This window comes from Pseudonaja textilis, chromosome 9, assembly GCF_049901715.1.
Source record: "Pseudonaja textilis isolate UNSWEBS1 chromosome 9, rPseTex1.2, whole genome shotgun sequence".
Lineage (NCBI taxonomy): Eukaryota > Metazoa > Chordata > Lepidosauria > Squamata > Elapidae > Pseudonaja > Pseudonaja textilis.
This window is the reverse complement of record NC_141998.1, coordinates 6,811,309-6,883,397: the sequence shown is the minus strand read 5'-3', so window position 1 is coordinate 6,883,397 and position 72,089 is coordinate 6,811,309. Positions and strand designations below refer to the sequence as shown.

Sequence of the window (72,089 nt, the reverse complement as noted above, 5' to 3'; positions counted from 1 at the left end):
GCTGGCAAAAGGCGACAGTAGATTTCCACATTCTTGTCTTCACTCTTAGATCAGCATATTGGCTGCCAAAGTATAGAGGTGAAGGTGCATCTTCCAATGTGTCGCCTAAGGTGATCTGATAGCTGAAAATTTTGAAATGGTTTATTCTTCTTGAAGGAGGCAAAGGATCTATAGATCATTTCCAGATACTGCAGACTAAAGATTGAACCCATATACACCTGCAACACAACATTTGTGTTGGGGTTTCTAGCCAACAGCCCAGAATAATTCTTAACTAGGTTGTGAAACGGAGATGTGGGAGTGAAAGTTTTTCAAATTAGTCTTTGATTCCAGGAAGAAGTGATGACTAATGGTTAGGGGAGAAGAGAAACATCAGGACTTGAAGAGATGTGAATTGGGGGGACCTTAAGAAATTAAGGATCTCCTAGTATTAATGGCAATTTTCATTTTTCCTAACAAAGTTTTGACCACCATCAATCAAAAAAGATATGGTCTATGGCTGTAAAAACTCCAAAGAGATAGATAGAGAGACAGAGAGAGACAGAGAGACAGAGAGAGACAGAGAGAGACAGAGAGAGACAGAGAGACAGAGAGAGACAGAGATATATAAATATATATGCTCTTTAGGATTATCTGGCTCTGCATTTACTTTTAAGAGTGAGCAGAGAAGACAAAACCAAAGGATTTATGCTCTTAGAGATAGTTATGAACAGGCTGGGAGCAGGCAACTATGTAGCCTCCAGATGTTTAATTATATAACTTATCTCAGTCAACCCAAGCTTGTCCTCTTCACTGTTCAGCTGTCCTGGCTCAGACACAAGACATTTTCACCTCTTCTGCACACCATCCTTTTCAGACTGGAAATAGCAAAAATTCACAGCCTCCATTCTTTCCCCCTCAAGTGCCTAAGTAGATTCACAAGGATACAAAAACTCCTTCAATACATTAAGCTTTAAGATGGCTCACTTACTTGGTCTTATGGTGTCAGCCTTTCTGATGAATTGATTCTGCCCCCCCACCCCAAAAAATGTTTATTCAACAATTGTTTATTCTTGATTAACCAAGCCATAGCATAGAACAAGGTGTGTTCCTGGTCAGAGTAGAGGCCTGTGGACAGCTTCTCTCTCTGTATGCAAACACTGTCCACATACAAGCAATGTTAACAGCATAATTGTTTCATATAATGCAGAAGAGCTTCATTCTACCCTGATATAATCGTGTGAATTAAACAGGGCAGCAGAGACAATGGATCTATTACAGGCAGGAAAGCAATAATATCTCGTGCTGGTGATCACTATCCATCAGCAATGAAGTTATGGGAAAATATATGCATTTTTGGTAAGTAGGCCAACCAAATCATGGCTACAAATAAAATAGGCAACCATTAGAGGCCAGTAAGGAAGTCTTGCTGGCATCTAACGGTCATCTCAAGTCTGGGAGTTTTACTCCCGCTTTTAGTAGTTTGTTTCAGCTCAGGGCAAATGGAGTGGAGTGGAGTGGATGTTCATGGAGATTCTCAGTCTTCCAGGTCATGGTTGTCCCAAAGGTGCTTTTTTCAGGAGCCAACTGGACTTTCTGTTTTTTCTTTGAAGACATTTCTCTTCTCATCCAAGAAGCTTCTTCAGCTCTAAAAAAAGCTTCTTAGATGAGAAGTGAAACATCTTCAAAGAAAAACCAGAAAGTCCAGTTGCCTCTTGAAAAAGCACCTTTGGGTATTCCAGACAAATGCCTATTCTTTTTTTTTTTAAAAAAAAACCTCCAGCAATGGAGCCCCTACAACCCCAGGATCCAAAGTGTTCCTTTGACTAATTGTTCTCACTGTCATGCAGAACTAAAAGTTGGATAAGGCAGAAACCCTGAGAGATGCCCAAGAAAGCCTGCACATCTATGACACTGCACTGCCTAGGTTAACCCAACAAATGCCTTCAATCTTTATTGGTATTACCAGTTCTCAAGATGGGACTTGCATCAGATCATCCAAGGCAGGAACAAATATTACCACCACCATCCTACCATTCATGAAGAGGCATCCATTCTTGGTTTCTCTTCTGATGGCCTCTCTCCCTCTCTCTCCCTCTCTCTCTCTCTCTCATATTTGCCTCTTTAGAAATGCACTGTGCCTGAAAAGATTTGTCTAAACAAAAACAGCAAAGCATTTTGAAGCTCGGCTGCTCGTGATATTTAATACTTTGATTGGACAAAGCCGTAGGAAGCACACAGCCTTGGCCTGTGGAAGGAAGGATTATATGACCGCCCACCCCAAAGTTTTTTCCATGACTTTCTAGCCAGGGAGCCAGAGAAAAAAGTTTCCCTTGCTTGCAACAACTGGTTTCAGGTTGATGACAATACATAAGGAAGCTCCAATTTCCTTTCCTTCAATGGGCCAAATTCTCAGGAAGGCTATCAGACAAGAAAGAGGCTGTTTGCCAGAGGCTGGAAAAGAGAAGACAAGTTCTCTGCCTGGGTTGTGATAAAGCCTAATGAATATCTAATCTGGAATATATTAGCAAAGTTGATTACTGATGTAATCAGTTGATTATGTCATAGCAGAAAAGCACTTTGTTGGTAGCCCCCTGCTATTCTTACTTACTTTATTGAAATGGTTTTTTTTTAAATTGCATTCTCATCATTCAGAAATGCCTATATCAACCTGACTATATCAACATTCTCAAGCCAGGAGAAAAAAAGAGTGAATGTATTCATTTTACCTAAAGGGTTGAGCCCATTTTCCAATTATCGGTCTCCTGTTGAGGCTATAGCTCATTTTTTACACCTCAACGTTTGCCTGAAATTTTATTTTTCCCCAAGCAATATTGCATCCATACCCATAAACTTTATACATGCCAATTACTTTTTTATTTATACAGAGAAAATACACTGCATCAAGAGAGGCATAGTATCAAAATCATGTGAAGTGTTAGTAGTGCTTTATACTACTTTAGTAAGACCACATTTGGAATACTGTACCCAGTTTTGGTCACCTTGATACAAAAATGTTGAGACCCTAGAAAAAAGACAAAGAAAAGCAACAAAGATGATTAGGGGACAACAAAGATGAATGGGTGGAGGAACTGGGTATTTCAACTCTAATGAAGAGAAGGACTAGGGATGACTTGATAGCAGTACTTGAGGGTCTGTCATAGAGAAGAAGTGGGCTAACCCATTCTCCAAAACACCTGAGGGCAGGACAAGAAGTAATGGATGAAAACTTATCAAAGAGACACTTAACCTAGATTTAAGGAGAAATTTCCTGACAGTGAGAACAATTAATTAATGGAATGGCTTGTCTCCAGAAGTTGTGGATGCTCCATTGTGAGGTTTTAAAGAAGAGATTGGACAGCCATTTCTCCAGAATGGTAAAGGGGTATGGACTAGAAAACTTCCAAGTCTGGGTTTTGTTTTTGTTTTTTGTATTCTAGTCAGTACACTTATTTATTTTTTATTTATTTTTATTTATTTATTTTATTTGTCAATCGTTTACAAGATAATAGGTATAAATATAAACATGAGTAAGAATACAGGAAATAGGTACGAATAAATGGGGACAATAGGACAGGGATGGGAGGAGGGACGGTCACGGTAGGCAGGATGGTGCACTTATGCACGCCCCTTACAGACCTCTTAGGAATGGGGTGAGGTCAATAGTGGATAGTTTGAGGTTAAAGTAGTGGGGGTTAGAGGATGTAACAACAGAGTCAGGTAGTGCATTCCAGCCATTGACCACTCTGTTGCTGAAGTCATACTTCCTGCAATTGAGCTTGAAGCTTTAGTTGGGACACATATAGCATTTCCTACAAGACACTACTCACCAATTTCACACACTTTGGCCAGTATCCTACAAGCACAACCAAAACTCGTTTTCATAAGCATCTACCTAGTATTGGTCATATTGACACAAAAAGCACCATGATGCAAATAGTGAGAATTATATTATTTGCATCTGTTGCCTCTGCTTGTTATGAGAACACCATCAATTATATAATGATGTGGAAGACATCACTTGCCCCTTGCCCCCTTTGTAGATACCCTTGTCCAGTTACCCCAAGCATGGTTATGGTGTTATGCAATGAAGTCAACACAATGTTGCATGCATCAGACTAAGTAGAAGGTACAAGCAATGTATTGACATATCCTGAGAAGTATTAGGAAGATAAGAAGAGTAAATTGAGAGAACAATAGGGCATAACAAATGAAATGAAATGTAAGTATGCTGCAAGTTTATGAAACTCAAAATAAGAAAAGATGTGACCGTTCTGAATGAAGGTGCCCTGATCTTCTGGAGTGTGATTAACAAAGGCATGCGTGGTAGTGAAAGTGTATATAAGTAAATTATATTATTATATAATATATATGAACCATGGTGGTGCAGTGGCTAGAATGTAATACTGCAGGCTACTTCTGCTGACTGCCAGCTGCAGTTCAGCAGTTCAATTCTTGCCAGGCTCAACTCTTCCATCCTTCCAAGATGGGTAAAATGAGGGCCCAGATTGTTGGGGGCAAGTGGCTGACTCTGGAAACTGCTTAGAAAGGACTGTAAAAGCACTGTGAAGCAGTATATAAGTCTAAGAGCTATTGCTTTTGCTCTCTATTTCTCCCCTGCCTGCCTGCCTGCCTGCCTGCCTGCCTGCCTGCCTATCTGTCTGTCTGTCTGTCTATCTATCTATCTATCTATCTATCTATCTATCTATCTATCTATCTATCTATCTATCTATCTATCTATCTATCTATCTCGGGTAGACTCAGCCTTCCATCCTTCTGAGGTGGGTAAAATGAGGACCCAGATTGTTGAGGGCAATAGGTTGACTCTGTAAACCACTTAGAGAAGGCTGTAAAGAACTGTGAAGCAATATATAAGTCTAAGTGCTATTGCTATATATAAATTAAATTATAAATAAATCAGCTAGAACTTCTGTAAGCCACCCGGAATCACTGTGAGTGAACTGGGTGACCATACAAATTTACTAAATAAATAAAATGTATATCAGAAATTGGTCTCATCTAAGGGGGCTGAACTAGAAGACCTCTTAGATCCCAGCTCATTCTATTCTATTTTATTCGATTCGATTCGATTCTACTCTACTCTATTCTAAAGATGCTATGGTTTGGTGTATTTGAGATAGCTGGTATAGTCAGGGAAGCAACCAGAACAAGCAGTTCTTAAGCACAAAGTCCACTGGGTTGATCTTGGGTCAGTCCCTCTCTCTCAATAGAGTCAGGCCATGGCTATCAAACATCAAACACATCTGCCAGGCTATCCCACCTCTTTTACATGGATGATCAGAAGCTGTATGGAAAAACATCATCTGAAACAAAGTCACGGTTCAACATTGTCCAGCCCAGATATTGCAATAGAGTTTGGACAAATGCATCACATATGTGAAACTTCATTATAACTCTTTGTTGAGGCTGAAGGGTCCAAATGTACCCCTATCATTTCTCCTCGGTGTTATTATGAAGAGCATGTTTCATTTCAATGGTGACAACAACTGGAAAGGCAGCCAAACGATGGGATTTTATAACAGGCCCCAATTTCTCCTTGTAACTCAAGCACTGGCATATGCCTTTCCCCTCTTACGTTCAGACTGAAAGCCATTTTTTCACTTTGAATTCCAAATCCTTAATATTAGCAAGGATTCTGTTGCCTTCCGTGGATTTTCAGTCAGGAAAACTTCGGCCCATTTTCAAGGCATAACCATCCAGGTTTTGTTTTTTTCCCTTTCTTCCCTTTTGAACTTTCTGATGACGTTCCTCTGATGAGGCTCCAAGTGACTTTTGAAGGCTCAAAAGGAATCAACTTTTTTTTTTATTTTGGGATGCAGAATCACTCCTGTGGCTATGATGTAGCTGAGAGCTATTTAGGGACGTGGATGAACACAAACTCTTCATGAGCCACTGGCTGTATGACTAGAGAGAAGTGAATCAGCAGCTTAGTAGCCTGAAGGCTAGTTCTTAATTGAAAATGAAGAGAGAAAATAGATGCAACCTCAGATCCAAAAGTTAAATAACCTGGAAAAGATTTTACACAATTGGAATGCTTGAAGAACTAGCTAAGAACCTGGACAGTACACAACTGCGATATAATAACAACTCTATAACCAACCATCATCATCATAATTTTTATCTGCAATCCACTTTATAAGAAGGCTTTTATAGAAATAGATAACACAGGTCACTGCCTGAAAGAAGCTTTGGAATATAAGAAACAAACCACCTACAAATTGGTTTTCAGAGATTATATTATTATTTTTTACTTAAAATATTGGTCTTTTTTTGGATTCCAGATGTGATCAGAGAAATATCTGAGAGCATCTCTTATCCTTGACATGTCTTCTCCTTTGCTCACTAGATATTTCTGATACTTTTAAGCAAAAATGAAAGATGAGTTTATTGTAAATGTAAAATAAAAAACTGTCAGTGCTCCATTCAAAATCCAAGAAAGAAATACTTAGACTCTTTTAATTAGAGAAAAGGTATCTTTTACTGGAAATGAAGTGGTAGCAACCATAGAATTCTGAATCTGAGGAATTAGGCGCATAAATCACATATACAAAGTGATGGAATTGTTCCCACCCCCAAGAGTTCAAATGATTCTTCCAATTAAAAGTTGTGAATATCATCATCTGGACATCTTCAGGTGGTGATGAAGTTTCGGTCCGTTGACCTTGGCCTACTTTGATAAAGGTTTGCAGCTGCGCAGAGAAAAGAAAGCTAAGCAAGAAATAGAAACCTAAGCAAGAATGCAGTCTCCCGCCCTCAATTTATACAATACTAAGTTTTATCACCTCCATCTCGCTTCCCATACTTGTCCCCCCTCCTCCCCCCATTACTTATGGCAGCCGAAAGATGCAAAGCAGAAGTAGAAGATCTTGAAGGCTGACAAAAACTTTAAAAAAACAAAAACAAAGAGGAATAGGATTAATAGAAGCAAAGATAAGCTGGATCTCAGTTAAAATGCAACAAATCCATCTCTTTGTCCTGCTAAACCCACATCATTCTCATGTACTCTGAGGAGAATGATCTGAAATTAATCAAGGAAAGAATCAATCTAGAACAGGGGTATCAAACTCACATCATCACACCGGCATCATGTGACCTATCGGGACGTTTTCCCCCTTCGCTCAACCAGGCCGGGGCATGGCCAGCATGTGACACATCTAGTCCATGGGCCAGGAGTTTAACATCCCTGATCTAGAACTAAGGAGAAAGTTCCTGACAGAACATCAGTGGAACAATTTACCTCCAGAAGCTGTGAGTGCTTCAAACACTGGAGGTTTTTAAGAAGAAATTGGACAACCGTTTGTCTGACATGGTATAGGAGTGCCTGCTTGAGCAGGGGCTGGACTAGAACAGCGGTCACCAACTGGTGGGCTGCGAGAATATTTTGGTGGGCCACAGAGAAATCTCACCCCCAGATCACGCCCCCAAAGCAGTTAATCCAGGCTACACAGAAACACAAGGCTGCACCATCCACCTGGCCCGCGGGAACCGTTTCCACCCACTCACTCCTTACCTGGCAAACTTGCCTGCTAAATTGCTATTTTTCCTTTTTCCGACCATCAGCTGTTCTGCTGTGCTGGGAGATTTAACAGATAACAGATAATCAGAGTTGGAAAGGACCTTGTAGGTCATCTAGTCCAAACCCCCTGCCCAAGCAGGAGACCCTACACCATTTCTGACAAATGGCAGTCCAATGTCTTCTTGAAAGTCTCAAGTAATGAAGCTCCCACAACATCCGAAGGCAAGCTGTTCCATTGGTTAATTGGTTAATGGAAAATGTTCTCGCTGTCAAAAAGTTTCTCCTTATTTCCAGGTTAAATCTCTCCTTGTTCAGTTTCCATCCGTTATTCCTTGTCTGGCCTACAGGCAGTTTAGAAAATACCTCAACCTCCCTCCTTTCTGTGGCAGCCCCTCAAGTATTGGAAGACCGCTATCATGTCTCCCCTGGTCCTTCTCTTTACTAGACTAGCCAAGCCCAGTTCCTGCAACCGTTCATTGTATGTTTTAGCCTCCAGTCCCCTAATCATCCTGGTTGCTCTTCTCTGTACTATTTCTAGAGTCTATACATCTTTTTTATAATGTTGCGAACAAAACTGAATGTAGTAGTCTAGGTGTGGTCTTACTAAAGCTTTATAGAGTGGTATTAGTTCTTCCCTTGATCTTGATTGTATCCCTCTGTTAATATAATTTAGGATTGCATTAGCTTTTTTTGGCTGTTGCTGCAGACTGCTGGCTCATATTTAGCTGGTTGTCCACTAAGACTCCAAGATCCCACTCACAGTTACTGCTATTGAACCTGGTTTCACCTAGTCTATATGTGTACCTCTGGTTTAAGAGGTCAGGCTGGTTGGATTTTTTGCTTTCTAGCTAGTCTCTAGATCTTTGGCTCTGCTTTTAAGCACAGCCGAACCTCCCTTAGGACTGAAGGTTCTATTATTCAGTGCAGACTCACGGCAAGCAAATTTTATGTGACAGACTCAGGTAGCCGATGGCAGATAGATGGATCACTGAATGATTCTGTGAGCAACTCAATCTTCCTGCTTTGCCTGATTTTGGGTAAAAGTTGCTCTTTTTTATAAAAGATTCAATATTTATATAAATATTTATAATATTTACATACAAGCCAAACCAGCCAGTCACATGACCACCAAGCCACACCCACAAATTAGGCCATGCCCACAGAACTGGTTAATGGTCCCTGGGATTTAAAATTATGAGTTTGGCGGTCCCTGAGGTCCAAAAGGTTGGCAACCCCTGGACTAGATGACCTCCAAGGTCCTTTCTAACTCTGTTTTGATACTGAACTGCCCAGTTCTTAGGACTTGGGTGATACACAATTTTAATTATTATTTTCTTCTGAATATTCTCCCATACTGCAGAATCCATGTTTTAAATCAGGGGTCCCCAAACTTGGCAACTTTAAGACTTGTGGACTTCAACTCCCAGAATTCTCCAGCCAGCATGAAGTCCAGAAGTCTTAAAGTTGCCAAGTTTGGGGACCCCTGATTTAAATCAATGAAGTGTTCATCAATTGATTGTGACATGAGTTAACTGATGAGTTGTGCTCTAACAGAAGGTGACTAGCCCAAAGCCACCCAGCTAGCTTTCATGCCATCAGACTTTGAATTCTAGACCTAGGAAACCTTGAATTACGCTGCCTTCGGTCCAATCGAAGTATAGTATATAAAATCAAACATTGCAATGTCCTACCTGTCAATGAATACTTCAGCTTCAACCATAACAATACAAGAGCACACAATAGATACAAACTCAAGGTTAACCACACCAAACTTGATTGTAGGAAATACGACTTCAGCAATAGAGTGGTCAATGTCTGGAATACTCCGCCTGACTCTGTGGTTTCTTCCCCAAACCCCCAAAACTTTAACCTTAGACTGTCTACTATTGACCTCACCCCTTTCCTAAGAGGTCTGTAGGGGACGTGCATAAGCGCACCAACGTGCCTACCGTCCCTGTCCTATTGTTTCTTTTTTTTTTTCTTATATGTACCCATTTCATGTATTCATAACTATGCATATACTTATACCTATTATCTTGTAAGCGATTGACAAATCAAAATAAATAAATAAATAAATAAATAAAAGTGGAACTGGAACACACAGTCTCCTGGTGCCTTAATTACTAATCCAAACTGGATCTCCTGGTGTACAAATTTTAATAATAAATTATAATAATGATACTATTTTTAACTGTTACCCAAACAAGGGACAATCAGAAGTGAGACTTGCTGCACAGATGAAGAAAGCAAGATGTCCATCACATCAAGCTGGCATGAGAAAGAGGAGCAAAAGAATTTAGATGTTGGTCTGGCCAAGCTTTGTTTTGAAACACTGCACTGAAAAGTTTAATCTGCTTTCTTTGAGTGGTTGAATCACAGTAGTTGAGTTGAGTCAGAAAAATAGATGTTTGTGGACAAAAATAGAAAAGGAGGGAAGAAAATATAAGGAGATGGCCTTTGATATTCTTCACAGCAACTCCAAATATGGTCAAAAGGTTTGGAATTTCCCATTTCATTCAATGCCATGACCTGAAAGACTTGAAATTCTCCTTAATCCTTATGGTTATGATTCCATCAAAACACCTGATCGAATCTTGACCTGGTCTCTCCTAATGGAATCCGAAACCCCTGTATGTGTGTGGGGGCTTCTTGGTGCATAAATCAAAAAGAATTTACTGCACTAAAGTAACTTTCCATTTTTCTGTGGTTTTTTATTTTCTGCTAAAAAAAAGTGATTGCAAAGGTTTAGAACAGGGCTCCCCAAACTTGGCAACTTTAAGAACTTGTGGACTTCAACTCTCAGAATTGCTCAGCCAGCTGGCTGGGAATTCTGGGAGTTGAAATCCACAAGTCTTAAAGTTGCCAAGTTTGGAGACCCTTTGGCCTTTTCCCTTTTCTCTCGTTGAATTCGAACAACACTTTTTTAAAAATGCAGCTCCATTCGGACATTTTATGGTTCCAGGTCCAGCTGACTTGCCATTTTGCACTAAACCAGGGATGGAGAACCTTTTTGTTATGGTGTGCCAAAAGCACCCACAATGCAATGGGCCCCACCCCTACCCCCTTACCTGCACTGCACGTGTGTGCCTCCCAGCTGATTTTCAGCCCGTTTGAGGCCTTTTTCGCCTTCCCAGAGGCTCGAGGGAAGCCTCTGCAGCCTCAGGAGGCTGAAAAATGGGCCTTCCTGAAAGTGCCCATTTTCAGCCTCCGGAGGGCCTCTGGAGCCTAGGGGAGACTGTTTTCGCCCTTCTTGGGGCTCAAGGGAAACCTCCGAAGCCTTTGGAGGTCAAAAAATGGGCCCGTTTTTCAGCCTCCCAAGGCTGCAGAGGCTTCCCACAAGCCTCTCTGGGCCGAAAATGGGCCGAAAATCAGCCAGCAGGCGCGTCCATGCACAGTGCAGGTAAGTTTGGCTAGGGCTCGCGTACCCACACAAATGGCTGTGCGTGCCATAGGTTCACCATCACGGCACTAGACAATAGAGGCAGTCCTCGACTTACAACAGTTCACTGAGTTGACCACTCAAAGTTACAACAGTACAAGTGACGTTGCCATTTTTCACACTTATGACCTTTGCACACACACCCATGGTCATGTGATCAAAGTTCAGATGCTTGGCAACTGACTCATATTTATGATGATGTGCAGTGCCCTGGGTCATGTGATCACCTTCTGTGATCTTCAGGCTCGGGGAGAGCAAAAAACGGGCCTCCCAGAAGTTCGGGAAGGCTGGAAACAGGCCCGTTTCTGGCTTCCAGAGAGCCTCCAGAGTCCAGGAAGTCATTTTCGCCCTCCTGGCGGCTTGAGAAAAGCCTCCAGAGCCTGGAGAGGGGGAAAATTGCCTCCCTATGCTGTGGTGCAGGATGCCGACTGGGCCAGACCCACCCACAATGGCCACGGCCTCCCAGCAACCTGGCAGAGAACCCTTTGCTACAATTTTTGAAGCCCCCACCTGTGCAAGACCTAACTCAAGATTTAAATCATAACATTTCTTCAAGCCTGTGCAGACTCCCTGTGGTGTTATCAGGTGCCCTAGAGGTCCACAGACCACAGGTTGAGAACCACTGTCTATAAGGCAATGACAAGTCAAGAAAATTCTCTGCATATGTCTTTCAAGCAATCAGGAGCCCATTTTTTTTAAAAAAAATAATAATAAATACATGTGTGAATAGCTCCAATGCCAGTAATAATCTAACTAAAAACATGATAGCAGTGTTTTACTATTTGAGGGTCTGCCACAGAGAGGAGGGGATCAATCTATTTTCTAAAGCGCCTGTAGGCCAGACAAGGAATAATGGATGGAAACTGATCAAGGAGAGCTTCAACCTGGAAATAAGGAGGGATTTTCTGACAGTGAGAACAATCAACCAAGGGGACAGATGTTGCCTTCAGAAGTTGTGGGAGCTTCATCACTGGGATCTGTCAAGAAGAAACTGGACTGCCATCTGTCAGAAATGATGTAGGTGCTTGGGTGGGGAGTTGAATTAGACAATCTGAAAGGTCTATTCCAACTCTGTTAATCTGTTAAAATATGTTGAAGTTATCTCTGAGAGGTCTTTGGTGCTTGCGGACATTTCATTACCCAAACTAGGTACCATCATCAGTGCTCTGATGATAATGAACCACCAACATCAGCACAGATGATGTTACCTAGTTTGGGTGATGAAATGTCTGCAAGAAAACAACCAAGCTCAGAGAGATCCAAGACCTTACAGTTCAACTCTGAGCTGCCAATATTATTCTCTTCTATCAGGATTGTGGTCTTTTAACTTTTTGGTTTTCTCTTTTGAATGGTATGTATATATTGTTTATCTCTATATGCCTGTTGATGGCTAATTTGTCTGAATGCCTAGCTTCTAGGAATTCGCTAGTGGTTTTGAACTTAGTTTGATTGAGGATGCTCATTATGTCCCATTTGAAAATATGGTGAACTCTGTGTAGATGTTGCTCAATTAAGAAGTTTTACTTATATCTTCTGATTGCTCGTCAGAAATCTATCTATCTGCTCCTTTCTAGTAATAATGATGTTACCTAGTTGGGTAATGAAACATCTGGGAGAAAACCACCAAGCTCAGAGAGCATCAAGGATCTCTCATTTCAACCCTGAGCTACAAATACACCTTAACTGGTAAAGTTATCTCTGTCTAGGTCACATAAATATCAATAAAATGATCTTGTATTTGATTAATCCTCCCATTGAGAACACTGAAATTCAGTTTCGTGCTTTGCCTGAATCACATCAGCTGAGTTCCCAGCCTTCCTATATAACATAGAAAAAAGTCATTTATTCAAGACTTGTTCAAAATGTCCCAAAGCCAGTTTTAGCTAGACTGTTTGTAAGAAATATTCTACATAATTCCATGCCCTCCAATAAATCTTCTTATCATTTTTCCCTATTTTACCTCTTCTGTCATTATCTCTTCCACTTAACTTTCTCAAAAGTGCTTCCTTCTTCATATTGAATAGAAAGAGAAGGATTCAGTTTTCTCTTTAGGGGAAAAATCTATTTGTTATTTCCCTTTCTACTTTTAAATATTGACTGGGAAAACTTTGAATTGATTGGCTGGACAAATTGCTAATTTAGTTAAAAGAATTAAGGAATGATGTCCTAGTGTATTTGAGAAGCTAGTATTTGGATAATTTTAAAAACCATTCTTATATTGCAACAACATATTTCTGTCTAAGGGTTAAAAATAAAATAACTTTTAACATAGCACAGTATTTAAGCAAAATGGTTTAGTTGAAATCAGCATATGTGGGACTGACTGGGGTAGTTTGTAAGGGTGACACCAAAATATAATTCCATCATATTTTATTTATCTATATATTGAAGTATTGTATTTTATTCCAATTTTATTTTAAACTGTATTTTATTCCAATTTCATTTTAAATTGTTTTTATCATATTTTAGTAATGATTTGTGTTTGGAACTCTGCACTTTGATATGGCCCAAGGGCTAATCAGTAAAGTATACTGTTACTGTCTAAGGTAGTTTATTTCTGCAAGAACTGGAATTTTCCCAAGACTCTTATGGGAGAAAGACGCTGTTCCAGTAACAATCTGGCTTTGAAAAGGCAGGAAAGCAATAAAAAAAATAATCGAGATTGAATCAGTCATCACACACGTCTATGGAGATTCTTAGTCACTCAGGTCATGCTTGACCCAAAGGTGCTTTTTTCAAAAGGCTTTCTTTGTTTTTCTTTAAAGTCAGAACTGAAGTAGCTTCTCGGAGGAGAAGCAAAACATCTTCAAGGAAAAAAACCAGGAAAGTCCAGTCGTCTTTGGATAAAGCAGTTATCTCACATTTGTGATGGTGCTTTGGAGCTGGCGAGCAAAAAGAAACACGCTTCAGGAAAGCCTGCACTTCTGGAAGTATAAACCTTGCTGCTTCTAAGAATAATATAGTGACATAGCAAAGGGAAGACCAACTGCAGGCATTTATTGGAGAAGCAGCTGCTACCGATAAACTATTTCCTATACTTCTTCCTTGCAAAATAAAACTCCTTAAAATAGACTTGGCCTATCTATCTATCAGCCAAAAAAGAAATTACTGTCTCAATGCTTGCTTTTCTCTTTCTCTTTTCCTTGTTTATTAAATCCATCCGATTGTCTGCTTGGGATAGAAACTAACATTTCAGGATTCCTTTTGAACTAAGGGTTTGCAGGTTACAGGAGAACCCTGTACCCAGGGGTGGGATTCTACTGGTTTGGCTTGGTTCGAGTGAACCGGTAGCTCCGAGAATCAGCTGTGAGTGAACCAGTTCGCTCCAATAATCAGCTGTTGGGCCCACGAACCCACCCCGACTCTAGTCTGTGCTTTATATCCTGGTTTTCAAGCTCAGCTGATTCACACAGCACAGCAGATTCTTGCGTGTCAACTGTTTAAAACACAGAGATTTCTGGAGAAGATCAGTAGCAGACGCTCTATGCGCATGCAAAGCGCGCGCTCACTGAAACTGGTTGTTGCACCAGTTGAATCGCACCCCTGCCTCAGAGGTGGTATTCAACTGATTTGCATCGGCTCGGGCGAACCGGTAGTGGTGATTTGGTGTGGGTCGCCGAACTGGTGGTGATCCCTGGCTGGCCATGCCCTCAACCTGGTTGCCCTGTTGCTCACTTGCCCCAGTCGCTCTCCTAGGTTTCCCTACCACATGGTGGCTGGGCGCAGCTCAGGCGGATGTCCCGCAGCTGATGCACATGTGCACTGTGAGTGCAGCCACTACATATGCAGTGCACATATGCAGTGGCCCTAGGACATCCACCCAGCTGCCTATCCACCCAGAGCACGCTTCTCCCAGTGGACGTGCCTCCTCCAGCTTGGCCTGGCCCGGCACAGCTAGCCAGTAGGTGACCACGTGTCCAGCCATCCCTTTTGCAGCGCCAGAAGCCTCTCCCAACCGGCCGACTACTCTCTTCCTCCTCAGCCATACAGAACAAGTGGGCAGAGAAGGAAGGGAGCAGCTGTCTGAAAAAGGGGTGGCTGGGAGCGGAAAAAAAGTCGTTTCCAACCACCTCTTTTGGAGTGCTGCATCAGCAGGCTCAATGGGGTAGACCTGCATGGCTAGGATGCAGTGGCAGCGGTGGCAGGTTGGAGAAGCGCAGCAAAGCCTCTTGCAGAAGCCTTATAGCCACTGCAGATTTTTTTCAGTGTGGAAGGAAGGTAAGGTTAGGTTTCAGGCAGTCGAGAAAGCTGCCTAGCCCAGAGCTGCTGCTGGGGGGGGGGGAGGCTGCAGCACACGCCTCGCTTGAATTTCCCAGCCCCAAAAGCGGGAAGGAAGGAAGGCTTTTTCAGGCAATGCAGGACAGGAGACTGGCTGGGATGAACCCTTGTAATGAGAGATTCTGCCGGGCACTTGGAAGCCTGTGTGTGTTTCAGATGGGTCTCCTTTCCTAGAGGGAAAGGAGAGAGGAAGAGAGGAAGAGAGAGGGAAAAAGAGAGAAAGAGAGAGGGAGGGAGAGAGGGAAAGAAAGAAAGAGGGAGAGAGAAAGAGAGAAGAGAGAGAAGGGAGAAGAAAGAAAAGAAAGAGAAAAGGGAAAGAAAGAAAGAAAAAGAGAAAGGAAGAAAAGAGATAGACAAAGAAAAATGGGATGGAAGGAAGGGAGAGAAAGAAAGAAAGAAAGAAAGAAAGAAAGAAAGAAAGAAAGAAAGAAAGAAAGAAAGAAAGAAAGAAAGAAAGAAAGAAAGAGGAGGGAGGGAGGGAGGAGAAAATGAAAGCTATATGGATGAGTGGATGGATAGAGGGAGGGAGGGAGGGAGGGAGGAAAAAAAGGAGAGGAAGGAAGGACACAAACCCTGGCTTCAGAAAACTCTTTGAAACAGCACAGGAATCTAGGACTGGAAGGGATCTCGGAGGTAATCTTCTAGTCAAACTTGGCAAGTTTAAGACTTGTGGACTTCAACTCCCAGAATTCCTGATCTAACATGACTGGAGGAGGAATTCTGGGAGTTGAAGTCCACAAGTCTTAAAGCTGTCAAGTTTGAAGACCCCTGATCTACAGTATCTATCTTCTCTCTCTCTCTCTAATCCAAGGGTCTTCAAACTTGGCAACTTTTAAGACTTGTGGACTTCAACTCCCAGAATTCCTGAGCTAACATGACCCTAAGCCACGCCCACCAAATAAGTCACGCCCACAGAACCGGTAGTAAAAAAATTTGAATCCTACCACTGCCCTGCCTGTACCTGTTTTGCAGCCTTCAGAGTAGTCTAATGTGGGCAAGCCAACTCTTTTCACCATTTTTTTTTTAAATATGATGGCAGGTGGGCCCAAGAGTCTTGCAGAGACCACAGGAACTAACTCCATCTTTTATGTCTCTCAAGTATCCTCCAAAGGAGCTCAAATTTCCATGGCACCTAGCATTAGTGGCTACAACCATTTGTAGCTTGGTGAAAAGAAGACCTAGGGGAGACATGATAGCAGTGTTCCAATATCTCAGGGGCTGCTTCATTAACAAATGCCTTAACCAAATGTTTATAATTTTCCATGTTTGTATTTTCCATGGTTTGTCTTTTTCCATGTTTTGGCAATGTTGCATTTTTGGTGGTCAACGACTATTGCGTTGTAATGATGGGGTAGGGAGGTGCGTAACAACAAAGGCAGAGTAAAGAAAAGCCATCTACCTGTGTATAAAAAAGAGTATTTGGAAGTCTATTCCTTTGTTACTAATATTGCTAAACAGGTAGTGCTCGACTTACTTAATAAGAAGAAGGACCAAGGGTGACATTATAACAGTCTTCTAATATCTCAGGGGCTGCCAAAAAGAAGAGGGAGTCAAGCTATTCTCCAAAGCCCCTGAGGGCAGGACAAGAAGCAATAAGGATGGAAACTAATCAAGGAGAGAAGCAACTTAGAACTAAGGAGGAATTTACTGACAGTGAGTACAATTAATCAGTGGAACAATTTGCCTCCAGAAGTCGTGAATGCTCCAAAACTGGAAGTTTTAAAAAAGATGTTGGATAACTATTTGTCTGGTGTAGGTTTTCCTGCCTAAGCAGGGTGTTGGACTAAAAGACCTCCAAGGTCCTTCCATCTCTCTTATTCTAGCTTAGCATATTTTACAAAACTTTTATGATGATGATTAGCATCCAGGTTAGCTTTAATTTCTATATGTTATCTCAGCTAACAGAGAGAAAGAAAACCTGGAATGTCATGCAATTCTTTGACACCCTTGTCCCCAGAGATTAACCTAATCTTCACCATCTTCTTTCTGATCTCCAACACTTCTCAGTCCAGCTTAGGTTCTTAGCTCCTCCTTGGTGCAAAATTTAGAAAAAGAAGTGCATTAGAATTCACCCATAGGAAGGAATTATCATGTCAAAAAACCATCACCAACGCTGACAGGGAAAGCCACTAGTATATAAAATGACAGCAAACCTTACTAACTTAATCCACTGATGATGCTACCTAGTTTGGTAATAAAACTTCTGCAAGAAAGCAACCAAGCTCAGAGAGTATCAAGGATCCCACAGTTCAACCCTGAGTGACAAATTCTCTTCTATCAGTTCACCCATAGCTATATATGTTATTACATAACTTATTCACCTCGAAAAAGGTTGTTTCAGCTCTACATGCCTTACCCTCTCCTTCTGAGTATAATGGTATGTGAGAATGACCTTGGGGGAAAGATGTAAAACCTGAAGACTGGAAAACAAGCATATGAAGGATATCTTAAGATATAAGAGCCTGTGTGGCACAGTGGGTAGAGTGCAGTATTGCAAGCTATTCCTGCTGCCAGCTGCCTACAATTTGGCAGTTCAAATCCCACCAGGCTCCAGGTTGACTCAGCCTTCTATCCTTCCGAGGTGGGTAAAATGAGGACCCAAATTGTTGGGGGCAAGAGGCTGACTCTGTAAACTGTTTAGAGAGGGCTGTAAAGCACTATAAAGCGGTATATAAGTCTCAGGGCTATTGCTATCTTATCCCACAGAAGGATGGGGAGCATTTCAAAGAGGACTCTCACTAATTTTCCATTGAATAAAAGGAAAAGAGGAGAGGAATATTTTCAGTCTCACAAGATTCTGTTAACTTACCCTGACAATAAAGTTAGTACTTGTGCTTCTTGTCTGGACTATCTCAAAGAGCTAACATTCTGGTACTATGGATTGGCACAAGAAAAACAGTCTGGAGGATAACAGAAACAGGGGTAGATCCATGGGAACTCAAGATTAGCCCTCCCCATTCAGAAAAATTCTAAAATCAATAGTGAATAAAATGAATGCAATGCAGAAAAATGCTTATTTAAAAAAAAAATAATTATCATTTAGTTGAAAGAAAAAGTGTTTTGCTTTCTGAGTTTCTTTCTAAGCAGTAGTTCAGTAAAATTCTCATGGACAGAATGTGGTGTTTCTGAAATCTGGTCCAGGATTGAATTTGGAAATTTTGCCTTTCACCATGTACCTCTTTTTCTAGCCTAAGAGGAGACAGTTCTAGTCCAACCTATTCAGGCAGGAAACCCTACAACACATCAGACAAATGGTTATCCAATTTCTTCTTTAAAGCTTCCAGTGTTGGAGCATTCACAGCTTCTAGAGGCAAGTTGTTCCACTGATTAATGGTTCTCGCTGTCAGGAAATTCCTCCTTAGTTCTAGGTTGCTTCTCTCCTTGATTCGTTTCCACCCATTGCTTCTTGTCCTGCCCTCAGGGGCTTTGGAGAATGGCTTGACTCCCTCTTCTTTGTGGCAGCCCCTGAGATATTGGAACCCTGCTATCAGGTCTCCCCTAGTCCTTCTTTTCATCAGACTAGACATACAAAGCCCCCCCTCAAAAAAAAGACCCTTATATCGAAAGTGTGATGGTATGGGGGGAATGTCCTTGGGGGAATAGGAGAAAGAGGAACATTGGAAGACCAACATGGAAAGAATATTTCATTCTACAGAATGAGGGGACCTCTGGGAAATGTTTCAGAAGAGATCCTGCCTAATTTTCTATAGAGGAAAAGAAAAGAAAGGGAGAAATTACAACATCCATTAGTGTTCCCCCTCCCCCCAAAATTGAGAAAAATAATTTTGGAAAAATTATGCAGAAGGCAGTATCTGTGCTACCATCATCTTAAAACCATATACTTACATAAAAGGAGGACAGAATATTACTGATTCAGGACTTGGGGACATGACCAAGAAATATTTAGCAGCTCAGCTGAGAAGTTGGTTTTTTATTTTAACCTTTAAGAATGACACCAATTTCACAGCTGTTAATGGCATGTGGAAATTATCCATCAAGAACTCCAGGGCTCTGATAAATAGGTTGAGGGAGAAATCTCCACATTAATTTGCTGGTTTCTTTGTTCTGGAGTATCTAATTTTATGCTTTAATCTGTTCATCTCATTTCTTTTTATTTATTAAATGGCCCATAAGAAAATATGGCTTGACTACAGATCAGAGATGGAATTAGAAAAGCAGAAGACTCAATTTTTGCAATTTTACAAGAAGTCTCTTAATTAATGTCACATCATAAACATCTGCAGGAGAGGGACAAAGAGAAGATAAACAATAAAAAATGTCTTATGACTCCAGAAAGAAACTCTAAAGGTAAAGGCTCCCCTTGCACATATGTGCTGGTCATTTCTGGCTCTAGAAGACGGTGCTCATCTCCGTTACAAAACTATAACAGTGGTGTCCAAATATGTTTCCATGATCCTGTGGCCAGCATGACTAAACGCCGAAGGCGCACGGAACACTGTGACCTTCCCACCAAAGTGGTCCCTATTTTTCTACTTGCACTTTTTTACATGCTTTCAAACTGCTAGGTTGGGAGAAGCTGGGACAAGTAACGGGAGCTCACTCTGTTAAGCAGTGCTAGAGATTCAAACTGCTGAACTGCCAACCTTTCTAATCGACAAGCTCAGCGTCTTAGCCCCTGAGCCACCACGTCCCTTAAAGAAACTCTACCTCTTGGGAACAACATGATGCCACCAAAAAGGACTAGATATTAGATGACTCTGCAAATATCCTTTCGTCATCCCTGAACTTATTTAGGGATGAGATGGCCAGTCTGGGGATGAGAATGCCCTTTCTTCATCATTTCTCCAGCAGGATTCCTATTACATTATGCTGAGTGTTGACTATGGTAGTTTTATCTCTATGCAGTTATAGGATAATCGGATGTAAAAACAGAATACGGTTTTGGTCACAAAATGGAAATGTTACTGTTCAATTTTGGAAGATATTATCCAACACTGTCACCTGCTGCAGTGTGAGGAGATGTTCCTCATTGGGTTACCCTTTTCCTTTCCTAAATTAAACCATATAATTTATGAAATTGTCGTTGCAAGGACAACTACATAAGAAGCAACACTTAACATTTCTCCCCACCCTGAAATTTCTATAAGATGCCATACCTACCTCTTAATTGAGGTCTATTGTCTATTTATTTATAATTTACCAGCTATTAATCTGTCAGATGACTTGTACGGACTTCTTCATGCCCAACACAGTAATTTATCCCTGTCTATCTTAGAGTCTCCTGAGATCATCCTTTCCAACACCAAGAAAAGAAGACTTCAGCAACTGGCTTTGCATTGTCCCTCCAGTTGGTCCATTGCTCCTAAATGCTATTTGCAATCCAAGCAACAAAGAGGGATCATTGCTTTATGTAATTGTCTTTTAGAGGAACTGTAGAGCATATTATATATGTATAGTCAAATCATTTATGACTCTCTTTTCCACTCTTGGGTTGGTACAATCACATGAATATTGCAATTGTAAAGTACGCACATCATATATTGGACATCGCACATCCATATTTTTGATTTAAGAAACCCTGCTGTTACAAATAAAATTTGCTACAGATCTTTAGAGCTAATCAGTGAAAGAGGGACAAGGACAGTAATAGACATTGTTTCTTTCCACCTGAATATAATCTTTGTTTTATGTAGCATCCCCAACCTGCCTATACCTCCTTAGTCACCCCCACCTTACCAAACATCTTCAGGCAATGGCTAGAGATGATGAGCCCTGTGTCCAAAATATATGGAAGATAATAGGCAGGGGAAGGTTATCAACAATAAGGGGAATGTGAGAACTTACTTATATCAAGAAAGACAATCTTGTTTATCTTGCTGACATTTGTGGGCTTCCTGAATGTCCAACGATTGTCTACTATGTCTAGTTTGGACTAACTGTCTATTACTAAATTTCCTACCATGGACTAAATGAGTTCTTAGCTTGACCTAGCAAGATTTAGTATTTTTTTAGTATTTATTTGATTTGTCAGTCTAGTTTAGCACTGCCTGGGGCAGCTTTTTAAGGATTACAAGTGATCCTTTCCAATTGCCCTAGTAAAAGAGTGAGTCTAGAACCTTTTGTAACCATTACATGTGTTGCTCTCCTGAACAAAATTCCTTTCCTTGATTTTCTGCTTTAGCTCCCAGCAGTTCTTTATTGTGGGTGGGAGGTTTCTCCTTGGAATTGAGCTGCTTCTGCACACAACTATTTAGGGCAGTCTAAACTAGAGGAGCTGCAATATATAAATCAGCTTTTTGTAGGAAGAAATGCAAGACTGACTCGGAATAGAGCCGGGAGGTCTTCTTCCACTGGAGGTCTGCAAAATCAAGGCCACCAGAGATGTGTGATCAGAAAAAGAATGATCGTAGTGTTTCTTCTAGGAAATATACATCTTAATGGATTCTGTTCTCGCATTCCATTGCTGAGTTCCAAGTGCTGTAGACTCACATAACATAGGCTGATTGAGAGATCTCTACAATATGAGGAAATAATTTAAGGAAAATGAGTGGCCATTGTGGGTTGAGTATCAATAGGGAATTGTCCATAAAAAAAGAAAATCAACACAATGCCTTCTTGGCGGTTTGGACCTCAAGTCCCATCAACCTCAGCCAGCATGTCCACCAAATGAAACACTCTGGAGTTCTCCGGAATGCTGCAAGCCAACATTTTCACTAGGAAATGTCTCTCCGTAAAGGAAAGCATTTGTAGCTCAGGGTTGAAACATGGGTTCTTCAATGCTCTTTGAGCTTGGTTGTTTTCCTTGCCTAAATTAGTTTAACATTACCAGGGCTAGTAAGGAATGGGGTTTTCTCTAGCACTGATGTCGTCACCTCATTTGGGTAATGAAACTTCTTAAAGAAAATAACCAAGCTCAGGGAGCACCAAGGACCCCCCAAACTATTTACATTTCCCCCATCTCAGAGGCAACTATCGATAGTAAGAATCCTGTCACTCAACTCCAATATCTGTAAAATCCTTCGGTCTTAGAAACAAGGTGGGAGTGATATTTAATACACATAATTTTACATACGTATACACAAATATATGTGTGTATGTGTGTGTGTATGTATGTTTTCTTAAGTTTTCGCGGGTACTTACATGTATGGTATTCAGCTTTGTTCGGGTATTTTCCCACGTCATTATAGTTGTGCTTTAAAAGTTGTAGCAACGAAGAAAAAAACATTCTGGCACAGCAGTAGGCTAGCCCCAAATTTAAAACATAGACGGCTGTGAAAGTCTGACTCACAGACGAACACTATACAGAAGCCTGATGATGGCAGATGAGATTCTGCTGAAACGTTGCTACAACTTTAAAAGCACAACTATAATGACATGGGAAAATACCCGAACAAAGCTGAATACCATACATGTATGTATATATGTATATGTATATACACATACACATACACACACACATACACTGTGTATATATATATGTGTATATGTGTGTATATGTATACATGTATATATACACACAATGTATACACAAAACCTCAGAAAACATACACATATATATATATACATACATACATACACACACACACACACACACACACACACATATATATATATATGTTTTCTGAGGTTTTGTGTATACATTGTGTGTGTATATATATATGTGTGTGTATGTATGATATGCATATATATACATACATACACACACACACATACACTGTATATGTGTGTGTATATGTGTGTGTATGTATGTGTGTGTGTGTATGTATATATATATATATATAGCTTTGTGTATATTATATATATATATATATATATATACACATATACATACACACACACACAATGTACACATACACACACACGTATGTGTATATGTGTATGTATGTATCACACACACATATAAATTATAGACATATAGACATAACTTATGGGGAATGTAAGGAACTGCACAGTAGCACTGATCCTAAAGATTTATAATGTGCTGCCTTCATCTGCGCCTGTTAATGCGGCTGCTTTGATTGTCCAATTTCATTCACGTGGAGGGAGTGCCGATGAAACCTCTAGCATTTTCACGTCTTCGGAACACCAAATGCTCTTTGCAAAAGATTTCACCTTTCCTTGCTTAAGTTTTCTGAAGCAAATCCACATCGATTCAGAAACTCGGGCACGAAGCCTCCCTAGGCACAGATGCTCGCTTGGACCCAATTCCAGCCTAAGCGCTCAGCCTCTCTTTTAACATTTAAGGGAGATGAACACGCGTGTGGGCCTCCGTGTCCGTGTGGTTTTTAGATTCCGTCCGGAGGTCCTTTTAATAGGTTGGAAAATATTCTTCCTATGAACTTTCCAGGCGTCCTGTGCTTGAATGAGCATCGCTTCTCATTGGCCGCCCACCGCGTCCCCCGATTGGTTCCTGGTCGGGGAAGGACTTTTAGGGGTGGGGGGAGATAAGAGAAGCTATAAAAACTCCAGGTTGGTCACCTGCAGCGAGTAGGAGCCAGAACCGAAGAAGAAAAGAGGGGCTCTCTTGGTTGAGCTGATTCGGCGAGTCTTTCTCTCCTCCTTCTCTCCTTCCTCTCTTTTTCTCCAACAGCCAGATCCGTGTCTTTGCTCAAGCCAAAGAAGTGGGCAGAGAGAGAGAGAGAAAGAAGCAGAGAAAGAGAGAGAGAGAGTCGAGCGAGCACGCCGCGCGAACTTGGCGGAAACTTAAGAGAATGCGCCAAAAGCCCACGCTTCTGCTGCTGCTGCTGGCGGTTGCTGCTGCTTCTGCTTCTGCATCCTATGAAGTCGAGCAGAATGACTCCTCCGTCAGCCCCAGGAAGGTCAGGCTCGCAGCCCAAAACTCAGGTAACTTCTCCAGATCCTTTCCCTTGTGGGGGGTGGGGGAAGTTCTCCTGCGCAAGTGCTCCCCCTTCTGTGAAATCCAAGAAGCCAGGTGCTAAGAGGGAAGCTTGCGCAGGAAAACTTTCCAGGGGGTGAAATGGGTTTCTCTGCTCGCTTGGCTTGGCTGCTTTAGGGTACGAGAGGGAAAAGCAGGCAAGCGATCCCTTGTGGTCTGGGGGGGAGGGCCGGGGGGGCTCTTCAGAGGGGCCCAAACCCGTGCCTTGTCGTGCCATCTAACGGAGAATGCCATCCTTAGCGAATGACAAGCCCGACTCGAAATCCTGGATGGATCTAGAGTTGGATTCGCTGCACCTAATCCTCTGGGCATTCCCTCTTAAGCCCTGCCCTTTGCAGAAGTTCACCGAAGCAGATTTCCACCACCCCCTATTTGCAAATTAATTGAAAATCCCCCACCCCAGTATTCTATGAGTTGCCTTCTCCAAAGACAGAAAATGCCAGGAGTGGAAAACGTGCCCTTAAAAAGAGAGGGAGAGAGAGAGTGAGGAAAGGAAGAAAGGAACTGGCCATGCATGCTTCAAGTAGGAGTATAGATGCCGGTTCCTGGAGACTGTTAACTTTTCACTTTTCTTTTTAGAGTCCTTTCAGCAATTTTTTTTTTTGCCTTGTATACCTCACATGCAGAGCTTGGGGTTTTCCATAGGTGCATATCCTCTTCTAATGAGCTTTCTTTAAAATGAAAGACTTTACACTGGGAGGTTCTCTGGCTTCCAGTATGGCAAGATATCACTTGCATCTTAATTTTCAATCCAGGAAACTCCACTCCCCTAATCTGACACTTGCCAGGGGAATGGTTTTTATTTCAGATCTGCAGGGCTCTGCAGCACTGATGCTGGAGTATTTGCTCAATTTCCTTTTGTACTTGGTTACTATAGAAACCTAGGGTCTCTGTTCTTCCAGGGTGTCTAAAACAATGAGAAGCCCCAATGCTTATTAAACCTGCAGATTGCAAAGTTCTAAGTTGAATCCATGGAAACATCATAAGAGAAAGCAGATGTCCAGGGTACCTACTGATTTTATATATATATATAAAACCTTTCACTTGGCACATCTAATACCATTGGAAGACAACGCCTCTGTTTTAAAGACTCCACTTACAAGGTACTAGAATACAAAGGTTAATTTTTTTTTTTTTGAAAATTACTGCTTAGTGCCCTCCAAAATTCCTTGATTTCCTGCAACGTATTTTAGTCAAGTGTTTCTTTTTTTAAAAAAAGAAAAAAAAACTTCAGTTATATTCCTGATACCTACAAGGTGATCGGGTAGAAAAGAAGGCATATGTTTTCAAGATGGCACATAGCTAAGTAGAAATTCAACTTGGAGGGGGAAAAATAATTTAAAAAGAAATAATACCATCAGGGTGTTGTTGTTTTTTAGCAAAACTGCTGGAAGAAAATATTTTTTACCTATAGGTAGTCCTCAGCTTATGACTACAATTGGGACCAGAATTTCCACTGCCGAGCAAGGTTGCTAAGTGAGACCTGCCTTATTTTATGGCCTTTTTTTGCCAAGGTTGTTAAGCAAATAACTGCAGAGTTCTGTGTATCACAAAGTCATTCTGACTCTGCTTGTCAGAAGCTGTCCAGGAAAGTTGCAAGTGGTGATCACATGATTCCAGAATGCTGCAACCATCATAAATGTGGTTGTCAACCATCTGGATTTTGATCATGTGACTTTGGAGATGCTGCAATGGTCATAAGGCACCACTTCAGTGCCATTTTAACTTCAGATTGTAAGTTTACTTGATTCAATGTTCATTTGCGATAAATAAGTTGGATTTTTTTTTAACGAGATCTCTTTACAAAACACTGTATATCCTAGCTCTGGCTCACGGCGATGTTCCTGATATTTTCCCCTTCCTCAGTTTTACAATCTCCCTTCCAATTGGACTGAAACATCTTGGTTGCCTGAAGATCATTCACTGAGCTTCAGGAAATCAAGAAATGATTTAAATCTGGGTCTCCGTGGGCCTAGGGCCACATTTTAGCTATGACTTTTCATTGCCTTTACCCAACCAAAATCTTCCATCTGTACTTCACTTTTATGGACTTCCTAAGCTCACCTTTGGTGATGGCTTCCTAATGCATTTCTTGTAATTGGGTCCAAAAAAAATTAGGGCACATTTGCTCATAGATAGCCTTCATAGAGTGTCTTCTGGAACAATGGAACAGAACTATTAAAAAAACGTTCATTCCATAGTCTATATGGGATGTTGTTGTTGTTAGTCGCGAAGTCGTGTCCGACCCATCACAATCCCATGGACAACATTCCTCCAGGCCTTCCTGTCCTCTACTATCCCCCAGAGTCCATTTAAGCTCACACCAACTGCTTCAGTGACTCCATCCAGCCACCTCATTCTCTGCCATCCCTTTCTTCTTCTTTTGCCCTCAATCTATATGGGATAGTAGGTTCAATTTGTAAGAATCTTTGCATATGGGGAGAGGCAGGGGGAGGAGGGGAGACCTTCAGCATTCAACAATGTTGAATGTTATCATCAAACAACAAAAGTAAAGATATGTTGCCTCTGCTATGTTCCCATCCCATGTTCACAATCCAATGTGGTCATTTTTAAAAGTGCCCCTTTATAAAATTGGTCAACATTATTAAAGAGGTGGTATGTTTATTATAAAAGTAAAGGTTCCCTTCGCATACACATGCTAGTTGTTTCTGGCACGAGGGGGTGATGCTCAACTCCAGTTCAAAGCCGAAGAGCCACTGCTGTCCGAAGACATCTCCGTGATCATGTGGCCGGCATGATTAAATGCCAAAGGCGCATGGAATACTGTTACCTTCCCACCAAAGGGGTCCCTATTTTTCTACTTGCATTTTACGCGCTTTTGAACTACTAGGTTGGCAGAAGCTGGGACAAGTAACGGGCGCTCACTTCGTTACAAGTAATTCAAGTAGCTCCATTACTTGATGCTAAGCTTGTCGATCAGAAAGGTCGGCAGTTCGGCGGTTTGAATCCCTAGCACCGCGTAACGGAGTGAGCGCCCATTACTTGTCCCAGCTTCTGCCAACCAAGCAGTTTGAAAGCACGTAAAAATGCAAGTAGAAAAATAGGGACCACTTTGGTGGGAAGGTAACCACGTTTCATGTGCCTTCAGCATTTAGTCATGCCAGCTACATGACCACGGAGATGTCTTCGGACAGCTCTGGCTCTTCGGCTTTGTAATGGAGATGAGCACCGCCCGCTAGAGCCAAAAAAAATCTAGCATGTATGTGCAAGGGGAACCTTTACCTTTAGAGTTTCTTTCTGGAGTCATAAGACATGTTTTATCATTTACCTTCTCCTTGTCCCTCTCCTGCAGATGTTTATGGTGTGAATTAATTAAGAGACTTGTAAAATTGCAAAAATTGAGTCTTCTGCTTTTCTAATTCCATCTCTGATCTGTAGTCAAGCCATATTTTCTTACGGGCCGTTTTAATAAATAAAAAGAAATGAGATGAACAGATTAAAGCATAAAATTAGATATTTCAGAACAAAGAAACCAGCAAATAAATATGGAGATTTCTCCCTCAACCTATTTATCAGAGCCCTATCTTTCCAGACTCCCTCAATCAACCATAGCTTTCAGGCTTCAGATATACTGGACTAGAAGTCCCATAAAACCTTTTCTTCCTTTGTCATAATTGGGTTAGGCAGGTATTTCAACGTTTCATATATATGAATCTGCTTTTGTAGCTGCTGGGATTCTGAATTAGATTTGAAATGACTTGTGTTATCACGTTATGGTCAAATTGCCCTGAATCAAATTGTACTGAGGACCTTGAAAGAATTATTTCCTTGGTAGAAATAATATAAAAAAATATCTCAACTAAATAACAACTGTCTGAGTGGGCAGGTGTATTGAGAGGCTGTACAGCAGGCTGGTTATGGTCTGATAGAATTGCATCAGTTTGGTAGACTCCAAGTAGCTTTAACATCTTGTTTGATTTGGAAAATAACGTGCAGTTCGGATGCTCACCTGGGTTTGATTTCTGCCCAGAATTTTGCCCTTCTGATGTATCAGTTGGGCCCCGATGAGTGGAGTATGAAGGTATTTTCTTCATCAAACCTTTGGAAATGAATTTTCCCCACCCCCACAGGCTGCAGATATATGAGAAACTAGTATTGTAATAGGAAGAGAAGAACATTATTCATGGACGTCTATGGAGATTCTCAGTCCTCCAGGTCATGGTTGTCCCAGAGTTGCTTTTTTCAAGAGGCAACTGGACTTTCTGGTTTTTCTTTGAAGACATTTCACTTCTCATCCAAGAAGCTTCTTCAGCTCTGACTGGATGGTGGGGAATGGAAGGGTTTATACTCCTTGCAGACAACTGGTCATTTTCATTCTTTAGCGGGTCGAAGAGGCCATTTATGTCAAAATTGGAGGCCCAAAGAGGCCATTTATATCAAAATTGAACAGCCCTCTTTCAACCGAGGGGGAGGGATATGGCATCATCTATCTCCAATTTATAACACAGTCCTTTTAACAGTTCCAAGAAGGCTCCACACCTATTTGCACCACTCAGGTGACCCTGAGGGCACAGATAAACCTCCAGGTCACCTTAATGACCCGCTAAAGGAATTCAAATGACCAGCTGACTGCAAGGAGGATAAATCTTCCATTCCCCACCATCCAGTCAGAGCTGAAGAAGCTTCTTGGATGAAAAATGAAACATCCTCAAAGAAAAACCAGAAAGTCCAGTTGCCTCCTGAAAAAAAGCCCCTTTGAAACATTATTCATGCACAGCCATGTAGCACCAGCATTAGAAGTGCCTTTCCCTTGAAGTCTTACAGCATAGTTGATCCTCAAAACAACTCCCATTTTCTAAGGTAGTAGGAGACCATTTTTTTCTTGAAACAAAATCTTCCAGGGCAGCAACTGGGCTCCGCCGAGACCCTGAAAGTTGAGTGTTGTGGCTGAAAATGCAACGAACCCCTTACTAAGGGTGATGTGTCGAGGAGAGCTATGTGGAAATAAAACATGACTCAGCAAATGTGACCGATACCTTCTACCAGCTAAGCTGAAAGCTGCTATGGTTTTGAATCAAGTGTGATAGAAACTTGTGCTAAGATGTTTTCTATGTCTTGTCTACCCTTTTCTTTGCAGTGGATGTGGTTCGATGTCTAAATAGTGCCCTCCAAGTAGGATGTGGGGCTTTTGCCTGTCTGGAAAACTCTTCGTGTGACACAGGTGGCATGTATGACATCTGCAAATCTTTCCTCTACAGCGCTGCTAAATTTGACACTCAGGTATGGTACAGATTTGAATAATATCCTTTTTATGTGCATCAGGGTTTCTGATAGGCCAAGAAGGAGCTTTTTGGCTCGTGAATATATGAAATTTAATTGCATATAAAATAGGGCACCACTTTTTGTATGCAAAAGACCTTAAACTTCATCCCTAGCATTTCTTCTCGGGGCTGAAAAAGATTTAGATGTGGAAAAAGCAATCCAAGGAGCATAGACAAATGAGTAACATCGTACAAATGGATATGTAGTCTTCAACTTACAACCCCAATGGGAACCAGAACATCCATTGCTAAGTGAAATGGTTGCAAAGTGGGTCGCACCCAATTTTGCAATCTTTTTTGCTGGGGGCTGTTAAATACATCACTGTGGTTAAGTGAAACATTTCAAAAATTGGCCAGGAAGGTAACAAAGGATGATCACATGAGACCCTGGGATGCTCCAACCATTGTAAATGCAGGAATTTTGAACACATGACCTTCTGTCACAGTCATAAGTGCAAGGACTGTCTACAAGTTACATTTTTTTTTCAGCATTGTGATAATTTTGGTCATTAAACAAATGTGTTGAGGACTACCTGTAAAGTTTTTGAGTTTGGTTGCAGGTGTAGACATCTATGACTGAGAAGCTGCTTGATATGGTTAACATAGGGATACCATAACTGTGATTCTTATATTTAAGTCTATGGTCTTTCATTGATTGCATTTTATATTTTTTAAAAAGGATTTGATTGAGCAATAAGTTAATAATTGCACTAGTAACCTTATCTCTTTTTTTGCATCTGAAGGAAGTAAAATGAGAAAGAATCAACAGCATAATCAATAAAACTGTTGATCATTATATAAGAGAACAGGAATCCTGCAACATTCATTTTAAAGCAAAAATAACCCATAGGAAAGTCTAGTTCTATCTACAAATTTTTGTATGAACCAGCATGCCTTCAGTTATTGAAACCAGCTGCAGTAAAATATTGCTTTTTTTGAAGGCCCTGTTTCAGATCATGAACTTAGGCCCACTGATGGGTTCCTTCTGCCATGGATCTTACTGCACCAGTTCATTGATGTTGGGATGGTTCATTGAATGGGTCTGAATCATAAAACATGTAGCTTTATAGACATGTATTATTATCAGTAGGTGACAACCTCTGGGCAACCATGGGGGAAGAGTCTGTGAAGCTGAACCAAGTTCAAACCCAGTTGGTACTCACATGGAGCGCTACAAAAAATATAGATTCAAGTGAATAAAAAAAAATCCCACCATTTTAGAAGAAGCCATTTCCATATGGCTGCCAAGAAAATGACCTAGATGCTCTCCTTAAATCACCAGTGCAATTTGGACTTTTTTTTTTTCAGGTGCACGTTAACTCCTTGAGTTGGTTGTTACAGCTTGCCAACTCAATGCTTTCAAAGGCTGATATCAGGGTGCCAAGTAATGCACCCATAGAAAGTAGAACTCCGAGGCAGGCAGATTCCTCAAAAGAACAGTTTTACTGGATATATCATGTTATCACAACTGGTGAAAGCCAACTCTGAAAGTTCCTGTGGTTTTCACCTAATTAAAAAGTAAAAGTCTCCCCTTCACCCCAGGTCACTGGCCATGCTGTCCAATCCAGTTGCTGGCTGGTTGCTTGGTTACTTCACTCCTCCTCTGGCCAGCCACCTGTCAGAATGTCCTTGGTTCCCAACGTTGATTTAGCTACAAAATCCCATCTAACTATTCCTCCCCCGTGTTGTTGTGGCAAGCCTGAACCCTCCAAGATGGCCTCAGCCAAGTTCACTTCAGGATTGACAGCTGGTATCATATGGTCAAAGGGTAGAAATGGTTGTGATAAAATTATACAACATCTGCTAACACCCACAGTGCATTGAACTTGCAGTCTGTCATTTCAAGCAGTATTTTTTTCTTCCAGTGCAAACTTAATTAGGTAAAATACATGTGACTGGTGAAGATCATGACTGGGAATGTCTGTTCCATTATCCATTTTACCTGAGCTTATTAAGTAATTAGAAGGCAAGGCCTGGGCAGCACAAACAAACACAACAGCCAACAACTTAAAAGCCAGCCATCAACACACACGCCAATCTGCATCTAAAATGCCACATACAACAGGCCCCATATTAATACCACACAGAACAGCACACACTCTGCTAGAGAGAAGTTCCTTGAAGGTGGACTCTAGCACCAGCTCAAAAGCTTGGAACACAAAACTTCTAAGTCCCAGTTACTGGCCTAGATTGGATCCTGCATTACCCTTTTTTTTTAATATTTATGAAATAGCTTTGCTCTACTTCATTTTTACATGCTAGAAGAAATATTAAATTGCAGAAGCATGCATGATCTTCCAAGTTCCATGTGCTTCCAGATCGTATCGCCTAATTTTTTTTTAAGTCTAAAATGTCTAAGAGCTAAGTGAATTTGTCCATAATCACAAAGATCTAATAGTTACAGCTGTTTTTCAATCCATATCATGGTCCTGCCACTGAAATAAGAAAAGTGTTCAAAATATCATTAGCAAGGACAGGTGAACTTTGGTATGAATGCAGTGGCAGCATTGCAGGAAGACCTGGCCTTTTTCAAAGCAAAGGACACTTTTGAGTGGCATCAGAGGGGCTAAACTCAACAAAGTAGCTGAATTTAGACAACATTTATACATATTGGCAAAAAAAAGCAAAAGTATATTCAAAAATTCTTTTCAAGGATATCATTAGGAGCCTCAGAATTTGAAACATTAAATCTTTTTATGATCATCAATAACATTTTTTAAAAGGTTGGAAGAATTAACACTTCGGTTAAAGGAGTATAAATATACTATTAGTGAAAATTAGGGCACTTTCCTAAAATAATCAAGAACTAGAAGCTACCAATAAAGGAGAATATTTATAGCTGAGGATTGAAATAGCGGGTCCTTGGTGCTCTGAGCTTTTGTTTTCTTGTAGATGTCTATGGAGATTCTCAGTCCTTCAGATCATAGCTGTCCTAAAGGTGCTTTTTCAAGAGGCAACTGGATGTTCTTGTTTTTCTTTGAAGACGTTTCACTTCTCATCCAAGAAGTTTCTTCAGCTCTTTGGTGTTCTCTGAGCTTAGCTGTTTTCTTGCAGGCACTTCATTACCCAAACTAGCTAACATTATCAGTGTCCTGATGAGCTTGTCTAGTTTGGGTAACGAAACATCTGCAAGAAAAGAACACCAGAGAACACCAAGGAGCCCTCAACTGGAAGTTGATCAGAATCCGTTTCTTCCAAACCTGCTCAATATTTGAAAAGGATGAGCCCTTAAATTAATTTCCACACCCATCACCTACTTGACTCTTTATTTTTCAACTTGTCTTTTTATTCTGAAAATGAAAAGTAATAGCAGGAGGGCTGGAAAATGAGAGGACTTTCATATTTAAAAGAGCTATACACATTTTCAAGACTCCAAAAATGGGAGACCTATCAGAAAACAAGTTGAAGAAATGTTGCTTATTCGTGGTTTCAAATATATCAGTTTATATTTTTTTTAAAAAAACTGCAGTTCTAGTCATTAGAACAAAAGCAACTAGACCCTGGAAGTAAATTGGAAATTAGGCAAATTCATCCTCTAATGGAGAGAAATGGATAATGTCAAAAATGTGCAACATTCTAACAGAGAACATAAAAAGAAATAGGCTGAAAAAAGAATATATAAAATCAAATATAAATGCCTTCTCCAGAGTTCAGATAGAATGACTGGCCTGAAGTCACCCTGTTGGCTTCAGGCCCAAAATAGGATTAAAACTTCCTTCCCGTTTCTCACCCAGTGCCTTTACACACTATGGCAAAGTAGCTGTTCTAAGAATCCCTTTCCTTTTGATGGTTACCCAACTGACATAGAAAACCATTGAAATCAATATTCCTCAAAATTGGAGAAAACTCAAAAGTATTTTGTGGGGGATATTCAACACCAATGTAACTTATAAGGTGTTATACTATAGATGTCCAGACTTTTTGGACTGATTCTTTTAAAAGTTAAAATTGGTTTATATAACATTATTGCCTCCTGTGTTGGCTTTGCAAAGGTTTTGTTTCAACCTGTTGAAACATCAAAACTTGATACCTTCTTATTTGTCACAGCCAGTCAGTAGTATCAAAATCTTGAAAAACAGGAAAAGAAATGAATATTACCGTTTCCATATGATATTAGATATGCTATATGTCAACCCTGAAGTTTGCTTTCATGGAAATTCTGGCCCCCAAAAAGCATCACTATCACAATAATAAAGAAAAAAAATATGTTTTTTGGCTTGGTTTAAACCTGTGAGAATGATAAGGAAACCACAAGAGCTTTGCTGGACCATGTCTGAGCCACTCAAAACCGACATTTCCATGTTTTTTTACTACTGGTTCTGTGGGTGTGGCTTGGTGGGTGTAGCTTGGTGGGCATGGCAAGGGAAAGATACTGCAAAGTCCCTATTCCGTCCCCACCCCACTAACCTGCTTTCCAGCTCCGTTCTCCTGTGTGGGGCAACAAAAGGAGACCCAGCCGATCAGCTGGGACTCGGGAGGCAGAGAATAGATGGGGTTGGTGGGGTCAGTCAGAGGTGGTATTGGCCAGTTCTCTGAACTACTCAAAATTTCCGCTACCGGTTCTCCAGAACTGGTCAGAACCTGTTGAATACCACCTCTGATTCTCAGTCATCCAGGTCATGATTGCCCCAAATGTGCTTTCTCAAAAGGCAACTGCACTTTGTTTTTTGTAAAAGACGTTTTGCTTCTCATCCAAGAAGCTTCTTCATTTCTGAACTGTAGAAGCTTCTTGGGTGAAGAACAAAATATCTTCAAGGAAAAACAAAGTTGAAAAAGCGCCTTTAGGACAGACACTTCCATGGTTAGAATAGCTCATTCTGGTGTTAAAAGAGCCTGGGATGCTTTGCAGACTTCTAGTTAATACATCTGATGGTTGTGTGATCAAAATTCAGAGGGGAAGAGAAGATGTTCTTTTAAGGCCTATTATTAAGTTGCCTGGCAATATTTACCTTTCCATGATAAGACTTTTTTTTTGGGGGGGGGAGGGGGTGAAATTAAACAAAGTTATTAATGAGGACCCAGATTGTTGGGGACAATATTCTGAATCAAATATATCAGTTTATCTTATTCTGAATCAAATATATCAGTATACCATTTGGAAAGGGCTGTAAAGCACTGTGAAATGATATATAATTGAGTGAAATTGCTATTAGTATGAGGACCATGTTCACACCCAAGAAAAATTAGCCTTTTTAGCTATCTTTCTCTTTTAGTTGATTTTGATAGCTGCAGCAAATGCTGCTGACTGAAGAGTTTGTGAATGCAAATGATGGTGATGTGGGGTGATACAACTCATATCTCTTTGTGGCATGGTCAGATGAGAAAATATCTTTGGTTATAGGTCAGGCAAGTCTCAAAGCCAGAATGTTCAATTAGGGGTATTCAGAATGACTCTGAATCATCCCTTATCCATGGAAGGAAATTACAGAAAACATAGTCATAAACCATTTCTGACAGTAAGAAGTGTACAATGATAGAATAGTCTTATCTAATGATGGGTTGTGGATTCATCTTTTTAAAGATCTTTTTGACCTCCCATAAATGTTTTAAATGATTTCCCCCTATTTATTGCAAGAGGGTTAGACTTCTGCAAATTATTTTGGGGGTTCTTTCCAGTTCTACAATTCCATTCTGTTAAAAAGAGGTCTGTATGCAGCTTTAGGCAGCTGGAAATAGCCTACCTCAGGTTGTGTCAAGCTCAAGGCCCGCGGGGTGCTTAGATATGGGCCGCGGGGCCGCTCTAACAGTGATAGACCAGCCCGTGGTGCCTCTGCCAGCAAAAACGGGCTCCCGATCTCCGTTTTCGGCTGGGATGGCCTCTGGCAATCCTTTGCCGGTAAAAACGGAGCTCCGAGCTCCGTTTTCGCTGGCAGAGGGTTGCAGGAGGCCATCCCAGCTGAAAACGGAGATCGGGAGCCCATTTTTGCTGGTAGAGTACTCAGGCCAGCACAGGCATCCCCAACATGAGTGAAGTCAAGCTGGCCTTGCCCCCCCAGACTTCCCCCCACATCAAACAACCATGATGGGGCCCTTAATAAAATCGAGTTTGACACCCCTGGCCTAGCTAAAAGTTAGTACTGCTATCATCTGGGAAAGCCCACAGTGGCCTTAGTTCAAAGCATGATGGGAACAGCAAGTCGGGATGAGGGTTCTCTTTCCTGTCTGTACAGTTTTTCCCACAAGCTTCTGTGTAAAGCCTTGGCAGACGACACCTTGTGGGGTGGAAAAGGAAGTTTTCTTTTCAAGAGGAAACAAATGTGTTTTCCCCGTTCTTGGAGTTGGCAAGGAGACTGAATTTTTCCCAAGTTGGAAAGCTATATATGTTCCAGCTGTGCCTGATATGAGTCCCCTTCATGCAGGTGACCAGGAGTTTTAGAACAATCTGGAACTTGCCTTCTCCAGGAGACAACCTGGGCCACTGAAATTGAAAGGTCAATGACCAGCAATATAAAGTAATAAAAAGAGAAATAAAAGATAGCAATTGCAATCAGGATCAACAGAGAGAAGTGGGTACAATTTTATATTGGCAACTGTAAAATAAATATAGTACATTCTAAACACTCCTATTGCAATAATATTTTTATTGATCTAATACTAATTAATCAAATATATAATAAAAGTATACATTGAAATATATGGCCTCTAAAAGTTATTGGAAAATAACCAAGGAAAATTTTGATTAAAAGTAAAGAACTCTAGTTCTTTAACTGGTTTTTCCTTATTCTCACTGCAGCAGTACAAAATTTTGCTACTGATATGAATCTTGGAGAAGAAGATGGTTCACATAAAAATTATCTGAACTCCCTAGAAGTCTCTCTAATAATGGGAGAATTGTACATTGATCGGATGTCCCAGTAGAACTTGCAGCGCAATAAAAGACATGGGAGATATTTGCAACTTCCTCATTGTCCCATGTACACATTTGTTCTGCTATTGAAAATCTGGGCCACTGATCATTGGTCGTGGCAATAACAGCCTTTTGTTGAGAAGCAAACTCGACATTGCAATAAAGGAAGACTTCCAGACTATAACTATTGCATTTCTTCTGGCTGATCTAAGCACTCTTAGATTCTTCCAACAACTCAGGCTTGGAAGAAGCTCTTGAATGCCATTAGGAAGTATAGCTCTTCATCTAGAGAATTCCAGCAATGTCCATTCCATTCGGCCGAAACATCTCAAAAGGGGCTTTCATTTTTCTACTTCATTCCCAGAGAGCTTCAGAATTTTGATGGGGGGGGCGGGGAGAGGGTGTTTTCAGCTTACTTTAGGGTTGTGAGTTGACAAAGGGAGCGATATTTTTCGCTCCCTCTGCAGTGTCCCTGGCTGCTCCTGATTTTGGAACGGGTCTGAGGTTCCTTCCCTTGTGACTTGAGGTGTAGGAGGCTGCAAACAATTGATGTTAATGAAAAATAGAACATTAACACACCAGCCTTCAGAATAACTGTCATTCCTCAACATAGGATTTTCTGATACTAAAATAGACATGAGATACTTGGTACATCATGTTAATTGACACGAATCCACTGTTTGTCCATTCCTTGTTTGAGTAACAGCTGTGGCAAACTTATTTGCTACTGTTAGCTTCGTGTATTTTGGTAAGGAGAGCTTATCTAATTTTGGTTAAACATCATGATTAATAAACTCTGGCTTCTGGCTGAAGTGAAACCAGCCTATCCAAATATGCCGATCTTGGTAAATGAGGAACAATAAGAGTAGAAAATGAAATAATGGTTGACCTTTCATAAATCATTTAAAAAGAGCTGGAAGTTTCTGTTGGGAAGTTATGATCAAACGTTGCTGAACTTCAGCAAACTATCTACAGGTCCTTTATTGGATGAAGTCTCCTTGTCTGCCCACCCATGACATAGAGGACTAGACTTGCAAATAGTGAAGCTACAGCTCCTAAACTAGCTTTCCCAAACCTGGTGTCTTCCAGGTCCAATGAATTCTTCAGCGCAGTGGTGGGATTCAAATTTTTTTACTACCGGTTCTGTGGGCATGGCTTGGCGGGTGTGGCATGGCTTAGTGGGCGTGGCAGGGGAAGGATACTGTAAAACCCCCATTCCCTCCCCACCCCACTAAACTGCTTTCCAGCTCCGTTCTCTTGTGCAGGGCAATAAAAGAAGACCCAGCCGATCAGCTGGGACTCTGGAGGCAGAGAATAGATAGGGGCAGGGGCAGTCAAAGGCGGTATTTGCTGGTTCTTCAAGCTACTCAAAATTTCTGCTACCAGTTTTCCAGAACCGGTCAGAACCGACTGACTACCGCCTCTGCTTCAGTGTCATGCTGGCTTGTTGTAAGTCCAAACCATCTGGGAGGATTTAGTCTTCTGAGTTTTCAGACTCCTACTGGAGGCCATCTTCACTCAGGGAATGTATCTGTGTGTGTATGTGTGTGTGCACATAGAGAAGTTCCTGAAGTTGGGCTCTAGCACAAGTTCCAAAGCTTGGAAGACTAAATCTCTGGGCCTGGTGACCAACTCTGATTGGATCCCGCAACATTATCCTGGGACACGTATATTGGGAAAGAATCAAATATAGGAGAAGACTGGATGAGTTCATTCTGTTGCTTGATATTTCCTGGCCACAGGAAGCTCTTTACCCAAAAAGATTCTTGTGTCAACAATACGAATAAATCAAGCTTTTTTCATAAGGAAATCCACCACTGACTTCTGCTCTGGGATTATTATTAGTATAATAAAAAGGTATATTTTATAAATAGAATGTGAGCATGGCCTCGTGTTGAAAGTAAACCTCGCATGCATTTATAATTTAATCAGTTTTATGCACTGTTATTTACTCTATTTAGAGCAACGGTCTTCAAACTTGGCAAGTTTAAGACTTGTGGACTTCAACTCCCAGAATTCCTGAGCTAACATGACTGGAAGAGGAATTCTGGGAGTTGAAGTCCACAAGTCTTAAAGCTGTCAAGTTTGGAGACCCATTATTTAGAGTATATAGACTATAAGCCCTGAATGGGTCTTTGGGAATCATGATTAAGATTCCTGCTTGCAGGCATTCCCAACGGATCATCATTTTTCAGCAAAAGGGGAAGCTCCCAATTCTTTCTACTCCATTGTTGAACAACTCTTAGAGGCAGTAAATTATCCTGAGATCCAGCTATTTTCCAGTTATCCTTTGGAACAATGCAGAACAGCTCTGAGGAATAAATGGTGGGAGTTTGAAACTCACGACAAAAATTGATGCAAGGTGTCCTTGGTGCTCTCCGAGCTTGATTGTTTTCCTGCAGACATTTCATTACCCAAACTAGGTAGCATCCACCAGTGCTCAATTGCTGTCCCATGGGTTTTAACCTAGTTCCTTACATGTTCCTTTCCTCCTTGTGGCAGGGGAAGGCCTTTGTAAAGGAGAGTCTGAAATGCATTGCCAACGGTGTCACATCCAAGGTGTTCCTGGCCATTCGCCGATGTTCCACATTCCAGCGTATGATTTCTGAAGTGCAGGAAGAATGTTATAGCAAGCTGGACATCTGTGGTGTTGCAAAAAGGAATCCAGAAGCCATCACAGAAGTGGTCCAACTCCCAAACCAATTCTCAAACAGGTAGGTTTGATACTCATTTAAAGGAACCGTTAAATCGACTGGGGGATGTTCAAGTCCCTGGCCAACAAGATTTTATTTGTTGGTTCATTTTTTACTATTTTTGCAAATAAGTTCAAACCTTTATTGTCAATGCACAACGTGTGTACAATGACATTGAAATGTATTCTGTGTTTTTTGAGGTGTATTCTGTTTTTGTGTGGGCTACACCAATGGAGGCCAATTCAATTTCATTGTACACATGTTGTGCATTGACAATAAAGGTTTGAACTTGAACTTGAATTAAGTCAAAGTGGCAAACATATCCAACACACTTCATACTTTCCCCACAAAAACAACAACAACCCTTTGAGGTGCGTTGGGCTAAGAGACAGGGAGTGGCTCAAAGTCACCCAGCTGGCTTTCATGACTAAGGTGGGTCTTGAACCCACAGCCTCCCACTTTCTAGCTTGGGGCCTTAACCATTAGACCAAACTGGTTCCTTTTGTGAGAGGCAGATCATCTCTACAAGTGAATATATTCTGTGTTTGTTTACTGTAGTTTATTTAAGTATATAGCCTGCTTTTCCTGACTGGTTTATCTCGTCACTTGGTGGCCAGAGAGAAGGCAGCCCTGCGCATTTGTCAATTTGTCAGTCAATGGATCAACCCATGGGAAGCTATGAGGAAAGCCACAGCTACTATTTAGTGGGATTAAGCAGTGTGTACAGAGTGTGGCAAGTTGTACCTCAAGATTGCAGCTTTTCACAGCAGCCTGTGTCCTGCATGAGTTATTTGGGGATTCTCAGAGCATCAAAGAACGAAGAGAGTTGGATCTCCCTCTCTCTTTAAATTGTAACCTTAGAAAGAAACTAAGAGAGCCAACTGCTGAGGGATAAAATTCAGGCCTGGGTTTAATCTCGGTCAAATTGAAAAAGGCTGCTGTGTGTGAAACCTCCCCCCTCCCAGAGAAAGAATCACATGCAGCAGTGTTCTGTTGGTTGGGAAATCTTGGTTTGGTAGTCCTGATTTATCAGCTGGATAAGAAACAAAGCCAGCTTTGGGCTGGCTGAGGGAAGGGAAGGAAAGGGACGAGCAGTCAGAAGTGTCCTTTGGGGGATGAAAAAAGTTTAAGGGGGTGGTAGGAATTGTGCCATCAAAATTTTGCCCTCTTTTTCTGTGTACCGCATATGAAAAGCAAGACTTCAGTCACATGATTGCTGGCATTATATTGACTTTTATGACCCCCTTATGAGTGGCTTATGAAAACATTGTGATTGCTGCGTACCACAGAACAAAACACAAACATTAGACTTGTTCTATTTTTCCTGAAAACATTATTGAAAGAATGGCCACCACACAGTCACAGGGTGTTCTTGAAACATGAAGGGTTTGGTATTTTGTTTGCTTGTTTGTTTTTTGTTTTAGTGACTGAAATAAAAGGCTAATACTACAAGCTAGAAATAAGCCCAACAGGATTTCCTAGTGAGTAAGTTGACACTTCCCACACCCCTTCAAAGAAACTAAGAATGGCTAAGTTGGTGATAGAGCTGAGCAGGAAATTATTAAAAAGTCAGCACATCTTCCTCTGGTTTAGCCTGAAGTGACCTTTATAATACAGGAAGCGAAGTTTAAGGTTCATATATTGATATTAATCCTAAAAGATTGCCATTCTCAAGAGATTTTTTTAAAAAAAAACAACAACCAAAAGATAATTTTCACACTTGGTTTGGATGATGGTTTTTCTGAATTGAAATCCTACAGCCAAGGTGAAGTCCCCCTAATGGCCCAGAAGTGTACACTAGATATAGGAAATGGTCAGACTGTATGAGGTGGGACTATTCAGGATGTTTGAATTGGGTAAATCCACAGTGAAGCAAAAGGATTTTCCACTCATCCCCCGAGGGAAGGAAAAATCAGATTGTGGATTCTCCATATCCTTCCATATCTCTGTGGGTAAGATTATTGGCGCTGACAGCATTTAGAGAGGGCAAAACTAGAAGTGAATGGTTCAGAACTATAGATAGAGTAGAACTGCGTCCCACTAATGGATCTGTTAATTAATATATTAATTAATTAATATATTAATTAACAAACACTTGAATAGCTTGCCTCCTGCTGGCTTCATTGGAGGTTTTCAAAAATAGACTGGGCAACCATTTGACTGGGATGTTATAAAATCTACTATTTTGAGCACGGGATTGGGCTAGAAGGCCTTCGGCCCTATTATTTTCACGTTGTCTCCTTCAATTTGGGTAGGGAGCTAAAGAGTTTTCTTCTATTTTTAAAAATGCATGAAGCCTATTTTAGGCTATAGCACTATTTCCAAGATAGCAAGAATATTTGCCATTTCTTTTATCAGTTTGCTTAATAGAATATCTTGCCTCTCCTTGAAGAGCTGAGGGAATTCCCTTTTGTTTTATCCTCCAAACAACCCTGTGAGGTAAATTGAGCCAAGAGAGAGTGTGTGGCCAAGGCATTCAGTAATTTTCCATGGTGAAGGGTAGGCTATTGGTTTGTTCGTTCATTTATTCTTTCCATTTACATCCCACTGTAATCCAAATATAGCTTTCAGCAGTTCAGAGGATACATCTAGTAAAATATCTATGGCACTTATAAATTTTAAAAATACCGTAGGTCATTGCATATAATTTTGAGAAATCATGAAGGATAATGATTTCAATGTAATTACATTCAGTCATAGCCTTCCTGCTTAGAAGCATCCGTAGGAGGTATCAGGATCTTCTACTGCTACCATTGAATAGGGGGATCCCTACTGGATTGTTGAATTTTTGAATACTTTAGAATTTTTTGCTATATTTTATATTATTTTCACTTCCTGGAAGCCAATCAGTGGCACTGACTTATAATCTCTAGAAGAATTTGATAGTATCTTATCAATCAGTTGGTTTGAATCTTAATAACTTTGACAATGACAGTACATTAAAATAGTGGTATGTTAAAAGAGCATTTGATCTGTCCAAACTTGGTCTTTCAGTAGTGCCCCCATGGCCACTGTAACTGAGTCCACCCACCTCCATCCTGATCCCATTTTGCTCTCCTCTTTTCTTGCACGTTTTCCAGGAAGAGAGAGAAGAAGAAAATGATATGAATTATTATTATCAGTCGTTTATATCTTTTGTATTTGTTTAGCCCTCTTGAGTGCTCAGAGGATTGGTCTACAGTTATAATCTAAATTTAGATCTCCCTTTACTCCAAGATTTCAATTCCATTTGAATCCCCATGGCACTCAGTGTTCTTTCCTGGCCAAGAATGGATTTGAAGTGTAGGCCCACCATAACAATTACAACACACTGGGTCCTCCTGCATTTCCTCTATACTTCAGAGGAATTGAAAAAGGGAAGATTTTGTGGCTGAGGGCAAGCAATTTCCTAAGCTTTAGCTCCATCTCTTCAGTGTTATGCCATTTCAAGTTAATTGACTCCGGATGAGTAAAATCTGGAAGTCTTTTGTTGGTTTCACCTCCAGCAGCCACCCCTTAGGTTAAAATGACACAGAGAGCATTCTTGACTTGACCAATTTAACAAAGGCCGCTGGTGCTTCTTTTGCTAGTCCCTAAGTGAAAGAGCAAAGTGGATGAGAATCTAATGGGATTTAAACCTGGAGTCCCTTCGCTTTTCTCATTCCACCTTCGAAAATTGACATGTGCGACACTAAAAACAGGTTCTTAGCCCGTGCTTGCACAAATTTCCTCTCTGCAAATGAAAATATGACTTGCATGTCTGGAGCGGTTATTATAGGGCTGGAAAAAATATTTCAGATTTTTAAGACGCCAGCGTCTGGATCCTTGGAGGAGCTGACTTCCCAAGGCCTCTGAGGCAGATCTATGGGAACAATGCACCGGATTAGCCTTCCCCACGTTTCTATGTCATTCCGATGTGGCTTCAGGCAGTTGCTGGGTAGGGAAAGGGCCTCTACTTGATTAAGGCTCTTTCTTTGTCACAGAAGGGACTGCACAGCTGCTTTCAGGTTGAGGTGGTTTTTAAAAAACGATGCCATTGGTAAGCTCAGGAGATGCTGTGTTCTGGTCAGATACCTGGCTCATGGATTTGATCTGAATAGTTGGCAGGGAGGGGGGGTGCAGTTTGATGTGGTTCATTTGTGCTTTTTAATGGACAAATGTGGAGGTCCCATTAGAAGACCCAGAGGTGCTTTCTTTCCAAAGGCAACTGGGCTTTCTTGTTTTCCTTGAAGACATTTTGCTTCTCATCCGAGAACCTTCTTGGAACTTCCTCCTTTTGCTACCTATTGATAGAGTTGATCCTATAATGGGCCATGGTTGAGGTGTATTCTCACCAAAGACTGCATTTGGGCTGTGCAAAATAGGTTGAAATGGAGTCCAGTTGCCTTTTTGAAAAAGCACCTCTGGAACAACCATGATCTGGATCAGGGATCTCCAACCTTAGCAACTTTAAGCCTGGAGGACTTCAACTCCCAGAATTCCCTAGCCAGCAAAGCTTTGAAGTTCTCCAGGCTTAAAGTTGCTAAGGTTGGAGACCCCTGATCTGGATGATTGGGAATCTCCACAGGCGTTCTAAATACTGGCTTCTGAATGGTCCTGAATTCTATGAAGTCTCTTGAGTACTAATCAATATTGTCTTTATGCAGGTATTACAGCAAACTTATGAGAAGTTTGTTGGAATGTGGGGAAGAAATTGTCGGGACCATTAAAGACAGTTTGATGGCCAAAATTGGACCAAACATGGCCAGCCTGTTCCATCTCCTGCAGACCGATCGCTGCGCCCAGATTCATCCGAGAGCAGACTTCAATCGGAGACGCATCTCGGAGCCTCAAAAGTTAAAAATCTATTTGAGGAATCTCCAGGGGGAGGGACCTTCACCAGCCTACGCGAAGCGTGATTCTTCAGAAAGCGTGTAATGTGCCATTGAATGAGTAGAGAATCCCAGTTGTACCAAACTAAGAAATTGCTCTTTTTTTTTTCTTTTGCATTCACAATACACCAGAAATGTACTGTAACTGACTTCTAAGGACATTTAGCCAATCTATACAAACAAACAAACAAACAAAAAGGACATGGCATAGTTTTCCTGGGACTGTACGACTTAAAGCTTGAGGTGGGGAAAACTGCCTATTTAAAGCTTAATATTGCAAATGTAGTCATGCATAAATAGTTCTTTCAACAGTGTAAAATATTTTATGAGGACCTCCTTTAATTGGGAAAGAATAGTTGACATCTACTTCTTCTCCTCTACCATTAATCATAATATATTCTGAAGTGGTACAGTCACAAGCAATTGGTTTTCCATGTTTCTATGGAAGTATAGATTGGTCCCTGGTCATTGGCTATAGAGTTTTTATTTCTCATCCCCTGGTCCTGCCTCACCCTTCAAACAAAGTGTATGAAAATAGAATTCTGGTTAGGACTGTATAAAAGCTCCATCTCATTATGGAAGGATAGATCCCTTGATCTTCCCCCTCAAATGAATATAAGCTTTTCTTGAAAGTGTTTGTAAGAGCACTTCAGCAAACACCAAACTTTCCTTGTACTGTAGCTCAAGCAACTTGACAGTCAGATAGTGTAGATATAGTTCTGCTTATCCTAAGTGGAAGACAAGAAGGGCGAGTCTAAAACAAAAGAAAAGTTGGTAGAAAAAGATGTATTCTCTAGATCTCATTGGACCATTGATACGAATGGTACTGGTTCCTAGGCAAACATCAGTGTCCTATCTAGACTCTGAATCTCAGTGCAACAAGGTTTATTTTTCTCACTTTTGAGTGTTGTCCCAGCCTTTCCAATTAAGGGAAGAAACAAAACATTTTTGCTAGCCTGAGAACTGAGCCAACAAACAGCTAAGTCTTCATTTTTTCTACCAACTAGATCCTCCCCTTCAGGTCTTCCTCGAAAAAAAGGCACTTAGCCAAAGATTAGATATTGATCTTTTTTTCCCCTTAAACTACCCTGCAATGTCTAGAGGTTGTAAGCAGGTGGGGTAAGATGACACTATAAAGTGATGTCCAAGTTGTTGTTCTGGAACCTTGATACACCAACAACTTGGGAAATGTGCTGCTGTCTTTGCATTGCAGGAGTTTTACTGCCTGTGGAGAATTCCTCCCCACTTTCCATTTTAACATACAGCAAGAGCTTAGCCCTAGAATTGTCATTGGCATAACAAATTATGCTCAAGATCCATCTTCCTCATCCCACTGTTCTCCTGATGTGTTATGCTATGGGTCCCATCACTCTCCAGCATCATGCTTGCTATTGAGTGATTGTAGACATATTCCAACACATCATAAGAATACCGGTTGGGAGAAGACTGCCTAGAACCTTGGCCTAGTTCTCACCATGATGGAGAAATTGTCTTGCACTTATTAAGGCCATAAGTTGAGAACCTTGTGATGGAATGTGGCATGCTCAAAACAAAGTGTTTGCATGTAGAAATTGGCTTGTGTAGGGATAGGTTTGGTTACATCTCAATGGACATACTCTCTTGCTAGAAGGAAGTCTTACGTTATTTGGACAGAAGGGCAGTTCTTTTATTTTAAGAGTAGCCTCTTACAGTTTGACATGGAAAGTCTTTTCTAGAGGACCCTTGCATGGTAGTAGACAGAAGGGTTTAAGGCATGTCTATATGTTCTTGGGATGCTAATACCTCTTGCATGGTCTCTAAAAGAGCAGATGAAACCATCTAACATATCATTACTTTTCCCGGGTCACTTTTAGGAATCCAGTGACCACTGTCTTAAGAATATAGCCTTGAGCCTTACTCTGTGATAGAAACTGAACAAATTGTGTATTAGGCAAAACTTCCAGGGAATTTTTTTAAATGATATCAAATAGCTTTGCAACACGTAGTTCCATTTGATAACCTCTGTTGGAAAGCATCAGTACAAAAGTATGACTCCATTCTAAAGGCACTATACTATTAAATTATTTTGCTTAGGAATGCCACTTGAATCAAGAGAAAGGATTAGACAAGAAAATTACTTTGGTTATTGTCAGATGCCATAACATAACCACTGCCTACATTAAAGTGAGGTTCTTGGGCACTGCTTTAAAAAAATAGCTTCACAAAACATGATGTGCCTACACATAGCTTAACAATCTAGTGAGGGCTTGCCTTAACTCTCAGTGCATTGGGTTGGAGCAAGATTAAGTCGTTCAACTCAGGTCCCCTCCAGTTTCATGGTCAGGTTGGTTGTTAAATCTCAAAGGAGGGACCAAATTCAGCTAACTTAGTTTGTTGGGAATCCGCTCTTTGTGACCTTTGAAATGTCAAAGTTAATGTCCCACTGAAGCAGCCTTTCAGATGAAGTGTAAAACTCAGGGTCAGCTTATAGTTGAAGAGGAGATGTTGGGCAAAGTAGGTTTGATGGATTCTCCTGAGATATCTCTTCTCTTTCCTTGCAAGTGTTGATGGGCAAAAGCACCACATTTCCGAAGCTGCTTGGGCCCTGCCAGCTTGTACTTTTGTGTGTGTGTGTGCAATGCTTGGGCATGAGGCCACTCCAGGGAACATAGAGAATTTTTATTGGGAGATTTTGTAGGACTCTGGCAATGGGCCTGACTATGCTGGGTGCTGAAATTAATCTTGGAGAAATTGTTCCTGGAATATATCCCTTCTGCTGGGAAGCCGAGAGTGCATCTAAGAAAGCTAGCATGTCAGGAAGAACAGTCGGCTCCCGCTCTTCCTGATCTCTAGTTTCCTGTTTGCAGGTCATTTATAAAGATGGTATATATTCCATCGGGCACTTCTCTGATTCGCCAGTTTGAAAAGAGGTATTTTAGGAGCAGCTTGAATTTAAAAGAGGGTTGTTCAGTCCAGGCTTTGCTGCTCCCTTGAAAAATTAGCTTTCCTAATGCACTAGCTTCGAAACTTTGCTGGGAGGATTTAAACAGGCACTTTACCTATTGCACTTTCCAAATCAGAATAAATATGGTCCATCGTGTGTGAAGTTCATCTTCCAAAGGAGAAGTCTTTTGGACTGCAGTCAGGTTCCACAGAGACTCGATCCATGTACATTCCAAATTTGCAGGGTCATCCACAAGAGGTAAGGGTCAAAAGATGGTGGTGTCAATGGTGTATCCATCTCTTTTGCTGCCCCCTCTGTGGACCCCCCTGCAAACTTCTCCAGTGAGGGAAGTGGCAACCACAGGTGACCGTTACCTTACTGTAGAGAAGCGAATAATCACAATGAATATACCGAAAATACGCTTCTCATGGAAAACTATTTAAAAAGCAATAGAATGTTTACCACAACGCCTTTAAGCATTAACTTGCTGCTAAAAATACATTTCTCACCCGAGGCAGTACTTCAGCCTTTGCTGTCTTCATTTAAATGCATGTAGCCCGAGAAAACTGTGGTTATAGAATTATAAGCAGCAAAGGAAGAAGGGAAGAATTGCCAAGAGCAAGATTTTTATATTCTATATTATGCAGTCAAGCGCAGTCCAGGTGTGATGCTGTGGAATAGAAACTTAAATGCTTTTCAGGTAAATTCAATTCTCCTTTGCTTGTTTCAGGATTGTGTCTTTTCAACAATGCTTTAAAATGAGGGTTGATTGGGGAGCGAAGCGTGTTTCTTGATTTGTGAGTGTGGAGCATTGGTATTCCACATTAAATTGCTTGAATATTAATGACGTGTTGGGATTTTAGACGGGGCGGGGAGAGAATGCATATGGGAGAAAGAAAATCTATTGGACAAATAAATTATATCGCACTAGAGCAGGGATCTTCAAAGTTGGCAACTTTTAAGACTTGTGGACTTCAGCTGCCATGCTGGTTGGGGAATTCTGGGAATTGAAGTCCACAACTCCTAAAGTTGCCAGCTTTTAGAGAGCCCTGTATAAGAGGATATTGCTTTACCCTGACAGGTATAGAAATTCCTTAAAACCCATAGGTTTCTTCACAAAGTAATTTTAACTGCACTGAAATTTATATTTAATTTTGTAGTAGAATGAGGTTCCCTCGCAAAAAATGTGCACTCCCAATAATGGTCAGTGTAACAACAAAGGAGTCAAAAGAGGCTGGATAGTAGATGTGGCATCTCAGTGAAAGGCCCTACTCACCATCTTGCTTCTCTTGATTGTTTCCTATGGGTGCTGTTGCACTGTAGACCAGACCCAAGCTTGTTCATGAAACAAGTGCACATCCCTAAGATGGCCAAACCGAATGGTCCTTGGGGGCTAATCCATAAAATTGTCTTAAGAAAGGCAAAATTCATCCCCACCGCAACCTCCTTTGGCAGAGGAGAGCTCTGAGGATGTTGTAAGATGTCAACATCTCATCAAAATGTGGCAAGGGATTGTGGGAGTTTTTAGTTTGTGATCTAAAGCAGGGGTCTCCAACCTTGGCAACTTTACGACTTGTGGACTCCCAGAATTCCACAGCCAGCATGTGCTCTTCAAATTCTACTGAATTACATCTTCAACCAAGCTGGTCTGGATCTGAAGACCTGTATCTTGTGCTTAACACGAAAAGTAGCAAGTTGTCTACCCTTGATCTAGGGACTCTTGCCTTTCCTCCCTCCTCTTCCCCTTTTTCTTGATGACAAACCCTCTTCATGCGTGAAAGTGACTTGTACGAACAGAACTAGCCACTCGTAAGCAACAAGGCTTCTATTGGAAAAAATAAATCTGTAAAGGAAGGAGAGAGAATTTTTTAAAAGGGAGCATGTGGAAAATGTTCAAATTCGAACCATTCTGAATCCCAAATCAATGGTTTCAGGTTCAAAACAGGACTTTTCAAGCATTTCGGAGGTGTTACACTTCAGAAATGTTCGAAGCATCCTATTTTGCTTTTGGGCAGCTGTCTCCATGTCGAAGGGAGCATTTCAAATCCTAGATGGTCCAAATATGAAATGTTTTACAAAATTATTTTTAAAAAAGCAAAATCCTCCCACTTCCTCCTCCTCATCCAAATACAATGAGGAAATTTAATTTCCACTTTGAATGGAAGAGGAGCTCGTATCCATTCAATATCTATCAAAAGCCTAAAATAAGTAACTGGTTATAGATCTAAGCAATTTTTATAAGATTTGGGTAGATGAATAACAGCTCTGTGTGCTATCAGTCCATGCAATAGAGTGATTGCAACTCAGTGTGATACTACATCAAAGTGCACCCCTTCTTAAAAACATCTGGCCTTATAATACTGATGGATCCCACTTGAAATTGAGGGCTGGCTTATCTTAAAAAATAATAAAGGAAAAATGCATGATTTAATTGTGATTTTTTTTTCCGCACTTTAGATATTTTGTGCCATTTCTATACAGATACATATATATATAAAGTATGTATTTATAATTTAATTTTTTTTCGTTTGGCCAAATGCTGGAATAAACAGTGAGCATATCTGGTATATGTCATTATTTATTTATTAAATTGCAATTTTTTTTGTTTTTAGAAAGAAAAAGAAAATAGCCACCAGTGTTCTTATAAAGATTATTTAAAAGTTATTGCAGCAAATGAGAAAAAGATGCAAGTTATTTTCTCTGCTTATTTTTATAAGTAAGAAAAAAATGCATAACCTTATAAAGCCTGTGGTGGATTCCTTACAAGAGCGAATTAAAAAAAAAATCTGGCCCTATATTAAGTGTCTGCCTTCTTTTTTTACTAAAAAAAATGATCCTTTTCCTAAACTGCAGAACTTACTGTCCTCTGAAAAATTGCAAAAGAATAACATGCCTCTTTTGAATTGTTGGGAAGTAGGTTATTTTCTGCTACTGTATACATCCTTTCCATTTGATCAAATTGAAGCTGACATGCAGAGTTTGAATCATTGGACGACAGCTAAAAATTCACTTGAGGTTACAGCAATGACCTCTCACCTTTAGGTCAGTGGTTCTCAACGTGGTCCTCCAGGGGTACGCAATCTCACCACAGGGGGTACACGAAGACTTGAAGAAATGTTATTTAAATCTTGAGTTAAGTCTTGCGGGGTTCCATGGCCACAAAAGATATTTAAAGGGGGTCCATGGTGAAGAAAAGATTGTAACCACTGCTCTAGGTCCTATATCATCTAGGTCAGGGGTCTCTAACCTTGGTAACTTTAAGACTTGTGGACTTCAACTCCCAGAGTTCCTCAGCCAGCTTTGCTGGGAGTTGAAGTCCACAAGTCTTAAAGTTGCCAAGGTTGGAGACCCCTGGTCTAGGTTGTAATTCAAGAACATGCAACTAAGGAAAACTGAGAAGTCAGTGAACTTAGGGTACACATGAAGTTTGTAGATAAACTATCTAATAAGGATGCTAACTGCTGAGAAGGACAAACTGCTAGATGAGAGATTGGAATTGCTTGTTGTTCAATCATCCAGTAACTTCTAAACCATCATTTCACCAAGATGATTACTTTGGGTTCTTCTAAGCTCCTACCTGTCTTCAGTGATAACATCTACCCATCTTGTCTTCCACTCACCTGTTTGTTTTTTGATGGCCTCTGTTTTTTTCCCAAGTGTCAGGTTCTTTCACCAGTGACTCTTTCCTTCACCTCCCATGTCCCAAATGTTTTAAGCTTTGGCTTGATATTTAGCATTTTCAATGAGAAGTCTGATTTTATTTTTTCTAATTTTGAATGGGGTTTGTTCTTTCAGGATGTCCAACAATCTTCTCTAGAACTACAATCTGAACATGGTATTTTTTTTTCTTTGTTCAGCCTTTTTTAAATTTGTTTTTATTGTAATTTTCAAAAATACAAATCACATTTTCATAACAATTTGCATCAATAAATACATATATCTTATATACTTGTCTATATTAATAATCTCTTAAGATCTCTTATTTTATTTACAATAATCCATTCTTTCTAATTTTTCCATCTATTTTTTGCCATTCATACCATTTATCCCATACTGCATAATATTCAGAATCTTTATCTTTCATTTCCAGTGTGAGCTTATCCATTTCCGCATATTCCAATATTTTTTGTATAACTAAGTCTTCTGAAGAGATATTAGCTCCTTTCCATAATTGTGCAAAAGCTATTCTGGCTGCTGTCAAAATATGCAAACATGTTTGTTCAGCCTTTCTGTTGGTTAATTTTCACAGACATGTTACAACTGGGTCAACCGTGATCTTGGGAATAGACCATTGAGGTTGGAATAGCTACAACAAGAGGGTAGAGAAAGTGGTATATAGATAGCAATAGAAACATTAAATTTCTCTTAATAGGTCAACTATCAATGCACTATTAGGATTCCCAGATGAGTCCAACAGTAAGCAAGAAGGGAAAGAATAGAAAATCATCTCAGGTGGTTGAGCTGTTTTTTCTCACAATGAAAGGAATTTGCCTTCAACTTGGATGAGGCATTTTCCAATGATTTGGGATAATCTATTATGTGTCAACTCATAAAATATTTCTATGGTATTTAGAGTTGCCAACAAAGGGAGGGGGAGCAGTGTGGCAGCTTGCAAACCGAAACTGCATTCCATAAATGTTTTCAAAGATAGTAACTAGGTGATTTGAAGTTTCTGCTGGGCAAAATTCTAATTGGAGAGCATGATTAAATAAGGGTAACTGCTGAAATCCTGACAGCATGTTATATACAGGGCGGTGCTGGGCTTGTCGACAGGAAAGCTGACAGTCCAGGTTCAAGACCCAAGTGCCACACAATAGGGTTAGCTCCCATACTCACCCCAGCTCCTGCCAATTTAGCAGTACAAAAGCATGCAAATGTGAGTAGATAGATAGGTACCGCTTTGATGGGAAGGTAACAGCTGAACACATGACTGCAGAAATGTCTTCAGATCAGTGGTGGGATTCAAAAAATTTTACTAGCAGTTCTGTGGACATGGCTTGGTGGGCATAGCAGGGGAAGGATACTGTAAAATCTCCAGTCAGAAGTGGTATTTGCCAGTTCTCCAAACTACTCAAAATTTCCGCTACCGGTTCTCCAGAACTGGTCAGAACCTGCTGAATACCACCTCTGCTTAAGATGACATTGACTCAATGGCCTTGAAAGGAAGATGAGCACCGTGCCCTAAAGTTGGCTGCAACTAGCGGAGTAAAATCCACAGGGACTCCTGTTTTGTTATATAATAAGATGGATTTCTTTACATATTTTTAACTTAGGCTACTGAAAGGGAATTGTCTGCTACTCGGATAAATGAATGATAGTGCTAATGGTCGCGCAAGAATCCCTAGTAATTTCTACAGAGCAAGTCCTGCCCTCACTCTTCCTGAACCACAAATTAATCATCATCAATAATACTAAGCATGGGACAGCATGTCTCACAGAACTTTTATTGTATATGTTGTCCCTTGCACTCTTAATGTAGGCGTGGAAACAAATGCCCATTTCTATAGAGCTTCCTTGGGAATGTGCACACAAAATACATTTCTACAAGTTGAGGGTAATTGACCTTCGCCAAAGATGAGCTAAGATCAGCTATGATCAAGTTGGCTTTAACGTGGCTTTCTGAATAGAAGGATATTACAATAGGTAAGTTTGCATGAAGTGGCTTTACAAACAGATTTCAAACCCAGCCTGCCTCTCCAAGGCCCGTTGAATCATCTGAGAATGACTGGCAAGTGTGCCTTGTAGAAACGCAAACAAAATGAATGGGCAACCCCTGTTCATTAAAGAACACTCTTCTCCTGCCAACCAGCTAAATTCCTGAGATCAATCCAAGATGCCCTTCTTAAACTATCTTCAGTTAAACACTCAGCAAAAACGTCATTAGCAAATTCCTTCGAACAATGTGCCCAAAGAGAAGCGAGGGTCTGTGCTTTTAAGGAACAATAAACAGTTCAACCAGTAAAGGTTATGGAGAGGTGATCATTTGGAAAAGTTAATAAAAGGAGGCAGGGCTGATTCTTTAAAATAATCAGAATTCCTCAGCCAGAAAAGCAAATGTTGGGATTTTAGAGGGAGCGGTGAGAGAATGCATATGGGAGAAGGAAAACCTATTTGACAAATAGATTATATCGCACTAGAGCAGGGATCTTCAAAGTTGACAACTTTTAAGACTTATGGACTTCAGCTGCCATGCTGGCTGAGGAATTCTGGGAGTTGAAGTCCAAAGTCTTAAAGTTGCCAAGGTTGGAGAGTCCTCCTCTAGAATGCATTCCAACACCTGGAAAGGCGTCTGTCTCTCTGAAGCTGCTGTTTCCTTTCTCTTTGTCCTAGCTGTTCGTTTGATTTCCTTTTTCTCACTCAACAGACATACACATATTTATTCTGAGCATGTATTTGGACAGTAGGTGTGGTCTGTGGTTAGAAACCACCGTCCATCAAGAATGAAAAGACTAACCATGGGGCATCCTTTGAGAAACAAAACCACTAAAACACGTGAGAACTTCTCACTGAAAAAGAGTCTTCAACTTATCTGAGGTGGGTGAGAAAGTCCCCCAGATCATAACTCTGGGATCTGTTAGGAGATCCCAGATCACAAGAACAGAGTCATTGGCACATATTCAGTCCAGAAATTCATCTTTGGAATTTGAGCAATATTCACCCATCCCCTTTGTTTATAGGAGCTCCAGTTCTCAGTTTTCTGCATAAATTATTCCACAAACTTATCCGGGGGAGTATAATTTTACTGTTGCTACTGATGCTAAATAAGCCATTATGGAACTCCCACAAGCTAGGAAAAGATGATCTACAACAGTTCCATTCTACTTTCACACGTTCAAGAACCCATCTTGTTATTTGCATTCTTGAGTCATGTTCACAGTGTCAAAGTTTGGAGATCAGGCTCTGAGTCTTTTCAGTAACTGAATTAGAGGAACAGGAGCACTTCTAGATGGGAGAATAACCCCAATAATGGAGTGAGGTAAACATCTCACATGGTGCTTTGAGATTGCAATTGCAATCTCAAAAATGGCAATTCCTGTGTCAATGATATTCTGTTCACTGGAAAATATCAACATAATGGTTTAGAATGTGTTTTATATGCTTTCACCCCCTGGTTTGTCTAGTCACAAGGAATAAGGATGTGGCCATCAGAAGGATTTTAATCTTAAAACTCAGGGGTCCCACAGGTGCTTTTTCAAGAGGCAACTGGACTTTCTGTTTTTTTCTTTTGGAGATGTTTTGCCTCTCATCCAGGAAGCTTCTTCAGCTCTGACTAGATGGTGGGGAATGGAACGATTTATATTCCTTGAAGAGAGCTGATCATTTGCAGCCTTTTAGGGAGTCGCTGAGGTCACTTGGAGGTTTGTCTGTGTCCTCAGGTCATATGAGTAGTGCAAATGGTTCCTGTAGTCTGCAATTTTTCCCCCCTCTGGAAATCCATTCCTACTCCCACACCATTCAAAGGTGTCCATCCCAAATTGTATAGCTAAAGGTCTGTAGAAATTCTCAGTCCTCCAGGCCATGGTTGTCCCATAGGTGCTTTTTCAGGAGGCAACTGGGCTTTCTTGGGTTTTTTTTCTTTTGAAGACGTTTCACTTCCCAAGAAGCTTCTCGGATGAGAAGCAAAACATCTTCAAAAGAAAAAAACAGAAAGTCCAGGTGCCTCCTGAAAAAAGCATCTTTTGGACAACCATGACCTGGAGGACTGAGAATCTCTACAGACTTAAAACTCAGGGGAATTGCACCAGCCAGCATACACTGTATGATATCAAGTCTAAAGGGTGTACAGGGAGGGCCATAGCTCAAAAGCAAAGCAATTTCTACTTTCCAAATTCAGTCTTTCACATCTAAGCAGAGAGCGAGAAAAGAGTCTTCCTTGAAACTTTGGACAATCTTGATCGGACATGAATGAAAGAGCTTTTCTACAGAGACCCTCTTAAAATGCAGTTAGTCTACTAGAAATTCTGAAGATTTGCAACTGGACAGTACCAGACTGAAATTGGAGTAGGCAAAATTGGGTAAAATGAACCAGTGCTTCTTTATCTACTTTAACTATAATTTATAGCCTGTCCTTGTTTTATGTGGCTCTACATTATTAATGCTCCCAAACAAATGGTTAAAAGGAAACCAAGAGCTATTAATATTTTAATGAAACAAAGAAATACATGAGCTCTTACGATTAGGAGAAGTGGACACTTGTGAGTGATTTGATGTGGCTCAGCACCAAAGAGTTGAGTGATATTCTGCTCTTTTTTAGCTTTGTTGTGTAACAAGGAAGAAACTGGCTCAATTTTTCCTGGCCCTCACCCTTCCTGCTTCTCCCTCTCTTCTTTTTTCTCACACCCGCCCCCCCCAAGCCCCACCCTATCTCAATCCAAAGGCCAAAGAAATAAAGGAAAGTAAAATCAGGTGGCTTTTTAAAATGAATTGTATAAAATGATTGAGGTGTGAAGTGGTCTTCTTGTACTCTGCTTTGCTTCCCGAAGGCTATTTCTTACACTATAATATTAAGTGCCAATGTCCTGGTCTGCTTTATTCATTTTTTGTAGATGTATTCAAGGACTTTAAAGATAAGAAAATAAAAGAATAAGCTATTGTACACTCATTTCTATTAGGGGTGGACAATGAGAGGCCCAGACTTACATTCAACCCTCAAACTCTCTTTTGTGCAGATTTTAACCACTATGAGCGCTGACAATTGTGCCAATATGTTATTTTCTTTGGAGATCAGAATCAAACAAGATATACTGTAAAGCATGCTAAATGTTGTTTTTAACAATTCCCCTGACCAAAAAAAACACTCTTTGTTTTACCTATTTTGTGAAATCCCACCTCCTTTCAACTTGTCCCATCCACCATGTCTCTTAGCCTCTTCCCCAAAGATAAGTGCAGAAACCAGACATCAACATATTCAATTCAATTCAGAATAGTGCTGGAAGGGATCTTGAAGGTCTTCTAGTCCAACCCTTTGCTGAATCAGGAGACCCTCTAAAATCTCAGACAAGGGGCTGTCCAGTGTCTTCTTGAAAACCTCCAGTGATGGAGCTCCCACGATTTCTGGTGGCAAGCTGTTCCACTGGTTAATTTCTCATTGTTAGGACATTTCTTCTTAATTCAAGGTTGCTTCTCTCCTTGATTAGTTTCCACCCATTTTTTTCTAGTTTCCATCCATTGTTTCATCAATATGCCCTTCTGAAATTTATGTAATATATCATCTTCTTGAATAGGATGTCTATCCTCTTTCCTCTTCAAGCAGCAATGTTTTGCGACCCAATGGGATCTAAACGTTTTGAGCCTGAAGTGGTTACAAATGTGAACATCTACTGGACCATTTTCCTAGTTTTTACATTTGATAGAGGTTCTAAGAATAGATTGCAACTGAAACAAAGGTCAGCCAACTATGCAGAGCATCAGTCCAACCACTTAGTCTTGTATACAACCAATGGATGAGAAGGACCAACATAGCTTCACGGCTGGTGGAAGAGCTATCCAATCGGCACCCTGCACAGCCCTCCTCTAAATGCAGGCTATGTGATCTCAGGATTGACCAGAAAAAACCAATCCAGCAAAAATAACTGTGTGCTACATTAGGTTATACTTCAACTGAATTATCAGTTTGAGAAAACGCATTTGTCGAAAAACAAAAAAAAAGCATATCAGGACATGGAGATCTTAATATTATAATGTAAAAGGTCACTTTTAGGAATACATGTGGACTCTGCTCCTACAGTGTCTCACTCAATGCTTTAATTACATGCAAGGGGACATACCTTTTTGTTCTTTGGGACAGAATATAAGTGATTAATCTGAAAGGAAGTGAAACATGGTCAGAGCTATCATGTGACCTGTTTCATATAGCACCAATAAGCAACAATTTGTTGAGGAATCATAGCTGGCTGTGATCTCCCACTGTGCTAAACCGCAACATTTACTGAAGATGCTAAAGCAAAATCAATTAAACCAAAGTGCCGCTTAGAACAAGGCATAGATCCTAAGTTACAGCAGCAACATGTCTCAGGTGAGAAGTGGCCCTATCTATTAATTTTCCAGTTTGTACTTGCAAAAATCCTAAGATGTCTTGGTTGAGCACAATTTAGTGCAAAATAAGAAACGATGAAAGCAACTGCATCATGCCTGGGGGGAAATGTATTTGCTCTTCTGTTCTTGGGTGGGCTTCAAAAATTTTAGCAACGGGTTCTCTGCCTAGTTGCTGGGTGGGTGTGGCCATGGTGGGCGTGGCCTGGTTGACCTCCTGCACCATGGTGGAGGGGTGTTTTTGCCCTCCCCGGACTCCGGAGGCTTTCCTTGATCCTCTGGGAGGGTGAAAACCAAAGCAGATATTCAGCAGGTTCTGACCAGTTCGGAAGACCTGGTAGTGGAAATTCTGAGTAGTTCGGAGAACCGGCAAATCCCACCTCTGACTGGCCCCGCCACCATCTATTCTCTGCCTCCCGAATCCCAGCTGATCGGCTGGGTCTTCTTTTGTTGCCCTGCACAGGGAATTTGACAGTATTCTTCCCCTGCCACGCCCACCAAGCCATACCGCACCCACCAAGCCACAGCCACAGAACTGGTAGCAAAAACAAATTGAATCCCACCACTGGTGAAAATGGCCTCCTCAGACTCTGCAGGCTCTCCGGAAGCCAGAAACGGGCCCATTTCCGCCTTTCCCAAACTTCCGGGAGGCCCATTTTTCGCCTTCCACGCACGCCTTGCACCTACCTGCATCTAAAACAGGCCGAGTGGGGACTCCGGGGAGGGGAGGGGAGGGGAGGGCAGTGCCAGCCAAGAGTGGGATTTGTGAGTTCTTAGCTAGGGGCTCTCCTGAACCCCTGCGAGCCCCCAGCAGTCCGTCCCTGGTTTGATCCCTTTGCCCTTTTTGCAGAATTATCCCAAAGGCGAAAAGCTGCCCTCTATCTTCTTGAATCCCAATTTAAACACATTCAGCCGCCCAGCAAAACCACATATCCTGATGGATTGCATAATCAGCCAAATGTTTATGGATTGCCTTTTGTTTTTTTCAAGTCCTTCCCAAGGACCTGGGCTGGGCAAATGCTGTTGTTTGAATTCTTCTTATTAATTTGCAAGTCATTTTTTTTTCTCTAAGAACTCGGGGGAGGGGATTGTGGGTGTGGGTGTGTTTGTGCATAATACTTCCTCCTCTAATTTCATCTCAGCAACAATTCAGTAGTGCAAATACAGAGCCGAGCTCACGTTTCAGGGAAATAAAAGGGTTTTCAAGAGAGGAAATCTGAACCGATACGCATTTGCAGAACAACTCCAGCACACGTACGCTTGTGGACATGGGAGGGTTAAGCCTGGATAAGACGGGATCCAAGATGACAGATGCTTTATCGTTCCATCAGAGGAAGGGACTTAAAGCAGATCCACCCAAACCTCTTGAGGGACACTAACAGGGTCAAGGAGCAGATTTCCCTTAAGGAGGGGAGTGGAACTTCGGGGAAGAAAATCTGATTAATGCAGAGACAGAGAGGGAAAAAATTAACAGCTTTGGCCAAACCCTTAACACAAACATTGTGAAGAATGTCCTTTCCAGTCATTCCCAGATCTCAGATTATCCAAACCAATTATTAGATGAGAACTAGGGAAGCATCAAAGACAGGTTAGTTATATGGGCAAGATTCAAATGTGATATATTCTTATTCTGGTTATTTCTTACGTACATCCAGAGGTGGGCTGCTGGAGGTTCCCAGGGGTTCAGGAGAGCCCCTGTGCAGTTCAGAGAACCCCCAAATCCTACTCCTGGCTGGCCCCACCCACCCTATCCCCCCCAGGAGTCCCCACACAGCCTGTTTTGGATGCAGGTAAGTGCAGGGTGTGCGCGGATGCCCATGGAGAGCAAAAAAGAGGCCTCCCAGAAGTTTGGGAAGGTGGGAAATGGGCTCGTTTCCAGCTTCGAAAGGGTCTTCAGAGCTCGGGGAGGCTGTTTTTGCCTTCCCAGAAGTTCGAGGAAAGCCTCCGGAGCCCGGGGAGGGCAAAAACGCCCCTCCCCCACCTTCATGCAGGAGGCTGACAAGGCCACGCCCACCCAGCAACCGGGCAGAGAACCCTTTGCTAAAACATTTGGCAGCCCATTCCTGCATACATCTCATTTTACATGCTTTGCTCAAATAATTGTCAGGGTTTCTGCAATACAGTGGACCAAACATTAGCCCCACTGTGTGGTTTTATTCATAACACAGAAGGCTAAAAGCTTCTCTCCTAATTTTCATTAACTATAAGGTGACCAACTTTTTTACAATGAGGAGGACACAAATAAATGGAAGAAAAAAAACAAAGCCACTTGCGCACGGCGCACTCGTGCATGCGGCACACTCTCTCGAAACAATTCTCCTGTGTGGAGCAGGGCTGGTATTCAGCAGGTTCTGACCAGTTCTGGAGAACCGGTAGTGGAAATTTTGAGTAGTCTGGAGCAGCGGTCGCCAACCGGTGGGCTGTGGCCCACTGGTGGGCCGTGAGAAAATTTTGGTGGGCCGCAAAGAAATCTCACCCCCAAAGCAATTAATCCAGGCTGCGCAGAAACACAAGGCTGTGCTGCCCACATGGCCCGCGGGAACCCTCCCCGCCCACTCACTCCTTACCCAGTAAACTTGCCTGCTAAATTGCTATTTTTCCTTTTTCTGACCATCAGCTGTTCTGCTGTGCTGGGAGATTTAGATTAGCCAGGAAGCAGGAAATGGTTGGATTTCTTGCTTTCTAGCTAGTCTTTAGATCTTTGGGTCAGCACAGCTGAACTTCCCTTAGGACTGAAGGTTTGCTTGCAAGCAAATTCAGTGCAGACTCACAGCAAGCAAATTTGAGAGACTGAGCTAACCGATGGCAGATAGATAGATCACTGAATGATTCTGGGAGCAACTCAATCTGCTTGCTTTGCCCGATTTTGGGTAAAAGTTGCTCTTTTTTATAAAAACATTCAATATTTACATGCATGGTGTCTTGTGAGTTAATTTTGTGAGTTTGCTTACAAGCAAATTTTATGTGACAGACTGAGCTAGCCAATGGCAGATAGATAGATCTCTGAATGAATCTGTGATTCTGTAAGCAACTCAATCTGCCTGCCTGCTTTGCCTGATTTTGGGTAAAAGTTGCTCTTTTTTTATAAAAAAATTCAATATTTATATAAATATTTATATTTACATACAAGTCATGCCCAGCCAGTCACATGACCACCAAGCCACACCCACAAAATAGGCCACACCCACAGAACCAGTTAGTGGTCCCGGGGATCTAAAATTATGAGTTTGGTAGTCCCTGAGGTCCAAAAGGTTGGCGACCCCTGGTCTGGAGAACCGACGAATATCACCTCTGACTGGAGATTTTACAGTATCCTTCCCCTGCTACGCCCACCAAGCCACGCCCACGGAACTGGTAGTAAAAAAAATTGAATCCCACCACTGGTGTGGAGCGCATGCGTCTCATAATCGCATCTCACTGCACTGTACCAAGCTTTGATGAATCATCATGTCAAATACAAATACATCATATCACATACAATGGATCAGATTGGCATCAATCAATAATGGAGATTTACAGATTAATCTTTAAATATCAAAAAGGAGGACATGTAGGAGAACACTTTTTGAGAGAGGACAGAACTTACAAAAGAAGGACTGTCCTCCCTAAAGGACGATGATTGGTCACCTTATTAACTATCAAGCTGATTAAGAAGCCATTGTGAGTCATAGACAAGAATATGAGTGAATGAGGGTTCTTTAAGAATACCACTGATTTGTTAAATGATATTTTATTGTTGCTGTCATTGTTGTTCAGTCACTAAGTCATATCTGACTCTATATGACCCCATAGGCCCTATATGCCAGACACACCCCCACCCATCCTCTCCTGTTTCTCTGGGCCTTTCCAAACTCACGTCCACTGCACTATCATTTTTATTGTAGTTATTATCATTACAACGATTCTTGCTGTCGTAATCACTCTATTAGTACAGATAAAAATTATAGGTAGTCCTCGACTTACGACCACAATTGAGGCCAATATTTCTGTGAAGTGAGACAGTTGTTAAGTGAGCTTTGCCCTCTTTTATGACCTTTCTTGCCACAGTTGTTAAGCAAATCACTGCAGTTGTTAACTTAATTAAGATGGTTGTTAAGTGAATCTGGCTTTCCCAAGGACTTTACTTGTCAGAAGGTTGCCAAGGGGGAACACGTGACCCCGGGACTCTGCAACCGTCATAACTATGAGTCAGTTGCCCAGCATCTGAATTTTGATCACACAACTATGGGGAAGTGTGAAAAACGGCTATAAGTCACATTTTTCAGTGCAGTAGTAACTTGAAACGGTCACTAAATGAACTGTTGTAAGTTGAGGACTACCTGTATTATTGACCTTCCCTTTTCCCTTGGGGTGGAGAGGTCAGACAGCTGCACAGAATCAGAAAAGGATATGAAGAATATTGGCTTAGCCCAATTTTGCATTTTTATCATTATTTAGAATGAGAGAGCTCGATTCCGGTGTCAGGAAGAGAGGCAGAGGTTATAACTCACGGAAAGCTTCTGCGCCTCAGCTCTTGAAACAACTTGGTCCGATTGTTTTAATATGGAATAGTAGATAATTAGGCCAAGGAAATAGAGAAGCAACGTTTTCTCTTTTTGCATCATCCCAAAAAATATTTGACTCTAAAAGTTAATCCAAAAATCTCTGCCATATACCTATCATAATGTATATTGTGGTGAGATGTGGGGGAGATAAATTTAATTAAATAAAAAATAAGATAATCCAGAAAAGACAACCAAAAAGGTGGACAGATATAGAACTCAAGACGAATAAAACACGTTAGAGTGAGAGTAATTAACTTGAGGAAGATAAAAGTGAGCCATGGAAATGTAAATCCCTTTTGTGAACAAAGATCCACAATGGTGATCATTTCCTAAAATCCACTCGATGCTCACAAGGCGTTTAAAAATTCTGCTTGGGCAGGGGGTTGGACTAGATGACCAAAAGGTCCCTTCCAACTCTGCTAAACTGTAATCTAATCTAATAGAAGAGAATATTTGTAGCTCAGGTTTGAATGGTTGAATCCTTGGCCTTCTCTAAGCTTGATGGTTCTTGCAAACTAGATAGTTTGGGTAATGAAATATCTGGGCGGGGGACATAAAACCAACCCCTTGAGACAAAAACATAAAACCACCCACTCGGAGAGCACCAAGGACCTCACACAAAGTGCTTGACATGCCATAAAATGTACCCTCCATCTTGATATGACAAAACAATATAGAAAGAACTCATAATTTCAGCAGTAAATAGAATGGCTTTTGCAGGCTTCTTTTGCCACTGTAACTTCTATTTTATTTTATTTTATTTTTTTGTACTTCCGTTTTCTATTCTGTGATAGAAATATTAGCTCTTCGGTCAGGATGGGATCTGGTGTGGCTTGGGGCAAACAAAGAGATGGAGTCCCAGGCATATCTCTTAAAAACACACACATTTAGTCAGTTGAACAAAAGTGGGTCCTCATGTAAGATTGGAAGAATCCTGAATGCAGTTTGAAGCAACCATACACTGCATAGATTTCTTATTCGTACTTAGTTACATAAGAAGAAGCCAGTGCACTGTAGATAAGATATGGAAGTTATAACAAATACTCATGTATGATCACATGTCCAACCCATAGGCTTGTGGTTCCACAACCCTAAAGGCCAGCTAAGTTCTTTAATTCCAACATCTCAACATAAGGACCAATTTGACCAATTATAAGTATCAAAATCTTGATCAACACTTCAGAGTAAGACAGATTAAGAAATAGATACTAGAACTATCACAGAAACTTTGCTTTATTGCAATAGGATATACTAAATGAATCTTGAAAGCCTTCAGTTTTCCTCTGCTCCCTCTTATACTAAGGAGAATCAAGGTACGGTTATTTTGAGTTTCTCACACTTCCTCCTTTCTCATGATTGAGGTGTCTTCCTGTCTCTTTTGTCTGCTAGACTTTCTTGCTTACATCTGCCAAGTTAAGTCCATTTTGGGTTTTTTTGCAGCAGATTTAAACATAGTTTCAAACCCATCGCCTATATCTCAGAGGCTAAAAATCCAAAAAGATCTTGACAGATTTGAACACTGGGCCCTATATCTAACAAAATGAAATTCAACATAAATAAAAGTAAGGTTTTACACCAAGGCAAGAAAAACCAACTGTACAGGTACAGCCTAGGTGAAACTTGGGTTAATGCCAGTAACTGTGAGAGGGATCTTGGAGACCTAGTGACAATCACTTAAATATGAGCCATCCATGCAGCAACTGAAAAACCCAATGCAAACTTAGGCTGCATTAACAGAAGGATAGAATCAAGATTATTTGAAGTTATAGTACTACTTTGGAATATTGCATCCAGTTCTGGTCACCACAATATAAAAAAGATGTTGAAACTCTGGAAAGAAAACAGAGAAAAGCAACCAAAATGATCAAGGGTGCTGGAAGCTAAAACACACAAAGAATGGCTGCAGAAATTGGGTATGTCTAGTCTAGTGAAAAGAAGAAGCAGGGGAGACGTGATAGCAGTATTCCAATATCTGAGGGACTCCTATAAAGATGAGGGGTGAAATATTTTCCAAAGCCCCAGAAGGCAAGATGAGAAACAATGGGTGGAAACCAACCAAGGAGAGAAGCAACCTGGAATTAAGGAGAGAAATTCCTAACGGTGAGAGAAATTAGCCAGTGGAACAGCCTGGCTTATTGGGGGCTTTCAACAAGAGACTAAACAACCATTCGTCTGAAATCATATAGGGTTTCCTGTTCGAGCAGGAGGTTGAACTAGACTAGAGGACCTCCAAGGTCCCTTCCAACTCTGTTATTCTATGTCAGAGGTCTCTGAACTTGGCAACTTTAAGACTTGTGGACTTCAACTTTTAGAATTCCTCAGCCAGTTATGCTGGGAGTTGAAATCCACAAGCCTAAAAGTTGCCAAGTTTGGGGAACCCTGTTCTGTTTCTTTGCACAACTGAATTTAAAGAAAAAAAGAAGGAGGGAGGGAGGGATAGAATCTTTTTTTAAGGGTAGGAAATAAAAGTGTCTGTTTCCCACAATCCTTCTGTTAGATCTGGGAGGATGGGTCCAAGGACGGAGACAAGACTCAGATAGCAACAACAGCTCTTTATTAGTGACTTCAGATCTGAGCGAAATATCCCAGCTGCAGCAGCCCCTTATATAGGGCTGACTACGGCTAGGCAGCCAATGACGATGATTTGAGTTTGCCGCGCTTGGCTAGACCAATCGCGGCAGCCCGTTTACTAGCCAATCGGATCAGTCTGAGGTGACCAATCACGATCCGCTATCAGCGGGCCAATCAGAGTTGCAGGCTTTCGAGCCTGCTAGTCTGGAACACCTTCCCTTTGGCCTACTTTCTAGCAGATTTCACAAGCCAAACTAGATCTTAATACATTCTAGTCAGTTTCACAATATCTATAGAAAACTGGTCAGCTTGATTTTCTGTATTCATATAAGTAATGCAGAGTTTTCCCTGAGCAGTGTCCAAAAAGTGAAATTGAGACTACCATAACCTTAAAACACACTGTTCTTAGTAAATGGTGAAAATGGTAAAAGCCGCAACTAGGGAAATACAGAATTTAGATTCAAGGGGGCAGTTTGGAGTACATGCTGTATGTTCTAAATGTGGGGCAGTCCATACCTTGAAGGGGCATAATGCACAGGTAGGGTGTCCATGATAACTCTCTTCAAATATCTAAAGAATTATCATACCGAAAATCCAGTGGATTGCCCACTCTCAGTTCAAAGGAACGGTTTAGAATCAATGGGTGGATTCTGTGCTAAATATTAGAAAGGTTTCCTAATATTAAGAACTATTGAATGGACCAATTAATGATATGTTGGACATGGCTTCATGAGAAGTAGTTAAGCAGATGCAGCTATCCATCAGATTTCCTTATGGTTGCAACCCGGGAACATTGAGTTGTGATGAAAAGGGAGATTGATCAAGCCCCATGTCCTTCCTTAACAGCTCCATAAATTTACGGTTTCACGAGATTACTAAATAAGATAAATGCCAAGTTGCTTTCCATTTCCTATTGGAGGAGAGCATTATCAACAAATTCCCCAGTCATCGCCAATGCCTTGTTTTACTCTGTTATCCCCTTACTCAAATCTCATAGTATGAAAGTGTAGTCTAGCACATAGGTGAAATACTTTTATATCATAGAAATGTCAGCAGTTAAAATCTGTCTTTGGTTAGTTTTCTACAGCTAGCCATATTCAAGATTGGTTGAGATTGCAAATGCCAAATATCCCAAGTATTGTGGGGAGGGATCAGGATGGCTGGTTGATTCTGTTAGCTGGAATTATGATAACTCAGGCGCGAAACAAGCAGTTCCATGCCAGAGATGACAACTAAGTACATGTACAACAATCAGAGAGTTTCAGGGATGATAAGTACCAAGTCAAGAATTCATAAATTCATGTGGGGCAGGAGAAGCAACGAATTTAAACCACAGTGGGTACAAGAATCACTTACACCTTCTTACAGGAATGGAACAGAATCTATCATTACTGGCAGAGATCTGAACTGATTACTTAGAAAAAAAAAAGTGAACATAAGTTGAAAACAGTACCTTACTCATCTTAAGTTCCTAATTTTGAAAAACCTTGTTTTTTCCCTTTCCTTTTTAAAATGTATGCAAAAATATATGGCCTTCAGCTAGCTATAGGCAAATCTGCCAATGTCAGTTTCTTTTCTATTTTCAGCCTTAAATTCACACTACTTTAGCATTAGATAATGTTAATATATATATGCAAAAATGAATATCCTCCTTCTTTGTATGTTGTCTGTGTGTATGTAAATACATTTTTGAATGCATGTCCCCTATCTTTCTATTTATTCAATTCACAATATTTCTAATCTACCCCACTTCAAAAGGACTGGGATTGGCTAACCAAAAATATACAAAGAAAGATCATGTATTTTTGCCAAGTTTTCCTTAAGACAACAACTGTGCGTATTTATTTTCACAAATATATGCATTTCTGTCCACAAGTAGCCCAAATGTAAGCATTTGAACATTTGTGCTCCCTGGAGAACTGGCTTTTAAAACTGAGTGCAAGTTTAAAAGTTAGCTCACTTTTGGTTCATATATTGCTGGGATGCTATTTGGCACAATTAGCTAAATATAAAGTTTTATAGCAGACCATTCTTTGGATGTTGCTGAGCTTCAGATCTTGATCCTTTAGTGGTCAAATGTATTACTATATTTAGTAATGCATTTAGGAATTTATAAATAGGAAGGTGTGGTGGCTCAGTGGTTAGAATGCTGTACTGCAGGCTAACTCTGCCAACTGCCTGTGGCTCAACTGACTCAAGGTTGACTCAGCCTTCCATCGTTTTGAGGTGGGTAAAATGAGGACCCAGATTGTTGGGGGCAATAGGCTGACTCTATAAACTGCTCTTTTTACTCCAAGCTCCATCTTTTGCAAAGTCACTCTGAAAAGCATGGTTTCTGATTGGAAGCTAGGTTCCTCCAGCAACAACCCCAAGGAGCACTGAGCACTTGAAATTTTTAGAGAGAAATTGAATCCACATTCTGAAATATTTATATTAAAGCCTGCCTTGCGGATGCTCACAAGCAAATCAGAGTCCAAAGCCGAACTGCCTCCTAACTCATCTGAAAAACAATTTGCGATTGTTATCTACTTACCCTTCTCTTTCTCATCTTCTCATCTTCCCAGCCCTAAGGGGCACCGTAGTGTGTTCTCAGCTGTTTTGGCCCAAAGCTGGTGAAATGATTGAGAAACAGCCTTTGCCCAATACATCCATGTTCCCCCATTTGCTGGCAACATTGTAAAGATAGATCAAAGAAAAGATTGCTCTGATCTCCAAGTTGCACTAATAAGACACAGCTGTTCTTTAAGAAAGCTAATAATGTAAAGAAGCTTAGTCATGTTTTAATGTCCTTAATACGCCAAGCCATCTCTTACCCCTCCTTCCCAATCATACACATTTCTGTTTCCATTTAACTGCTAACACTCTCCTCCTTCCCTCTATCCTTTCAGCTCTCTGTTCTCCATCTGACTTGTTCAAAAATGAGAGGCACCGATGGTTTCTCTGGTAGGCTGGGAGTTCTACCTGTGAAGGTCAATCTTTAATCTACTTCAGTCAGGATACCAGCATTAAGATCTGCAATAGGCAAGTTCTCATCTCAAAAGTGCACCACCAGTAGCTTGTTAAAATGAATCATCCATCTTCTCCACAGATTGTGCTATTATGATGACAATCATTTGGAGGCTGGGATCTTCCCAGGCATATAAACTAAGTTCTTGGATTGTCTTAACAGATTCACTATAAGCAAAGGTTGATCAAATTTTGAGTTCCCTGGTCAAGAAAAAGCTCATAACTAAATTAGAACTTTATTTGTAAGGGGAGGGAATTCACCTTACATATCTTAGCCCTTCACTACCCCTGAAGTTGCAGTTCACTTCTCTTTCCACAGCTACAAAGGATCATCCTAATTTACCTTGGAGGAAGAATGGAAAAATCTAATTTATCTCCTTGCATGCTCAAGAATGCATTGTCCAAGAGTGTCCTTGATAGAAAACTAATGTTAAAAAGTGTTAATTCAAGAGTTGATGAGAAAGCTGTGTTGTCCCACTGGAAACAGATGGGAGTGCAGGGAACGCCCTGCACACTTCTCAGTGAGAAATAGTTTGAGTGCCTGTGGATTTTTTGTACATGCTTATCAGAGTCTTGAGATTCTTCATTGGAAGTATAGAGATATTTTTCTGCCCTTGAGAATTTCTCTCCTTTTACTCCCTTCTCCTTATGTCTCTCATCTTCTTTGTTTAATGTCTGGTAATGGGCCTTTTCTTTTATTTCTTTGTTTTGTCTTATTTTGGAAGACACTGTCTAAAAAGTAGGGTAAAAATTAATAATAAATAAATAGGCATTTTTTTAAAAAATAATACTAATAGTAGAAGTCGGAGGACGCAGTACCATCTCCCAAGTGATATAGAAGAGGTCACAGTCAAAATGATACCTCTTAACCTTGAGATGTATGTAGTTCTCAACCTCAAGATACATCTCAAATCTTCAAAAAGCTACTCTTGGACCTAAAATGAAGAAATGTTGATATTAATAGAAGTTTCTGTCCTTAAGGAAACAGAAGCTTCAGAAGGTTGGTTTCATTTGGGTTTGGTTTAGGGTGAAGGAGACTCAAAGATGCTTTTTCAAAAGGCAACTGGACTTTGTTTTTGCTTGAAGATGTTTTGCTTCTCATCCAAGAAGCTTCTTCAGTTCTGACTGAATGGTGGAGAATGGAAGGATTTATATTCCTTGCAGTCATCTGATCATTTGCACTCTTTCTGAGAGTCGTTGAGTCCACTTGGAGATTTATTTGTGCCCTCGGGGCCTACTGAACAGTGCAAATGGGTATGGAACCTTCCTGGAGTTGCTGAAAAGGACTGTGTTGTAAACAGGAGATAGGTGGTGTTGTATCCATTCCCATCTCTTGAGAGAGGGCTGTTCCATGTTAATGTTTCTTTGACCCCTCTTTCAAACCAACTAAAAAAAGCACCTTTGGGACAACCACGACCTGGATGATTGAGAATCTCCATAGGTATGGCGAAGGAGAATTTTATTTTTCTCCCAACCCCTAAAGGTGTAGTGATGAGTAACTATAATGTTACTTTTTTTTTTACATACTTGGTGTCTCCTCTCACTTCACCTTAGCAAAACTAACAGTCTAGAAAATCTTCTGATTGATGCATTACACAGACTTTTCCATTCTTGACCAGGATATCACACTTCGGATCTTCCCCACAAAGCAACAAAAGGCACTTTCAGTACCACTTGAATGAATTAGGCATTGTAAAAACAACAAAAAGAGAGAGACTACTTTTTTCCAGCGCAAGATTGAATGGAAGTATTCTTTTCTAACTAGTTGTGGCAGACTGCCACCAAAATCTTCTGATGGAGATCTTGAAGGGATTAAAAAGACAGAACCTTCCAAGGGAATCCAGGAGGTTTTATCAGACTGAGAGAGGTGAAATCCATTCATACTCCTCTGATGCCAAATCCATCTCTCTTTTCCCATCTTCAGACAATAAAGGCAGAAGAAATCTATTTGAAGTCTTTGGAGGAATCAGAAAAACCCAAAAACCAAAAAGTTAATAGTGAAGACACTATGAGGGAACTCTGTGATTAAAAGGGTTGGATCACAAAAGATGCAGACTTAGCAGCATCTTTAAACCCACCATAGAGTCTCCCTTTGAAATAGGGATTGGTCCTGAAGCGAAGACATCTTGCAAGTCATTGCATTACATTACATAAATTTTATTTGCTGAACACTGGAATAAAACTCTAAGAAAAGCCCACCTAGATTAGACCACAGGGCCGTTGTCATTCACCCAGTGACCAGCTAGATGTCATAGGTCAGGGGAGGGAGGGAGGGAGGGAGGAGAGAGATGTTACTTCTAGTTCATCAAAGATTGTTGCCTACGTTTTTTGATTCTAAAACAAACGCATTCCCCTTTTATGAGTACTTGTAATACAAGAGAATTACATACAATTTAATGTTAAAAAAATGAAGTATCTGTTGTAGAAAATTGAGCAAAGTTGCACATTATTTTGAAAGGGAAACAAAATTTGCTCTCCCGTTTCATCTGTTCCTTTCCACTCTGCTGCCTGTAGCAATATTCTGAATGCTGCCTATATAAGATCAACAATTATCCTTCTATCTCCTTGTGTTCCCATGTCTTCTGCTTTGACTAGCAGTGCTCCAGAGACTCGAGAAAAGAATGAACAACTCACACTATTTTGTCCTATTCTATTTATTACCTAAAATTTGTTAGTTGCTATATTAAGGCATTCTTTGGGCCCAGTGCATTATCTGAGAGAGAGAAAAAAAACCTCATCGTGTTGTCAATCATGCTTCTTGCCCTAGATGACTTCTAAAAAAAATAACTATGCGTGTTATGTATAGAAAGAGAGCAAAAATAAAAATGTGCCTTGGGAAGGCCACACTTGGAAAACTGCCCCCAATTTTGGTCACAACAACGTAAAAAAGATGCTGAGACTCCAGAAAGAGTGCAGAGAAGAGCAACAAAGAGGATTAGGGGACTGGAGGCTAAAACTTATGAAGAACAGTTGCTGGAATTGGGAGTGTCTAGCTTGATGAAAAGAAGGACTAGGGGTGATGTGATACAGGGTTCTGATATCTTAGGGGCTGCCACAAAGAAGACGGGGTCAAGCTATTGTCCAAAGCACCTGAAGGCAGGACAAGAAGCAATGGATGAAAACTAATCAAGGAGAGAAGCAGTTTAGAACTAAGGAGAAATTTACTGACAGTGAGAACAATTAATCAGTGAAACAACTTGCCTCTCCAACACTGGAAGTTTTTAAAATGATGTTGGATAGCCATTTGTCTGAAGTGGTGTAGAGTTTCCTCCTTTGGCAGGGGGTTGGACTAGAAGACCTCCAAGGTACCTTCCAACTCTGTTATTCTATTCTTAAGCAAGTGCACAACAGAGTAAAACATCAGAGACATATTTGGAAAATTAAATTGATGGTTTATCATAGTTAGGTATTTGTTGGGGGGGGTTGTTTGTTTGTTTTGGAAATGTATACACTTGGTTAGAAAATGGAGAGAAAAGGATAAGGAGCATTGCAAGGTGGTAAAGAAAATAATTTTAAGATGATTACAAGGAAGTAAACAAGATTATATTAAGCCACCTCCTTAGTTGCCTTCTGACAAATAGAAGTTTGGTTAACAGCTATATTAAGAATCTGTCCACAGGCTTCTGGTTTGAGCTTCTTCAGCGACAGACTGAAATCTGCGATCGTGCGCAGTTTTGATCTGTGTTCACCGCTGGAGCGCCCCGAGCTGGCTGGTTTCAGGGCTAAGCCACCCTGTAGAGGTGGTGAAGAGGGGGAAGACTGCCAGCAGGGTCGAGGAGAGTCGCATCTCTCCTCCCCAGCTGGCCATTACTCCCTTTCCCGAAGGCAGTTGCAGCGGTGGTAAGATATGGCCACCTCAAAGAAGAACTCAACTGGAAAAGAATGTGCAAGAGGAAGATAAGAAGAGAAAGTTTTGGCTGACCGGGTCGAACTGAAAAAGCAACAATATAAGGTACCTTGGAATTTGAGTTATAAAGAACAACATTGTTCCCAAAGAAGATTTTGAAGCGGCGAATGAGAGAGGGAAGGGAAAGGATTTGTTTTTTTTTTCTTCCCTATATTGACAAGAGATTTAAGAGATTTAAGCAAGAAACTGGCAAAAATCCATTTTGACATTAATGGGTATTTAAGCTGAAAATAAAATGTCAAAGGGTTAATAAAGATTTCTGGATTCTCAAAAACTTTTAAAAGAAGGAAAAAAACAAAAGTGTGGGATCTGGAAAAATGGAGGAGACCACCTGGAAGTGAAATGAATTATCGGTGAAACTTTAACAAGATTCCTAAAAGTTTCATTTTAACTGAAACTTTGTAACAAGATAAGAGAACCCCAGGAAGAGAAAGTGGAAAAAAAGAAGCAAGAAGAAACAGCTTTGGATTATTTGGATTACTTGGTGATTTTTGGATTTTTGGCTATTGGATCTAAAGGACTAAAATTAATTGGGTGGTTGTTTAAAAGTTTTTAAAATGGTATCACTCTTGGAAGAATTGAGAATGGAACTTAAAAAATAGAAAGATGCACAAGAAGGAAGAGGTTCTTTTGGCTTCGTATTTCAATTTTTAGAAATGGAGTTCCTGAACTATGAGAAACAACAAGAAATGCCTGTAGAACAAGAAGGGCAGGACAAAGAAGAAGCCATCTCCAATGACCAAGTATTTCTATGTGGGGAAAAGAAAGGAAAGGGGGGAAAGAGTGAAAAATTTAAGATTTGAAAAAACAACCCCCAAAAGGAATAGTTTGAAAAGTAATTACAACATTAGGAAGAAACAGAAGAGAGGATTACAGAAGAGAGAATCAGAATTATAGAGAGAAGGGGTCAAAAAGGGAGGGAGAAGAAGAGGAGGAAGAGAGAAAGAAAAAGAAATTATAAAGGACAGAAACAGGACATAGAGAAACAAGGGAAACGTACAAGGATTAAGGGTATAAACCTATTTAGAAGACACAGAGATAATGGATGAAAACTTAATTGAAAGGGGGATTCTGCAAGGGTACATAAGATAGTATTGTTATATTAGAAATAGAAATGAACTTTGAAAATATGAAACAAGTGTGATTAAAATGATAGATAAAATACTCATTGTAATGTAATGGAATGTTTAAAAAATAAATGAAATAAAGAGAATGAAAGAATGGAATTAGGAAAGGAGGGGAACATTTTAATTATTATAAATGTGTTATAAAAATTTAAGTGAAGAGGAATATGACAGAAACATGAAAAATTATGGAAATATAAGTGTTTCTAGAAGTATGATA

The 72,089-nt window shown here is 40.7% G+C and overlaps 1 protein-coding gene across 1 annotated transcript; it reads left to right on the top strand.

Moving 5' to 3' along the window:
* Positions 1 to 23,681: 23,681 nt before the first annotated feature.
* Positions 23,682 to 49,250, top strand: STC1 (stanniocalcin 1). The gene is made up of 4 exons (XM_026714902.2): positions 23,682 to 24,038; positions 29,189 to 29,331; positions 38,722 to 38,933; positions 43,538 to 49,250. The coding sequence occupies exons 1-4, from the start codon at positions 23,906 to 23,908 to the stop codon at positions 43,806 to 43,808; spliced, it is 759 nt and encodes a 252-aa protein (XP_026570687.1). The 5' UTR covers positions 23,682 to 23,905; the 3' UTR covers positions 43,809 to 49,250.
* The last annotated feature ends 22,839 nt before the right edge of the window (positions 49,251 to 72,089 follow it).

Coding starts and splice junctions, on each gene's coding strand:
- STC1 (XM_026714902.2), top strand. CDS start 23,906: ATGCGCCAAAAGCCCACGCTTCTGCTGCTGCTGCTGGCGGTTGCTGCT. Junction 29,332..38,721: donor CTGCTAAATTTGACACTCAG/GTATGGTACAGA, acceptor TCCTTGTGGCAG/GGGAAGGCCTTTGTAAAGGA. Junction 38,934..43,537: donor CCAAACCAATTCTCAAACAG/GTAGGTTTGATA, acceptor GTCTTTATGCAG/GTATTACAGCAAACTTATGA.